This window comes from Tasmannia lanceolata, unplaced genomic scaffold (genome assembly GCF_043159265.1).
Source record: "Tasmannia lanceolata isolate RefF3 unplaced genomic scaffold, GAP_Taslan_0.1 ptg000002l, whole genome shotgun sequence".
Taxonomy (NCBI): domain Eukaryota; kingdom Viridiplantae; phylum Streptophyta; class Magnoliopsida; order Canellales; family Winteraceae; genus Tasmannia; species Tasmannia lanceolata.
In genome coordinates, this window is record NW_027518679.1 from 42,984,086 (window position 1) to 43,056,174 (window position 72,089).

The window sequence follows — 72,089 nt, forward strand, 5'->3', positions numbered from 1 at the left end:
CTTCACGGAACTATTATCAATTTCAGATTTTGAGTGCTACTGAGTCACTAATTGCAAGAAACAACATCTATTTCATAGCAGACTTCATCCTTTTCATTTAATTCATATGAGATGGCTGTTTTCTTAGGAAAAATGGGCTGTGAAATTAGATTATCGTGGATCATTCTTATAGTAACACAAAATGTAGGCAATAATCCAATAACTAAACAAGGATGTGATTTTGTCAAACTAGAAGACTCTTTGGGTTCATGCTCTGCCAATGGGCTGAAGAAGAAAATATGAATCCAATTTGGGCAAGAATTATAAGAATTCAGACCAGTAGTGGAAGACTCAAGGACTTGCTTGATTCATGAAGCAAAAATGATGTGCAAGATGAATAATAAGCTCAGCATATCCTTTAAACTAGGCAAATGAAATATCAAATCAAGATAACAGAGCAGATATTTTATTTCCACCTCTAGTCTAAAATCTGCCACTTCTTGCACAAAGGTGAGTAAAAAAAAAAATCAAATTTGTTACACAAAGGAGTTCATCACGTAACTCATCATGGAATCAATACAAAAGGACTCAAAATACATGAATCATAAAATAAAAAAATTACTCCGCTAGCTAGATTAATCACAATACTTAATCAAAACAATACAAACAGTCACTATACAATAGAAGAAATGAATTGGACATAGATGCTTACTGTAAATAATAATAAAGGGGGAATCATATTATCCGCGGATATAATTTTTGGGATGAAGAAAAACAATAATATGAGCTAACTCCCTGTTCAAAACAACATAATATAATTCTTTGCAATCAGCTTTATGTGAACAAATCAATTCCATAAGACAAGACATTTATATGCTCTTTTTACACAATTAAAAGTGTGAGAGGCACCCTCCTGGGCGTGACAAGAACAACTATGAATTTAATGTTAACAAATTTTTCTCACAATACACCTGAACATTTATTTTGCTATTAGCATATTATAGATAAAAAACCACAATTTACAAAATTCACACTACTGAGCAGCAGCTATATATTTTTAACCAAATAAATAATCACAACTATTAGAACGTATGAAACTGTAGAACAGCAGTTAGGTGACTTAAACCAAACCAAACAATTGTTGAGTATATGTATTCATAAAACATCAGCTATGTGTATTAAATCCAACCAAAATTACCACTCTAAAGCACATACACATACACTTGCTGACATACATGGTGCTATTACTATAGAAAGAAACTGAACTTACACCGTTATCCCTGCATGCTGTGCTAACACTGAAAAACAAGGTATCAAGTTGTAGAGGTAGTGGGGCTAAGCAAGGCTGACACTATCAATGAGAAATAACTTATATCTGTACCACAATATTTTAATAATGGCTCCACTTGCTCTCCTCTCTGTCATATAAATTTTTTTAACTTTAACTTGTATCTGCTTCTTTCTTTTTTTATTCTTTTTTTTTTTTATAACCCCAAAAATCTCTGAAAGGGTGTCCAACGAAAGAAATGTCTGGACTAGGAGTTGTTAATGGAAGTTATGAAAGGCTTGAAGGAAATAAATCAATAAAAGTTATTGAGGGGAAAATATGTGGGGTTAATCAAGATGCAAGGAAATTGAAATCATGGTTCAAGACATAGGGACATGGTAACACTCTTGTACATACAAAAAATGATATTTGAATTCTCCAAATCTAAATAATCATTAAGGGACAGCCACAATGAAGAAGAAAAACACATTACACTCCTCAGGACTAATTGCCAACCGAATACAATAATTAGTCATATCAACTGATTTATTTACCATAGGAAAATCATGAATAATTATCACACGTTAACCACACAAATGAAGAAATTCTCCAAATTCAGTCTGATTGAACCAAAGAATACAGAACAGACAACAAATGAAAGAATACATGAAAGAATATTGAAACTATAATGACTTTCATTCCCAATGAAAATTTTGAATATTAAACAAATTAAAATAAACAAGACTAAGATCTCTAGTGACTATCTGTTCAATTTTTATGAATCACAAAACTACTTTTAACATAACAAGCCGAATATATATATATATATATATATATATATATATATATATATATATATATATGTTCACACAAGGATTATTGATAACTATCTGATCAATGTCTCTAAAAAATTAGCACGATACAAGCTAAACTTTATCAAAAAAAAAAAAAAATTTCCATATAATTCAATAGATCAATATAAATCAACAACTCAAATTAGTAGACTGAATCTACAATCAGAATAAACATTTGCTCACAAGCTTTTCAAATTTTCATTTTATAAACAAATTAAAAATTAGATCAAGCAAAAATAAAATAAAAAATCTAATCAATGATTTTAAATATCTCATTAATCTAAAGAAACTCGTTTACATAAAAGAAATCCAAATACAAAAGCAATTTCTCATCAGGTATTATATAAATAAATAAAAAAACAATAAGAAAAATACCTTTTCTATAGCTTCAGCCTTTCAATTTACCTACTCAAACGAGATCTGTCACTTGAATCAACTTCAACTTCTTTTGATTCTTCTAAATCAGATTCTTTTCCAAAGTAATTGCAACACGCTTGTCTTAAAATGTTATTGATGAGAAAGAATCAAAGATCTTCTAAATAAAGATAAAAATGATGAGCGATAGACTAGATCTATAGTTTCCTTTAACAGATCTAAGATTTCTAAGACCGGAAAATGAGATTTAAAAGCTTCAAATATGAGATTGAAAAATTAAAAGAGGAGAGAAACACAATAAGAACAATCAGACAAGAAAAATGAAAGATTTGACTGAATTTTCACTCGGAGCTTCACTAGAATGCGGCTAGAATTTGAAGAATATGATCGGAAAAATTGCCGGTATAAGATTAGAAAAAATGACAAAATAAAACTAGATTAGGTTTTCAAGAATTTTTAGGGATTTCTCTCTCTCAAGAACATAAGGAACTCTAGATCTAAAAATGAGCAAAGATCTAAGTCTGTGAATACAAAAAAACAAAGAAAGACCGGAGTTTCACCACAGATTGGCAGGAGTATAGCCGGAGAAGAAGAAAATTGGAATTAGGGTTTCAGGCTCTAACAACAGGTTCTATGACAAGAGTAGAAATATGAAAGGAAGATGAAAGGCTTGAATCAAAAGGCAAATGGCCGAAGCTCCGATAATCTCGTCGGAGAAACCGATCAGAGAAGAAAAAGAAGAAGAAAATAGGGTTTAGGATTTTAGATCCCCTTTATCTCTCTCTAGGACTTTCGCTCTTTCTCTCTCTAATTTTTCTTTAAAATTTTATTTTTTTTTTAAAACGAAAGCCCTCACAGATATTTATAGATTTTTTTTTTCGATAATTTTTCGACCCCCAAATGTGCTCTGGACAGCCCCTTTTTGAATTATTCTAACTTGTTTTTAGATAGATACAGTGGTTCACAAGAAGAACTTTTAATAAAAATAAAAGACAAATTCGCACCCCTTTAATTACCCAAGAACACCCATCTATTGCAAAAATACCCACGTTTTATTCCCAACAGGCCACCTCCTGGTCAGGACAATGCACACCCCTTATTTCTACAACATTCACACTACACCACCTACCTCGCTCGTTCGCTAGGCAAACTGCGACAAATTTAAATGAAAATTTAAAGGAACCTTCCTAGGATCCTAAACTACCCTAGTGTAAGATTTGGGACTTTAGTTTACCTAATTGATTGGGTTTTGATTAAACGCACCTAATTAGGGTTCGGTCAAAATGGGGTGTCTACACCCATTTTCAAGATAAATCCATTTTCTTTGCATTTTTTTATTCTAAAACATCAAAATCAAGCTTCAATTTATGGTTGCATGCATGACACTAAGATCACAATGTATATCCCTATTATCCTTCGAATTTTTACTCAATTTGAAAATAAAAATCTTTGGAATTATCCCTATTCTACTGGCTTCTGTCGGAAGTCCGAACAAAACTTCGGACTTCCGAATGGAAGCCAGTATACATAACCAAAATATTGGTTCCATTCGAAAGTCCGAAGGTTTGTTCAAACAAACGTTAGGACTTCCGACGGAAGACAGTCAAACTTTGTAGTTCGGTAATTGTCATATGTTAGTGCATCCTTTTGGTATTTTTTTCGTAATTTTAATACTTTGCTTCCATTTTTTCATAATTTTTCATTTAAAACTTAGCACTTCAGCCACAAATCCGTAATGATTACTATTTTTTCCAAGTAATAATTACTATTTTTTGCAATTATGCTTTTGCTAGCCACCTTTGCACCCATATTTCTTCCCAATCTTTGCATCAAAGGATGGGCCACAAGCCGAGAAGTTGACTCGGCAAAGGTGGCTAGCAAATTCCCATACAAAAAAGGGATATGTTATCCACACTACTGTATTTTGATGAGGGCACTCCTCATTTAATTAAAAGTACGGTATGGCCCCCCATAGGATGATCCAAAGCGTCAATTAGATGGGCCACAGCCTAAATTGGTTGTGTCCCAAAAATCATTTCCATAGGTTGATCCTAACTCTCCGATCTATAGAGGGTTAGGACCAACCCTCTAACATTCTAATCAGAGGGTTAGGATAAACCTACGGAAATGCTTTTTGGGGCACAACCTATTGAGGCTGTGGCCCATCTAATGGACGGTTTGGATCATCCTATGGTGCGGGCCATACCGTACTTTAAATAAAGTGATTAGTGTCCTCATCAAAATACGGTAGTGCAGATAACATTTCCCAAAAACATCTTAAACAATACGGCAAAAATCCGGGTGACACGTGGGTCGACCCAGCCCGTACGGGCCCGGCGTGGGAACCACATTTTCTACCCCGGACCACTAGGTAACCAAATTTTATACCTCGGAACTACTAGGGAACCACATTTTATACCCCGGAACCATTAGGGAACCACATTTTCTACCCCGGAACCACTAGGGAACCACATTTTTTACCCCGGAACCACTAGAGAACCACATTTTATACGCCAGAACCACTAGGGAACCACATTTTATACCTCGGAACCACTACGGAACCACATTTTATACCCCGGAACCATTACGGAACCACATTTTATACCTCGGAACCACTATAGAACCACATTTTATACCTCAGAACCACTAGGGAACCACATTTTATACCTCGGAACCATTATAGAACCACATTTTATACCTCAGAACCACTAGGGAACCACATTTTATACCCTCGAACCACTACCGAACCACATTTTATGCCTCGGAACCACTACGGAACCACATTTTCTACTCCAGAACCACTAGGGAAACACATTTTATACCTCGGAACCACTAAGGAACCACATTTTCTTCTCCAGAACCACTAGGGAACCACATTTTATACCTCGGAACCACTAGGGAACCACATTTTATACCCCGGAACCACTAGGGAGCCACATTTTATACCTCGGAACCACTAGGGAACCACATTTTATACCCCGGAATCACTACGGAACCACATTTTATATGCTGGAACCACTAAGGAACCACATTTTATACCTCGGAACCACTACGGAACCACATTTTATACCTCGTAACCATTAGGGAACCACATTTTCTACCCCGGAACCACTAGGGAACCACATTTTCTACCCCGGAACCACTACGGAACCACATTCTATACTCCGAAACCACTAGGGAACCACATTTTATACCTCATAACCACTAGGGAACCACATTTTATACCCCGGAACCACTAGGGAACCACATTTTCTACCCTGGAACCACTACCGAACCACATTTTATGCCTCGGAACCACTAGGGAACCACATTTTCTACACCGGAACCACTAGGGAACCATATTTTATACCTCGGAACCACTAGGGAACCACATTTAATACCCCGGAACCACTAGAGAACCACATATTATACCCCGGAACCACTACGGAACCACATTTTATACCTCGGAACCACTAGGGAACCACATTTTCTACTCCGAAACCACTAGAAAACCACATTTTATAACCCGCAACCACTACGGAACCACATTTTCTACCTCGAAACCACTAGGGAACCACATTTTATACCTCGGAACCACTAGGGAACCACAATTTCTACCCCGGAACCACTAGGGAACCACATTTTATACCCCGGAACCACTAGGGAACCAGATTTTCTACCTTGGAACCACTACGGAACGACATTTTATACCTCGGAACCACTACAGAACCACATTTTATACCCTGGAACCACTAGGGAACCACATTTTATACGTCAGAACTACTATGGAACCACATTTTCTACTCTGGAACCACTAGGGAACAACATTTTATACCCCGGAACCATTATGGAACCACATTTTATACCCTGGAACCACTAGGGAACCACATTTTATACACAACAACCACTAGTGAACCACATTTTATATCTCGGAACAACTAGGGAACCACATTTTGTACCCCGGAACCCCACAATTTCTACCCCGGAATCACTAGGGAACCACATTTTATACCTCAGAACCACTAGGGAACCACATTTTCTACCCTGGCACCACTACGGAACCATATTTTATACCTCGGAACCACTAAGGAACCACATTTTATACCCCGGAACCACTAGGGAACCACATTTTATACGTCGGAACTACTACGGAACCACATTTTCTACTCCGGAATCACTAAGGAACAACATTTTATACCCCGGAACCATTAGGGAACCACATTTTATACCCCGGAACCACTAAGGAACCACATTTTATACCTCGGAACCACTAGGGAACCACATTTTCTACATCGGAACCACTTCAGAACCACATTTTATACCCCGAACCACATTTTATACCCGGAACCACTAAATTCTAACATGTAACCAAACATGATTGTATACATAGAGAGAGATAGAGAGAGGTCAAGATAAACATTGCAACCAAACAAAGAGTCTCATAAATAGGGTGAAAAAACCAAAGCACAAAAACTATAAAAACATGAAGAGAAGATGTTAAACCTAACAGAAGCTATGTTTATCACCCAAATAAGCAATGGAGATTTTTTTCCAAACTACAATGGCAATGGTATTAGAGCTTGGAAACATTGGCAATGGAGCTTGGAAACGTTTGCAATGGAGTTTTTTTCCAAAACTACAATGGCAATGGCAAGCTTCAAAAACCTTCCATGAAGCCTTGACGAAGAAGAAGGTGGTAGGTAAATGGCAACCTTCAAAACCTTCTCATGGAGTTTTCCACGTTAGAAATGCCTTGAGGAAGAAGGTGGTAGGTGAGAAGGTAATAGTGTATAAGGATAGGTGAAATAGTGGAGGGAAAAAAGAGGTAGGAGGGGTATATTTGTCCTAAAAGCCATCTTCTCTCACTTGACAACACCTTTTTTATAATTTTCAAATCACTACCCTTTATTCACAATTTAGAATAAACTTTGCATTTTTGTAATGATTTTCCCAATGAATAACTGATTTTGTCGGCGTCCTCGTTGTGCCTTCATCGTGGAACATCTTTATTTTGTCCTAAAATTGCCAATCAGGAGTCAAATCATTCCGTCGCTGGCCCGAAGCAGAGTCAATCTACTTCCCCCACAGAGAGAGAGAGAGAGAGAGAGAGAGAGAGAGAGAGAGAGAGAGAGCGCTCCGCTTGCACTCGGTTGCTTCAATCTCTACTTCCGAACAAGCACAATCAGATTCTCGGGTGAGGATATAGATGCTAGTAGACACCCACACCTAGATGCTGTCTACAAATAGAGCAATGTGTCGAGAACCTAGACAAAAAGTACGATATTCTCAAATTTGAAGAAATCCTACGTACTCCCTTGAATTCTCTATCTATTCCTATTTCCTCCCCTGCCCAGCCTGGCCATGGAGATGGGGGATAGGTAACGATTGAGCTTGGAGGGACTTTTCGATGTACTTCAGTCTTCTTGGCTGAATAAAAAAGCCTGCCTTCCTATCTTTATCCATATAGATAAGACACTATTTGACTAGATAGTTCAGGTTGTGGTGCAACACCTAGTAGTCTGGGAAATCAAAGACTAATGTGAAGTCTTTCAGTATCAAGTCTGTAGCCCTATGATCAGTAGAATTAGTCGGAAAGCGAGCTTCTTTTCAAAGAGTTGGCTTTTCCTTAAAACGAGATGCCTGATACCAAATAAATCATCAACATTATTTGAAACTATAACTGCCACTATCCAACTACGAGAGCAGCTGCGGCCAGCTGTATTTATCGAATATCCCCTTGAAGGGAGAACTCCTAGCCTATCGAATTTCATTTTCCGATTTCAAGAGGGTGAGATTTTCTTTGAGTGATCTAAATGAATCCTCGTTACAAACATGACCAATACTCTATTGAGTGGGCAGATCAGGATAGAGCTTGAGAGCGGGATTCTTAGCGAAAATTACCCATCCACCGATCTAATTCGTAGAATTAGCCTCGCCGATCTTAGCACTATGCTTAACACATGCAATTCTACGTTCTTAAAGGCCCAGCTTCTAAAATCAACTTACGTGAGAGGGGCCATCATGTAAGGGGGCACAACGGCGTCACTTCACATTGCCCCCATATTTGTTGCCCCTTATTTGCCCTTCTACATCGACTCAGACCGAAAGACATGATCTGTGATTAACTCTTGCTCTCTCACATCAAATCCACCCACCCTCCCAATTCCATTCATTTATTTGAACCAAGTGCCAGAATGGGGCATAATCAGAATAGGATGCCAATTTTGATTCCTGATTCCGGCAATCCAAATGCACCCTTTTAATTACATCGGTCCCTAATTTCGACAAATAACAGAAATTGTGCATCTATCATTCCATCTGAACCATCCAATCAGTAGCTTGGAGCCACCTTCAACAACCTTCAACAAGGGGTTAAAATCATGGATCAGAAAAAAGTTGCCATGGATTTAGAGAACTTTAGGATAGCTTTATTTATAAAGAGTCAAACTGAATATTCACATAGTTCCTGAATACAATCTAAACAAACCATGTTATTTAAGGCGAATAGCAACTCGGTGCATATCCCAGTAATTCACCGACTTAACCTCAGTGTGAGTAAAATCACTTGATATTCATGCATTTCTCATGTCTTGAGTAGCTACTACATAGCCTGCAAAAAAATTGAGAAATTTCAAACCATTTTTTTTTTCTTTTTCATTTGAATAATCAATGTCAATTTGAAGCCATCAAGGTGCAGGATAATACTGAGAATCGTTTCTTGTAGTCTTCAAGTAGCTCCTGCGGGTCACGTCGGGTTTGTGTGTATGCCTTGATTTTGTTCATCTCCTACACCATTGATTACAAAGACATGAAGATAATGTTGATAATAACCATTGTGAAACAGAGAAACTGTGAAGTTGTGCAAGTGAAGGAATGGAGTTTCGTTGACAGTGATGAATTTGTAAGATGCTTACCAAGAATTGGTTATTGGATTTCAAATGGCTTTGGTTTTTTTTTTGGCCTTCACAAAGATGACTGTTTCCCCTTATTAATATAACACTGCTACATATGAAATCCAATAACTAATCCTAAAACCTATACCAATTGGTATATAAGAAACCTCTACAATAGAATAAACTGTTTGATGACAAATTCAAAGATAACCTAACAGTAAAAATGTTAAGTTTGAGACCAGGGAAAAAGATAGAAAAGTATCGAGCACGTGGCTCGGGATCGGCACACTTTGGAGGGTTATGTCCTCTCTGGGTTTTGCCCCAAGCCATTGAAGAAACTTTTTCTAACATTGAACATGCTTATGAGAGGGGGACATTGATTGTTTCATGGGAATATACTGAAACATGGTATATGTGCCTGTCTCTCCATACAAAAGATCCCACAACCCAAGACTCCCTGATTAACAAATGAATCAAAATTATTTGCTGATCTCTGGCATTCAGGGAATCAAGAAAATGACAGTCACAACTTTTCCTGCTGCGACACAGCATAAAATTGGAGGTCAATACTTAGCATGTTCAATGTTATAAAGGCTCGATGAAATCTTTTGTCTAAGAACTCATTCAAATGATTCCTAGATTCAAAGGGAAAAATCAGATTGACACATTGACACATGTATTTTGTAGTGCCATTGAGACATTTGGAATGGAGGTAATAAAAACATAAAAAACTTATATTTAGGAATATAAAATAAGTCGGACTTTCCTCAATCTTGAAACTGGACAGCCTTGGATGATGTAATCTGGAAAGACTGGGCTGGACTCTCATCTCAGTGAAGTACAAGATGAAATAGTTCATTTGCAGAAAATGTAGCTTAGAGCAGGTTAAAGTTAACCAGGATGAGACTCTTAGTGAGGACACAGGCTTTGAAGGGATATATTGAGATCACTAATGTGAATCAGTATGTTCTCGTAGTTTATTCGCGTTTTGTTCTCCATTGTTATTGAGGTACTTATTTCTTTTCTTGCACTATAATATCTTAAGAAGAATGAGTCTTAGGAATAGAGTTATATGCCTTCATTGTGGGACATGCCCTCTCTTTTATTCACTCGAGTTATAAAATATAAAACGACAAAAATGCCTATAACTTAAGCCACATTAAATAACTTGAAATAAACCTATATATTTCAACAGCTTAAGCTTTTGGAGAAGTTGGTAAGTTAACATGGTATTAGAGCCAAAGGTCTCGAGTTCAAACCTCCCGGATAGCAAAAATCTACATGCGATGTTCGGCCCAAAGTGGGACCACATGTGCCACGTGTTTGCCAAGTGGGCCACACGTGCAGGGAAGTGTTAAAGTATAAAAGATAAATAACGCCTTTCTCAGCAATGTTGAGGGCGAGATTTTGGCCCATGACATCAAGGCCGGCGAGGCCTATGCATGAAAGGTTAGAGGAGACAGGTGCCATAGTTTTTCCTCCATAGTTCTCATTCATCATGTCTTGCAAATAACTCTTTTTAAATTCTTCATCCTTTTGAAGAAACATATTAGCTATCGATTCCTTTCTTGTTAGAACATCTAAAGCGTCTCTGAATTGACAGCAATCAGGTAACGCTCTATTTATTGCTACAACCAAGTCTTTCTCCTTCCAAAATATGGGGGCCGGAATAGAGTCCTCTTCCATTATCTTATGCAAATAAGCTTTTCTAGTTTTTTCATCCATTAGAAGAAACAAAGTCCCCCTCCATTCTTCATTTAACACAATTAAAGCATTTGTGTGTTCTTCTCCATTATAACTTGCTCTTTCGATTGCCTCAAATAAAATCTGTATTCGTCCATCCCCATCTACGGCACCACCAGCACTTCACATCATCGTGGGGGGCATCCTCCTTTGCAGGAGCATGTAGTGCCAGAGCAGCAACATTGGGGCATCCACTCCTACATCAAGCAAGGCACTTAAAGGTGGTGGATCATCTCCATAAATACAACCCCACAGACTGAAGTTTGGGAGCTTTTTTTTAGTATTTGGTTTTTTTAGATGTTGTCGTACCATCCTCAGACATAAGCAACATTCTACTTGCATCCCAAAGCAGTTGATCCCTTTCCTTGATATTGTTTGCCTCCTTGAACATTTTTCCCAATGATTTATATTTTCCCTGACTTGACTCATTTTTACAAAGGCATTAGAATACTGTTTATTTAATGATTTGGTAATCATCACCCAGTCAGAGTCCCCAAGTGTGTTGTTCGCTTTTGGATTTTGCAAGGACCATCAATTCGATGAAAGTGGCCGTCATTATGTCGGCCAAAAAACTTTTCCTCTCGATCTTTCTTTTTTTTCATGCCACTACCAATAGTGGAAATAACCTTTTTGCCCTTTTTTCCTTCAGGCTGAAGCGGAATTGGTTCCCTCCAGTGGTACTAATGCAACGCCGGCACCGGGCTGTGGAGGGACTACAGTATCCTGTACAATATCGGGATGTGGAGAAACTAAAGTATCTGGTACAATATCGAGTTGTAGAGGGACTGCAGTATCTGGTACAGTATCCATCTGAATCATCTCCTTAATATTATCAGGAGGATCCATCCCCAAATCGGCGAGAACTCAGCGAATGTCCCAAACGAAAGGCCAAAACCCCAAATGAAAGCAATGAGCGAGAGATAAGAGAGCGGAAACAATATCAAGGAAAGGGATAAACTTCATTGGGATGTAAGTACAATGCTGCTTACGTTTGAGGATGGTACGGCAACATCTAAAAAAATCAAATACAAAAAAAAAGCTCTCAAACTTTGCTCTGTGAGGTTGTATTTATGGAGATGATCCACCACCTTTAAGTGCCTTACTTGATGTGGGAGTGGATGCCCCGAATGCTGCTGCTCTGGCATTACATGCTCCTGCAGAGCTTCACGCTGTCCATACTGTTGTTGCAGAGGATGCCTCCCACGGCGATGCGGATGCTGGTGGTGCCGTAGATGGGGATGGACGAATAAGGATTATTTGAGACAATCGAAAGAGCATGTTATAATGGAGAAGAATACACACAAAGGCTTTAATTTTGTTAAGTGAAGAATGAAGAGGAAATTTGTTTCTTCTAATGGATGAGAAAACTAGAAAGGCTTATTTGGAGAAGATGATGGAAGAGGACTCTACGCCGGCCCCCATATTTGGAAGGAGGAAGACTTGGTTGAAGCAATTAATGGAGTGTTGCCTGAAGGCTGTCAACTCAGAGGCGCTTTAGATGTTCTAACAAGAAAGGAATCGACAGCAAATATGTTTCTTCAAAAGGATGAAGAATTTAGAAAGAGTTATTTGCAAGACATGATGAAAGGGAACTATAAAAGAAAAACTATGGCACCTGTCTAATCTAATCTTTCATGCATAGATGTCATGGGCCAGAATCTCGCCCTCAACATTGCTGAGAAAGGCGCTATTTATCTTTTATACTTTAACACTCCCCCGCACGTGTGGCCTACTTGGCAAACACGTGGCACATGTGGTCCCACTTTGGGCCTATTAACTTCCCAACTTCTCCAAAAGCTTAAGCTGTTGGAGAAAGGCGTTATTTATCTTTTATACTTTAACACTACCCCGCACGTGTGGCCCATTTGGCAAACATGTGGCACATGCGGTCCCACTTTGGGCCGACCATCGCACGTGGATTTTTTGCTATCCGGGAGGTTCGAACTCGAGATCTTTGGTTCTGATACCATGTTAATTTACCAACTTCTCCAAAAGCTTAAGCTGTTGGAGAAAGGCGTTATTTATCTTTTCTACTTTAACAGGGCCGACCATCGCATGTGGATTTTTGCTATCTGGGAGGTTTGAACTCGAGACCTTTGGCTCTGATACCATGTTAACTTACCAACTTCTCCAAAATCCCTCCAAAAGCTTCAACTTTTGGAGAAGTTGATAAGTTAACACTAACATATGGAACCGTAATGATATTGTCCTCGCATTCGACCTCTGTATGTTTTCTTCTTTCGTGGAAATCTGGTTTAGATCTAGCCACTTTAATTCCAAGAAACTATTTGAGACGACCAAGATCTTTGGTTTCAAACATCCGCCCAAGATATTTTTTAGATTTTGCATGGCCTTGCTGCCATTGCCAGTGATGACTATATCATCCCCACATACTATTAAGATAATTGCATAGTCCCCCCGTCTAATTAGTATGGAGCGATCTGCATAACTTCTCTTTAACCATATGCCAAAGAGACCAACACCTTCATTTGGAAGTCAAATTTCTTACAAGGAAGAAACAATACCAAATAGCCATGGCATGTCTAATACAACATAGATAGGGGTTATCTAGTTCTAGATCTATCCACAAAACTGCATACATATGTAGTTTAACCTATATGCAGACATTTAATATTTCTCTATCAGATTTCCGAAAGTATGTGGCTTAACCATTTTAAACTAAAGATCTGTGGTTGTGGTTTACAAAAGACTTTAGCCTAATGTGCATCTATAAATCCATACAGCTGATAAGAACTTAAATGGTTGCAAACGTGCCTTATATTATACCAGAATTTGTTCATAAAGTCCCATGATATAAGCATTCTTGGCTGGTAAAGTTTGATTAAACACAACGCTGCGAGCTTTATGTTGTAAATCCTAACCAATAAAGAGATGAGGGCTCTCCCCAGCTATCATATTTGTACATACATTTATCTAAGCAATTTCCTCGATGATGTTTCCACGTGAAACTACCAAAATTACTCAAAGTACAAGAAGTCATGCTAATTTCTTTTTATTTCATGTTGAATCCGAGAGAAACATTCTTTGGCTATGAATACTATAATATGATGATGCGGACGAAAATCACCAAGAACGTTAAGATCATTGGCGTGGAACAATTCTTTAATCATTTTCCTTCTATTTTCGTCACTTTATTTGTAGCCTATTTTTTTAGGCATCAAATCTTGCCCGTTTGGCTTGATTTTGGTATAATTAGAAAGATTTTTCGATGATCTATCTAATGAGCCCAAGGTCATGAGATTTGGGTGTGATTTGAGAAAGTGATGGGTGTTTTTAGGATGTGGTAGGTTTTATTACGGGATTACTATTTAGGTAAGTTTTAGTCAAGTTTTAGATTTTTTTTAATGTTATTTTAGACAAACGGCTACGATTAGATGTTTAGGCCTTAAGTTAGATTTTAGGGTCTCTTTATTATAAATAGATGTTATGAAAGCAATGTAAGGGAATTTTTTTTATTATTGAATGAAATTTGCCTTAAGGCGTTTTGAGTTCTTTTGGTTGTATTAGCACCTGCAGCCTGCAGGAGTATTTTCTAGTTTCGATATGAGAAACTCGACTTCGACGGGATCGAAGTAAATCTCATCCCCTTCAACAGTGATCGAAGCATTCTATTCCCTACGACGGTGTTTGAAGGGCCCCCTTTTCATTTATTTTATCAATCTTGCATCCGTTGCTACGCAACGAAAAGCGTCAAGATTTTTGGACTGCATCAGTTGGTATCAGAGCTGATTCCTTCTTTGGGTTGAAGAAGAAATTTGCGTTGATTCGCGATGGCTATAAAGTATCTTCGGTCACTTCAAAAGAGAGTTTCAGAATGCCAAGATTGGGAGGTAATGCCACACTTAAAATCGTTTTATTATTACCTAGAGGAAGAAATCATAAATTGGGACTCACCACCAATTTATGATGAATATTCGGAAGATTGATATTTGATTATTGTTAAAAGTTCAAATCATGGGTCATTATCTTTTAATGGTGACGAAGTGATAGCCGAATCACTTGAGGCGATGATTGTTATGCCCCTTGAAATCATGACGAATAATCAAGAGAAATTGGATCTAACAACATATTAGGTGAACTAATGGAGATTGAAGCGATGGGTGAACTGAAAAACAATAAATCAATTTTTTCATCAATTTATATTGATCTGTTTTTATTAGATCACACACTCAAGCTTACCGTGGATCGTGACTTCAAGCCTATTCAAGATCGTGACAGATTATCTATTCATCTCGAAGAGTATGAAGCAGGGTTTGATCATTGAGGGATTCAATTGGAAAATGTTCTTCGACACTTTAAAACTCGAGGACGAGTTTTTTTGAACTAGGGGAGTATGATGCAGACGAAAATCATCAAGAATGTTAGGACGTGGAACGATTCTTTTGTTATTTTCCTTCTACTTTCGTCACTTTATTTGTAGCCTATTTTTTAGGCATCAAATCTTGCCCATTTGGCTTAATTTGGTATAACTAGAAAGGTTTTTTGATAACCTATCTAATGAGCCCAAGATGATGCGATTTGGGCATGATTTGAGAAAGTTATGGGTGTTTTTAGGATGTGGTAGGTTTTATCACGGGATTACTATTTTAGGTAAGTTTTAGATTTTTTTTATGTTATTTTAGATGAACGGCTACGATTAGATGCTTAGGCCTTAAGTTAGATTTTAGGGTTTCTTTTATTATAAATAGATGTTGTGAAAGCAATGTAAGAGACTTTTTTTTATATTATTGAATGAGATTTGCGCTTTTTGAGTTCTTTTGAGAACTTTTGGTTGTTTGGATTAGCACCTGCAAGAGTATTTTATAGTTTCGCTCTGAGAAACTCGACTTCAATGGGATCGAAGTAAATCTCATCCCCTTCGACAGTGATCGAAGTATTCTATTCCCTACGACTGTGTTTCAAGGGCCCCTTTTCCATTTATTTTATCAATATTGCATCTGCTGCTACGCAACGAAGACCGTCCAGATTTTTGGACTGCATCGTATGATCACAATAAGATTTTATAAAAAGGAAATATATGACCGGAACTTCTCTAAATGGTAGATTATATGTGTCAATCAACACAATAGGCTAAAAGGACAACCAATCTATAACCAGATCGCATAGAGAAATTTATGATTTTGAACATACCTCAATCCATGATGCCAGGTTGGGCCTGCCTGTTGTCATGTCATACTTATTTACATCCAAAAGAAAGGGATGATATCTTTCAATAAACGGAGCATATGCAATGTCGACCTGAAGGTTACATGTTTACTCAAGAATCAGAAGTGACATTGGATCAAGGAAATAACATTCGAAAGACAAAAAGAAAGGAAAAAAAACCTACATTTCCACTGTTGCTCTTTTGAAATTTTGGGATAAAAATAATCGCCAGTATTTTGTTTCAAAAGAAAACTAATTTAGTTGCAATAGAAACATGGAGAACTCAAACAAAAATGACCATAGATTATTAGTAAAATTACATATTACGCAACTTTCAAACTTCAAATTCCTTAAGGCATGGGTTTGAAACTTCATGTTCTTCGTTAAATATCCTGAATGTTGCATTTATTATGTATGGGGCACAGTTGTAATTTTCTTTTAATTTATTTGTTTATTTAAGTGGGGATATTACAACAATCTGTTAAAAATGGGTTAACAAGATTTAAATGAGATCAACTATTTACAATTTTCCTCGTGATCAGCTCTGCTGTAAATGATACATTAAAAGATGGGAGTCTTCCAATTCATATAGAAATCCCCCAGGGCATAGGATTATCCATTTTAAGTCATTCAGAGCTCGTCTTTAAGAAGTTTTCAGGATCTATGCAAGGAAGTGGTGTATAATTTTCAGATTACGTGATTTCAGGCGTCGAAGTAGGCCAAAATTTAGTGATAATTAGTAATATAATTAATTTTTAGAATTAATTCCAATAGGTTTAGGAAAGGCCGAAAGGTTGGTTTAGTGAATTTCAATTAATAGGGAAAGATTAAAATGAAGGGATGAGGATACGTTAAAGTTCAAGGATTGTGTAGAGCCTTACGCATAATCTTTTCTTAGGGGATTTTATTTATGGGAGCTAATGTTGGCACCCCTGTTCTCTATGGGAGCATCCCTTCTGTGATATTGAAAGATTTTATAAACAAAACTTTCTAATTGACCAAAAGACCTCTCTTCTTGTCCTAATGAACCAACGATATTTCATTAAGAAGAAAAAGAATGTATAAAGGCAGGAAGCTGCCCCGGAAGTTACAAACAAGGCAGAGATTGACTCTCAATGAGAACCAGCCGACTAACTCCAGCTTCGGCCAATGAGTCAACAATCTCGTTGGCCTCTCTAATAGGATGAGTAAATGAGTAATTACCTTCCCTAGCATTATTAACTATGCTGTTATTGACCAGACCCAACCACCATAGTCCCCTAACCATTTAAATCCACACCATACAGCACTTTGAGTCCCCTTCCACCACAAGAGGACCCCCAAATTTCAATTTGAATATCCTAGCCCAATTAGTTGTGCTTAAGTTTCTGCTTCGTTGTAGTTTGTGGAACCAATGTGTCTGGAAAACTCCCAGAATGTGGTACTACTCCTTTCCCTCAATATTTTGCCAATCCCATCGGGTCTGGGGTTGCCCAAGGAGCATCCATCAAAATTCAATTTGATGGAACCAGGAGGGCGTGGAACCCATGAACCCGATCTCTTTCTTTTTTATTATGTTACGTTTGATTTAGGCTTTGCCAATGGAGAGTTTTAAACTTTTAATTTATTTTCATTAAGAGTTAAGGTAGATTTGTCTTCTCCTTTTGATTTATTTTTTGTGTTCGTAACTTGCAAGCAGGATTCTAATTCTCAAATTCGTGATCACTACTTCTTCACTGCATCTGATAGAGTGGCAGATCTACAGGGGGGAAAGAGAAAAAGGTGAGAAGAGGTAGGTAGCAAGAAGTCTTGCTTGGATCCTTTGCCAATACCCAAAGTGCTTCATATGATGGGTCTCCCTTGCTCTAATACCAAAGAAGAGAAAAGGAAGACAAAAATCCCTAAGGCATGCACATAAAAAATGAGAGAAATGAGGAACTCAAATCAGCCTCCATGATCTGCGTCCTTGGATTTATGTTAAACACCTGAGACTATTACAAGAATCCCTCTTCACTATAATACAATAACTAAGGGATATAAAGGTAAAGTCCTATCTAATTATATACACTTTGGCTCGGTTTGGATGCAAGTAGTTGCCTTGTAGATTAGTGGTATAAGTAGTCAATAGGGAGGGAGGAGACAAACATTTGATTTACCTAGAATTTACCTCGTAGAATAGTGATTAGTGTTTGGTTGCCATCCTTGTAGAGTAGTGGGAGGGTTGTCATTACCAATATATATATATATATATATATATATATATATATATATATATATATATATAGAGAGAGAGAGAGAGAGAGAGAGGAAATTTTTCCAAGTCAAATTCCACCTTTTTTGAGAAATTTGGCTTGGAAGGTATAAGGAGGGGACATGGATGCTACATCACCAGACATGCAATAAGTATCTATGAAACTTGTCTAGTAGTCTCCAGAGATTTTGATGCTACATTGGCAAGCAAACAAGAGATTTTGCTGGCTGACACCCAAATGCAAAGAAAAACCCCTAAACTTATATGCACCCAATTACAAGAATGCCCCTTTTACAAAGGCATTTCCATGTGACTTATATGCAGCCAATAATGGTGTATATAATATGTTTCATAGTCCTGCTCAGATTGATGCACAGGGTCATGAAGCATCAATTTGCTAATCAAGAAATTATGCCTGACGCGAGTGGTGATCTTCTCAAGTACTGTCATCCAAACAAAACATTGGCTCCAGAAAGGGATGGCCGACTTCCACATCTGTTCTAGAAAGCCTCAAATCCTCCTCTATCCATAACTCACTCGATAAAACACCATTGGTTTCGGGTGCCCAAACCCATCTGCCATTGTTGGAGAGAAAAGGAACCATGTCCTACAATAATCTATGCAATTGAAAGACAGTCAGTCGTGAACTCAAACTCCTTAAGATTCCTACGAAACATTAACTCCTTAAGCTTAAGCTGTTGGAGAAAGGAGTTATTTATCTTTTATACTTTAACAATTACATACGCAGTAATTAGCTCTTTCAACATCTCTGTTGTGAAAACAACCAATTACTCCAAAAGCTTAAGCCATTGGAGATGGTGTTATTTAATCTTTTACACTTTAACACTCCCCCTCACGTGTAGGCCAACCCCTCTTTTTAGGGTTGGCCTACACGTGGCACATGTGGCCCTTCTTTTGGGTTGGCCATTAGATGTTGATTTTTAATATCAAGAGGTTTTGAACCCATACCAATTGCTCAGATACCATGTGAAAGCAACCAATTACTCCAAAAGCTTAAGCAGTTGGAGATGGCGTGATTTAAAATGGTGCTGACTGCTGAGCCTCAAATGATCTAGTCTGGACAGTTTTGACAATTCCGTGGTACGATCGTATAATTCCGATCTAATTCCCACGTGCAATAATTGGTGTACCATGAGTTCTAGCTCGATCCAATTAAGATAACCACACGATCGGAATCAATGGCCCAAGTCGATCTTCGATCTGACGATGTGGCTCTCATGGTCTAGTTTGGACAGCCTTTATAGTTCCATGGTCCGAATACATGGTTCCGTTACGATTCCCATGTTCAAGCTCAATCCAAATCGAACAATGGGGTCCACTAAATCCATATGGATGATTGAGAACGATCATCGATCTAATAGTGGGGCTCACATGTTCATATTTGGAGAGCTATCACAGTTCCATGGTCCGATCCGATATTTCCGATTCAATTCCCACGTTCAATTTAAGTGCATGGATCAATCCAAAAACGATCAGATGAAGGGGTCCACTTGATCCGAATGGATGGCCGAGACCGATTCTCCATCCAATTGCAAGTGCGCGTCAACTGAACGTCTTTCTTGCCAATTGTTCAGAAGAAATCATGTTCAAATCCGGTCCGAAATCCCTCATTTTGTATGCCTTTGATAGGGGTGTCAGCTACGTTAACCAATAGTCCACAATTTCCTTCAGGCATAGGTAGCATCAATAACCAAGATGAGGCCTATACTTTCGGGTCCCCAAGAAAATTGTGGACAATTGATTCGACTCCCCGAGAAAAAACTCAAAAAACTAAGATGTCTTGTTTCTTCCTCACAGCAAACCACTATCTTCCTCATCTGAGTCACTAGTTCTAGTTCTCGCAGAACTGATTTCCCACCACATAAATAAAAATTCAATGGACAAAACAAATCAGTTTTTTCTTCATAATGAACACCAAAGTGAAGATTTCCCAGGGATTTCATGGATCCCCAAACTCCAAAACCGAGCATGTGATACCATTGTTAGAATTCGAATAGGGAGAAGTGTATCTCGATTCCTATGCGCAACGGAATATCGATTGAAGGATTTGGAGAGGATAAATCACCAATCTACAGAAAGTAAAGTGCCGACCACTTTTAATCCATACCTTGTTCAACCGTGAGTCCGATGGTGCTCTCTTTTAACTTTCAACTTCCAGAGATCGTACGTTTTGAACAGTTGCCATGGAGTGGGATCTCATGGCTTTTATAGGGTGACCTAAGGCTTCCCTAAAACCCTAAACCTAGGGTTAGGTCACCCTGGTAAATTCCCAATTTGTGAGTCGTAAATTGGTCATCCCATCACCACTCACATACCAATATAACCATAATTGGTCATCAATTGGTAATTATAAAGCCAAAATGTGCATAACCCTCTGATAGTTTCTCAATCAATTACATCTATTAAACCCCCACTTTAAATCGAGTCTAAACATGGAATTTTTCTATTTTTTCAATTATCCGTATATTTCCGGATCGTGGGTACTAGTCAACACATCCTTAATATAGGTCGGTCCCCCTGTGCTCCTGTATGAGTGCCTTCTTATACCTGATGTACCTTTTATCCTTTCCAGTGAATGAAAAAGCCCTACTTATATGGGTTGGGATGGCTTCCCGATCTAAAAGATTACTCCCACATTTTTCCTTTTAGCATGTTTACATTCCTTTTGAGAATACAGTACGCTTTCACTGGTTATTATAAGAGTATCTAAAGAAAGATACGGAACATTAGGTAACAATCAACTCCTTTCCCGACCCTTGTTGTTTGCACGAGTCTTAAATAAACTAAAGCAGTGGAAGTTCCTGTTAGCAATAACAATTGAGCAAAGAGACCCATTGGAGGATGGGGCCCAAGTGGAATAGCATTAATATCTGAAAGTGGGAGTGAGGAAACAGAAAGGAGAGCATATGAGGAAGTGAGCGAATGACCACTGTGTAGTTCCTATTAGGAATTACATTCTATAATGGAACTATATGTATGCATGAGATTCAATGAATTAATGTTGTTGTAGCTGTTATATTTAGAAGTGGAAGTCCTTGTACTAGGAGCTCTTTAAGGAAGTAGTCTTAACCGGCCTGTCATTCCTAACATTGGAAGGAATGGGGTATTAGGCTTCGAGTCCTTATTTTTCCCACCATTATGAACTCTTCAACTTGTAGTCCACCAGGAAGCTCAATCCTCTCCTGAATCTGTCTAAGCCTAGGTTTGTAAACCAGCCATTCAATGGAAGATTTTGTCCTCTTATTTATGTTCAGCATTAGGGTCCTTCACATAATCTCTTCCCGTGCCCCTTCCTCAATTCAAGGTGGGGGTTTAATAGATATAATTGACTGGGAAACTATCTGAGTGTTGTGCACACTTTGGCTTTGTAATTACCAATTGGTGATGGTTATATTGGTAATTACGTGACCGGTGATGGGATGACCAATTTGCCCCTTACAAATTGAGAATTTACCAGGGAGACCTAACCCTAGGTTTAGGGTTTTAGGGAAGCCTATAAAAGCCATGAGATCCCCCTTTCTGGCAATCGTTCAAAAAATACAATCTCTGGAATATGGAGATTGGAAGAAAGCACCATCGGACTCACGGTTGAACAGGGCATGGATCAAAAGTGGTCGGCACTATACTTTCTACAGATTGGCAATTTATCTTCTCCAAATCCTTCAATAGATATTTTGCTGCGGACACAAATCGAGGTACGCTTCTCCCTATTCGAATTCTTAATAGTATATACACACTTGTTTACAAAGGCATTTCACTGTGACTTATATGCAACCTATAATGGTGTAGATAAGTCGTCTATGATTCACAGTCCTCAAATTGATGCACAGGGTCATGAAGCATCAATTTGTTAATCAAGAAATTATGCTCAACGTCAGTGTTGAGCTTCTCAATTACCGCCATCCAAACAAAACATTGGATCCAGAAAGGGATGGTCGACTTCCACATATGTTTCTTGAAAGCCTCAAATAATCCTCTATCCATAACTCACTGGATAAAACACCATTGGCTTCGGGTGCCCAAACCCAACTACTATTGTTGGAGATAAAAGGAACCATGTCCTCCAACAATCTATGCAATTGAAAGACAGACGTGAACTCAAACTCCTTAAGATTCTTACGAAACACCCAACTCCATACCACCCTCCCCCCAACTATACTATAAAACTTGGAGAATAATAGCTCCCTATCCATTAACAAGATTGAGAAAAGCATGGCATAATGAGACACATTGACAGTCATGCTCCTGAACCTTAGGTGTGGCCTGACTCTCTACACTACCACCCTCCCCACCCCCCATATTTCCTGATAATATTTTTCTACCAGAGCTCCCTTTCCTCTCCCCCAAACCTCCAACACCAGTTTGGCAACAAATTTGTATTTCTAGTGATCGGGTTGCCCAAGCCTAAACTCCACCTGTATTTTTGAAACGAGCAGCCACCATCCATAGAGACTTCCAAATGGTCATCTAAATGAACATTATATGAACATACTTGCTTCCGAGATGATCTCATCAATTTTACAAAATGAATTGGAAACCAGTAAGCACCCCTCCTATTTAAAATAAAAAAAAACTGAGGTAAAGATAAAAGATCATTTTATGTGCCAAAGTACGGTAGGTTCTCTTCATATCTCACCTTTACCAACATACACAGTAATTAGTTCTTCCAACATCTCCATGATCTTAGAGAGAACTTATAGGTAACAAAGATGATCATGAAGTATATCGTGGGAACCATATGTTATGGATGGTTTTATTAGAGATGAAAGACCATAGATATCACTATTGCAGGGTACTCTAATGCGGACCATGTAGGGCATACAACCACTAAAAGATCTACTAGAGGTTACTCTGTTATAGTAGACAGAATTTTGGTCTCTTGGAGAAACAAGAAGCCAAGGATTGCTTATAAAACCAAGCATACGTAGACGAGCGTAGCAGCCAAATTATTCTAAGAAGAAAATACACATTAATACAGTACTCATTTTATTTGCCGTTTGTAATGCTTCATGGAATTTAAACCCAAATTAGTAGCATATGTAAATACAGGTGATAAAGGAGGAACACCAAAGCAATCAAAATTGAATATGCATGGAAGCAAAAGACAGTGACTGAAAGAACAAAGTTATCATTTACCAAGCTAAATTGTCCCAGGAAAAAAGGCCCATCGTCAAATTTTGAAAGTGCACTTTCTAAGTAATCCAAAGAAGCACCTGACATGAATGATCAACGAAAGTCAGCCTTTAACTAGAAATTTCGATTAGCTTTCAGACTGAATACTTAAAATACATAAAGTCTTCAATCTCACTAATTTCCTTTTCTACATCTCCCTTAGAGGAAAATGCTTTGCGCACAGATGTATTGAAGGTGTCACAGTATGAAAGCAACTCTTCTGCAAACTCTTTCTTTGCTGGATTCTACAGTTTTTTCAGAGAACAACGGTCAAAATAATGAAGCACTAAAGGGTTAATAAGGTGCAAACATGTTTTTAATGTCTCACATCAGGGAGAAGTGGAGGGCCCTCAAAGTGGCTATCAATAAATTTAACCAAATCCAAACTCTCCCCTCTGACCTCATTATTGTGCTCCAATGAAGGCACCTGAAAGAAGCAGATTTCACAGATAAGCATTGGCATCGAAAACATTTCATCAGTTGTCGTGCTGTTCTTAAAAACGATATTGATTTCCAGGAGTGGTGTCAGTAGGAAAAGAACTGAGGAATATATGTTATGGCAATGAGAGCACTCAATATAATCCAACTCTCGATAAGATGTTCTGGTTTGTGAAAGTGCTTTCAAAGGAAAACTTGGAGGGAACCATGAAGCCCAAAGAAGTCCAGGATATAATAAACTTCTCACAGTGCACAAGCGCAAGTTTCAAGCAGCCTAATACCGCAATGTTCATAAGCTAACTCCTCTAAGACCATATATGAAGCCTTTTTTTTTTGGGGTTCAGCATAGGTAATAAGAAAACAACTAAGAGGTAGAGGGCTTGGTAAATATAAGATCATAATCAAATAGTCCCTCCCATAAGTCATGAAGGTGATGAAAAGAAACCTCTCTCTGATAAAATTGTGATGAGGCATGTATGTATTGCTAGACAAAACAGACAATCGTAATTTGCTAGACCGTAAGGGTGCGGTGCAATACCTCCATGGGTCATATGACCTAAGATGTCACATGCAACAGCAAAAACCAAGGATTGAAGTAGGAACAGGATAGACATAGACCAAGCTGTCAATGATAATTGATCATAGAGAGAGGAAAAAGAGAAGGAATTTAAGAGGAAAGGAAGAAGATGAAAAAATGTAGGAAAAGAGGGAGGAAGGAAATCGATGAGTTTCTTGATGAAACCCATGATGATGGGGACCACCCCTCACGAAAATCAGAAAGAGACTATTGATCCTAGTGGGGATCATCAATTATGGAATAAAGTTAAAATAAGATAAGTCCTTACGGGTATTTCAGTCATTTTATGTCTTTTTTATTTCACTCAAGTGATTTTTGTATTGATAATTAGGCCCATCGTTGACACAACATGTCTAAGTGGAGAGAGGTCTTATTTTCATAGATCAAAGATTGGATTTTTATTTTGGTGGGTTTTGTGGGAACTTTCTAGAGATTTCGGGTTCTACTGCTTGTGGGTATCTTAATTCTTTTCTCACACCACCAACTCTATGATCTTTATGTATTGGGCCTTGCCAAAGCAATCAATGATATCTCCATATTCTGTTGTAGTTTGCTTGAAAAATTCCAAAGTGGTAGAGGTATGCTATTCTGGCAAGTCATCCTATCTTTTCAGAAAGAAAATTAATAAATAAGCAAATAAATGAACTAGAGACTGTAACAACAGTAGAAACAAAAGAAAAATGCAAAAATGCCCATCGTATTTTCTGTTATATATGTCAAATTGACCAATAGAGAAATGATATTGTTCAAAGAATAGCATCTCCAACACACACCCGCACCCCCCATACCCCCCCCCCCCCCCCCCTCTCTCTCCCACAAACACCAAAACAACGCACGCACACACAAAAAGGAACAGCACCTTATTTGCAGGGTAGACCTTCTCCTTGTACCAAGCAGGCCTGTTCTGCAAATCAATAGGAACCAATTTTACGATATCCCGCAATCCCTGTTCTCACAGAAAGAAGAGTTATATTTAGCAGGTAATGAGTACCCTATATTGCAATCAAACATTCTGTCCCAATACCAATAAACTTGAACAAAATCAGTAGAAAGTTTCACAGAAGCTTGAAAGCCACAAAATTTAGATTCTGGGGAGCAGGACAGAAAAATAATTAACTAAAACATGATCATGAGGAAAACTGAAAAAATACCTTATAATTTCTTGCAATCCACACACGCTGCGCAAAGGGGCATTTATAAGATATGTACAACCTTCAAAAAGAAAAGCAAAATGGTAGTCAGATGATGAAATTGAAAAATCAGAAACCAACTAATTACCAGCCAGCACATGAAGGAAATTAAAATAATAATAAAAGTGGACAGTTTCCAGTCTTTTGAACAGACCTAAATCGAAGAAAACCTGTTGAATTCTGTCTTTAATTTAAGAATAAAAGTCATTTATAAATTCAAATTTATTTATTTATTTTATACAAAAAGTCACCTATATTTTAAATTGAAGAGAAGTATCTCTTCAAGTGTATCTTCAATGTTCCTCTTCAAATCCTATAAATATATATAGTTGTATTTTTCAAGTTTTTCCCTCCCTTTGGTCAAGGCAGTGCACATCCCTGGAGTATCCTAGAGGCATACGCTGGATTACCCGTATGGTCGACTAGCTTGATGGAGGCATGTTGGGATCTTTGGGAGCATCTTAGGCAATGAGTGGGAGGGTATTTCTTCTTTGGAACCTTCTGCCATGGTTCACCTTCGGAGTCACTGTGGTTCGTCAATAATTCGTCTTCTAAGGCATATTTGAACTGGGATCTATCCATTTCTCTTTCCTTAGTTTCTCCCTCAAGTCCTTCATGGGAGGGTAACTCTGCTCCTCCTACCCTTTTTCTTGACTTTTTTGTAATATCCCGCATCGGAAAGGGAGAGAAAGTTTGGGGTCGGGGCGTGACACTTTTCCTGTAATTCTTTGTGTGATACATTGGATTCCTCTCGTTCTGGGCCCTCTTTTTCACTGTCCTCTAATATCGAATAGCAGTTCTTAAGTTTAATATCATGAGGGGTGATGCTTTCAGCACCTCATATTGTGGTGTCTTCCATAACCTTCTTAGTACTTTGAAGTTTGAACTGGCCGCCATTCCTGTATGGGGATTTTAACCTGGCATTCTTGAGATTGAATTTTTTCGCGGCATTGCTGATTTTTCTGGCATGTATCGGTTGAGTGGCCGAAATCTTGACAGTTGATGCAGGCTTTGGCCTTCCAATCATACTCAACTTTTTGAACATGAACCCCTGTAGAAGTGGAGACCTTGATGGCATCTAGCAGTTTTTTCCCGACTTCAATTACTAGGCAGAGCCTTGCATAACTTAGCCTTGATGAATTTGAACGAGGGAGATCTCTGGGGACCATCTTTGTAAAACCAAAGCTCTTCCTCAGTAGTTGTGGGTTGTTGTTTCCAGAGCATGACTGCAATCTTTCGAGTTGGTGAACTCGAGCAAGAAGAACATGTTGTTCTGAGACATAGAGCTATAGCTCTCCTTTTAGGCTCCATTTTCTTATGAGGTAGTCCCTAAGGGCTATGAAATAGGGCCATCTACCCAAGAAATAGCCAACTAGGCAATTTTCCCATTTCACTTCACCCTCCCTTTCTCTCCCACATTGAAGATGACTTCTGAGTCTTGTTCTTCCTCTTCTAAAGGGATTAGTTCATTCCTTCTTTACATTTTGATTCGTTCTACTGTTTATTATCCGATTACATGCTGTCATTACTTTATTTCCATTATTATATTAGTATAATCCGAAATCTCTATGCATTTTTTCTAACAAGTCCCATCTCAGCACGCTATAAATATTGATTTAGAATTTTATAAATTTCACATACCAGAGCAGATTAAAAGAACAATTCCAGAAATCAAAATAAATAAAACCCATTATAATCAAAGAAACAAAACAACAGATTCTACAATAACAACAAAACAACCTTGTGGTTCCATCAAAAAGTGGTGGTGGCTCAGAGGAAGAATCCAGAACAGGGGGAAGAAGCTCCTGCACTATGCTAAACAAACAACAAGATAAAATAAAAAAATAAAAAAAATCAAAAACACCATCAGCCCATGAACTGCAAAAGCACAATCAACCCATGAAAAAAGATAAAAGTGGAAAATATAAAATCAAGTAGCCCTAAGAGAATAACACATGAATTCAAGAGAACCCAGAAAGGAAAACCCAAGAAGAAGGAAAAAAAAATGGAATGTTAGATGAGTAACATGGAATTACAGTGTTGCCATGGCTTTGGGAAATGGTTTCAGAGATTTAGAAGGTGGATGAAGGATTGGTTTGATGCTTTTCCTTTTAGAAGGAAATATAAATTTCGAGAATTCTCCTTGAGACGTCACGAATGACGAATGGCTGAAAACTAAGGCCATTAATTTTTTTTTGCTTCTGATTCTGACTACCCAAAAAAGAAAGCCACAATGAACAGAACAGAACAAAACGAGAGAGAATAACGAGCGGGGTAATTCAGTAATTAGGTGGAAATTTACTCCCATGTAGAAATACGAAATACTTACTGTTTGTAGGCAAATTTGCATTTCTCGGCTCACTTTTGCAGGAGAGAACAGCCACATAGGCTCATGTTTTAGAAGGTTTTGTCTTATTAATTTAATTAATCTGGGGTGGCTGTTTTCTCTTGCAAAAGTGCCAAAAAGTCCCTAAAATAGAGGATTGCTTAGTTTTCTCCGTTAACGTTTTTCAAAATGACAAAATTACCCATTACATAGTGTAGGATTTCTAGAATGAGGCCATTGATACAAGTCTACACCCAGATCAACGGTTCTCCATTAAGCATGTTTTATACTTATGGGTCCCATTCCTTCGTTACACACTTTTCTATTTAGTTGTAGTCTTTTTTTAATGGGTACTTGTAGTCTTGTAGAAGCCTATCATTTGCAACGGTATTACAATTTAATACTATTGGGAGTGCCATTATCAGAACTAGTTGCAAGCACGGGCCGATAAAATAACAATTGATTACTAAAAGGAATAACACCCAACTAATATGAAAGAAATTTGAAAAGAGCCCAAAGTTCGAGTTTTAATTCAACCCAAATTAAATAATCAAACATTAGAAAAAGGGAAATGATATTTTCCCCCACTCTTGGGAAATGATAAAATCCCCGCCCCCAAGAAGAAAAACCTTAAAGGGGTGAATTTATCCTAAAGCAGCGAACCACTCTCACAGAAACAGTTAAAGGGGGGATTTTATCCGTTTACGGGGGGATGGGGAGAAATATCAGCGCCCTAGAAAAATTGATGAATTCGGGAATAAACACAATGAAAATCCATAACAACTTGGACTTGGCTAAAAAGCATTTAGATCCATCACACGAATGGATCTAATGTTTTTGTGGACGACTGGAATAAACTTGGTGAGAACCAAAATAACTTACTTTTATCAGCTTGTCACCACCATTTGAATTCAACTGCACCATCGGTGATAGCCGGATTAAATGACACTAATGCGATGAAAAATCCAATCTCCTATTGCAAGTAGATGTCATTACACGTATGATGCTGAGGCAAGGGTTTTCTACGTGTTCAATAATTGAATTTTCAGTCAAAGCAATTCTTTGATTCTTCAAAGAATCATTGCGACCACATTTTTTCATTATAATGTGGTGATGCTATGCAGATTGTGATGTGGCTTATTCTTAATCGGGTATTTCCAGATCTCTACCGTCAATCTTTTAGGGTAAGTTTGCACATGAGCAGGAAAGAATTCTGAACGTTATAAGAAATCTTAATAAGGTTTTTGAATGACTGGGCACTTGTGAGAAAATCGCTTTAGGGTGTGTCATCGTTTATCTTCTATCCAATGGAAGAGGATTTGAGTACTCTTTTGAAGATGAGATAAAAAAATGAAAATCTTAGAAAATCGAGAATGAAAGCCAAAGATCCAATCGAGAAATGAAAATGGAAAAAAAAAACCCAGATGTTCTTACTTCTAACGCTTTCTATACGAAAATGGGGAGAGAACCAAGTTCATTAACAGACCAATTAGTGAAAGAGAAGCCTAACCTTAAGAAAGATCCTCCTCATTTTCTTCTATCTTGGTTTCCTTTGCAATGAAGAGATTTAAAAAATGAAATAAGCATGAGTCACCGAGTAATATTCTATAGTAATTTTTCCACTAATATCAATTGATTTATTTAAGCTGAGCTCACTCTGAATGTCCTCTTTATAGACAAAGCCTAAAGAGCTAATCAAAAGAATCTGAGATAATCCCATAAACACTAAAATCCTAAAGACGAAGGTGATCATCAAAACGAATCGCTAAAACTTTATATCTAAAACCCTAAAAGGAAGATCATGAACAAAACCCAGAGGGACACATGAAACCCTAAAGAAAGAATTTTGAAACCGTTAATGTAATTAAAATTATGAAACAAAGAAAACATCCAATAATTAGATTTCTCAACACCAAATTTTGAAATGAAAGAGGTGAAATTAAAACCTTCCAATGGTTAATAAGGAAACACAGATGTGCAAATAATACTATTAGATGTGCATGAAAATTTATAAGAAGACAGCATATGAAGCAGGAAGCCAAACAAAAAAATGAGTTAGAATCCACAAATAACTAAACAAATTGAAAGCGAATAATGTAGATTGAGAGGATTGGGAAACAATTTTTAGGCCATGTTCGTTTGATATTGTGACGACCGATTGTGAGGCCCCGCATCGATTATTGGACTCAAATTACATTAAATTTGAGTCTAATAATCGGCGCGGGGGCTCACCATCAGTTGTCATAATCTCAAACGAACACGGCCTTAGGACATGCGGAAATATTGGAAATGTTGGAAATGTTCTCGGATTTCTTTCTTTAACCCTGATTCCAACCTACAACAACAACAACAAAAAAAAATTAAAAAAATAAATTCAATAGGGAAGAAATCCTAGAAATATTGGACGAAATATGGTATTTCATTCTTTAACCATGATTCCAACCCAAGAAAAAGTTGAGTGATCTAAATCAAGATTTTCATATCAAAGAAGTGTGGTTTTTTTTTTTTTTTTTTTCTTTCTAATATCAAGAGAATGTGTCTAAAAGCACCATATCAAAATTTCCTTTTGAAAAATCCTTCCTCCACTCTTTTTGTGAAGAACAACACTTCCGTCGACTTATCTCTATGCAAAATCTGTGGGAAATATACAAAGCTGATATAGGTCCTCAATAAATAGAAACAGGTCCTTCCATTACAGAAACAATATTTCGACCATGTGCTCAGCATTGGAAAAAACTTTTCTCCAACCCCGTGCATACCTTCTAAAAACCAAAAATAGGCATGGAATTTATATTTGTAAAAGGTATTTGACGGGTGTATTAGGAAACATTGCAAAAAATGAATTGGTAGAGTTGGAAACGTTAGGATTTAATGGATATGCCTAGGATTTACTGGGTTTTAAATATAGATGTAAAAAGAATTTAAGTGGGGGTTGAAACATTGCCAAAACTGAATTGGGGAGACGTGGAAATGTTTAGAATTTAGAGATAAAAAAAAGGGGATAAATCCCTTAATTAATGGGGCTGTTGGATGAATCCCTTAATTATAGGAAGTGTAAACGATAGCGTGAAGGAATGTGAGAAGACCTATCCTAACGTTTTTTCTTTCTCCCAAATAAATTTTGACAGTATTAATTACTAATCCTTTCTATACACAGAAGTTGGTTCCAAAGAGACTTGCTAAAAAACCTTTCATATTGAATACGAAGCGTTTGAGTTGTATTAAAATCTTTACTTAATAGGAAATGCTATAGCTGTATTAAAATCTCCTGCTATAATTGCAAAATTATAGCAGTAATCAAATTGGGTGCAACACACGGAATAAGAAATGTTAGAGTGAAGGAAATGTTTGAAAACGGAATAAATGGCTTTGCTAATATTCGGGGTACAGAGGGGCTAACACGTGGCACCACCACAACTTAGAGGATTCCGCTTTACTTATATATATAGATAAGTGGGTGCAGCATCATTTGCAAAGGGAACCCAAACCAAAGAAACAAAATCCATGTTTTAATAGAGGTGTGCCCATAAAATCTTCTTTGGCCCTTGTTGGAGCCCAAATTGTTTGGGTGATCTAAATCATTGGAGGTTTCTATATATTGCGGCCCATTTTATAACTCCACAAATTGGAGGATGATCCTAACCCTCCAATTTGTGGAGTTATAAAATGGACAACAAAATATAGAAACCTCCATGGAATAGAGGGTTAGGACTTAGGATCATCATATGGAGAAGATTTTATGGGCATGCCCTATCTAAATTGGGTCCCAACAAATGAATGGTTTATAGGGGAATGATATTTTCCCTGCTCTGGGATTCGCTAGCGTCCATCGTAGAAGGCATTTCACGGACGGTCTATTGCATGTGACAACTGCCACATATGCTCACTTTTTCAGCAGATTTTGTCTTCCTTTTGTGATGGACGCTAGCAAATCCCAAGTAATTAAAACGTTGAAAAGTTAGGGTAGTTTTATCATTTTATAAATTTTAACACATCAAATTGATGTTGGTTTGTTCTAGGAACTTTTTGGCAATAAGTTTCTAATAGTAGGATAGTTTGAATATATGCAATTCTTAGGGATGTTTTAGCATTTATTTTGCAAGGGAGGGACTAATCGCTAAAAAAAATAAAAAATAGAGCAATAATAAATGAACTTGGAAGACGTGTATCAAGGGCGCCCTTAATAAAAACAAGGAAAACACTTCTAAAATGGGATTTTGTGATGAAATACAGAAGGGTGTGAAAATGACTCATGATTTCATTTTCACTTTGCATATGTGGGGCTAGGTGCTCTCATTTTTGTATTCTTTCGCAAGTGCCACGATAGAGGGCATCATGCCTTCTCCAAATCAGATTCCTGATAAAAATAAAATGGGAAATGATTTCTACACTCCAGTGTTTTGGTAAAAGGCACTCCAATTTTTATCGTGAAGTATCTAAAGGGTTGTCAGAGGAATATTACGGTTTTCAAAAAGCTCTTAAAGATCTTTAAATACTACACGACAAACAAGTGGAGCGCGTGTTTATCAAAACAATGGAGCGCTGAAATCATTTTCCAAATAAAATTTTATAGTGTTATCCGGGTGAGAAGGTCTATGTACCGAAAACTAGTAGAGACGACAAATGAAGTGGCATTTGACAAGATTAGTGAAGGCCATGTTTGTTACTTTGTTTTGGGTTTTGAGAAGTGATTTTGAGTTCAAAACCGATTATTGGCACAAAATTGTGTTAAGGCCCTATTTGTTTAGGATTTTGAGAATTGATTTGAGTCCTAAACTGATTATCAGATTACAATTAAATGCAATTTTAAGTCCAATAATCTGTTTGGGGCTCAAAATTCAAAATGATCAAGACGTTAATATTGAGTACAATAATTAGGGTTGGAGTCAAAATCAATTCTCTCAAATTCGAAAATGAACAGGGCCAAAGTTGTTTGAAAGTTAAAGGGTAAGTTGTTAAGGCCCTGTTTGTTTTGAATCTTGAGACCAGATTGTTAGTCCGAAATTCATTACTGGACTCAATATCAAGGCCGCATTTGTTTTGGATTTTGAGAACCGATTACGAGTCCAAAATACATTATTTGGCCCAAATTTAAGTTTAATTTTGAATCCAACACTCAGTTTTGTACTCACAATTGGTTGTCAATATCCAAAACAAACAGAAATTTTTGAGTTGTGAAGTGGCCTTTCTACCAATTGCAAAGCTCACAAACCTTGGTGGGGCCAACAATTGAATGGTTTAGACCTTTTAAAAAATGCGGGCCTCACTGTAATTATAAAAAACATATGTGCACCTACCTGCAGCCAGAAAGTGTACTTTTTTAAAAATAAATATTTGGGTCCACCTTGTTCAAAGTTCCAAACCGTTCATTTGCTGGCCCCAACATAAATAGGCCTTGACGAATGACATTGTATATAAACTTCTGCATATCGGAGAGTTAGTAAATAACTTTTCCTGTCATAGACGCTCTGATTCCTCTCTCAGTTGTCCTATAGTTACAATCATCCTATGGAGATGATTTTTGGGGAAAGGCTTATTTACGTTGGGGCCCAGAAAATAAACAGTTAAGATCTTCGAACAAGGTGGGCCCCAAGAATTTTCTAATAAATAAGCATTATGTATTTTTTTAAACAGTGGGGCCCACCTTGTTCAAAGGTCTAAACTAAGGTTGCAACTTGGGCTGAAAATAACCTGAGTTGGGTTTAGAAATCATGGGTCTTCGGTTGGGTAGGGTTTGAGGTTGAAAAATCCGACACAATCTTGAGCCGGGTTTGGGTTTAACGTAAAAAAACCTGAAACCCGATTTGATTCTTGTAGGTGTACTATGACTAGACCGGGCAAAATGGCAACAGTACCCGCAGGTACACCCAGCCCATTGCAAAATTTGCGGGTACAAGTAGCATTTTTTTACTTGTCAAAAAAAGTCCCGCACCTGTGACTAGCGGGTGGGTTTGGGTCGGGCGCTGGTGCCCGCGGGTTTGTCGACAACAAATTTCGCTTGAATTCACTAACACAAAATTCGAGGACAAATTACAAAGAAATTGTAATAAAAATGAAAATGGTAAAACTTTCTACAATCCTCTTTTTAACGATCAAATTGTACAATACAAAGTTGAGTTTGGTGAAGACGAGGAGGGCCTTTGAGGCGTGATTCTCGCTTTCGTCGGTGTTTGAAGATGTTTAGACTTGACTTCACTCCGGGCTTCGCGCTTTATCGGTTGTGAAGGCGTGCGGATTTACTCCAACGAAGGGCCTTGTTTGATGGCTTGATTTTCTTGGAAGTGTTCTTCAAGTACTTTATTGTCTTTGTTGAGGGAGAACTTTTCTTCTCTTGAAGTAGCTTTCTCTTTGGATCCTTCTCCTTTTTCTTCTTGCTTTACTTTTTTTCTTTGTTTTTTCTCTTTGATTTCCTTTTTGCTATCTTGTGTGCACTCCCTTTTTGGTCTTCAATTTGCTTGACCCTTTAGAAATGAGAGAAAAAATCCTTTATATACTCATTCCTAAAGTAATAACCACTCCCAACCACTTTGCATAGTGGTGTAAGTGGTTGTGTGTCCCACTACCTCATTTTTGGTTTAGTGGTGGTGACTTGTACTTGAATTGGTGGTCCCTTGGGCTACCTCTTAGTGGGCCTCCCGTTGGGCCTAAGCGGGACCATCTACATTTTGAACCATTTTTAGGGTGTAGGGCCAACTTCAGAAAATGAGGCAATTTTATAATTTTGCACGATGTCCACAAATGCTCCCAAGGATGCGATGGCAAACCACATACTTAAAGGGTTTTGTTGTCGCATCCTTGCTTCCTTTGTTGTTGAATGTACAATCCCTAATAGTCCAGGTGTATGAGTGACAGTCACTAACCCTGAGTGGTATGTAGATGTCTTGTATTTTGGAAGTGATTTGGCACCATAACGAACTTAGGTGTAGGTTGGGACTCCCAACAGGTGAGGGTAGGCATCAGGCTCCCCACGAGGCAGCTTGTCGACTTTCTATTAGGTAAGGCCGGCTGTGGACACTGCACGAAGTAGGCTGTGGACTCCCCATGAGGCAGGGTGTCTATTCGCCACGGAGCAAGGCTGGTTGTGGACTCCCCATGAGACAAGTTGTGGACTCTCCATGAGGCAGGCTGTGGACTCTCCAAGGAGATGGGCATGGATTCGACATGGATTCCCCACGAGGTGAGTTGTCGACTCTCCACGGGATAAGGCTAGCCATGGATAGTCTACGAAGTAGGCTGTGGACTCCCCACGAGGCAGGTTGTGGACACTCCAAGAAGATGGGCATGGATTCCCCACGAGGCGGGTTGTGGAATATCCAAGAGATGGGCGTGGACTCAAAACGAAGTAGGTTATGGACGCCCCATGAGGTTGGCTTTGGACTCCCCACGAGGCGGGCTATGAACTTTCCACGGAGATGGTCGTGGATTCCCCACGAGGCGGCTTGTCGGGCAAGGCTGGATGTGGCTACCTGTGGACTCCCCACGGGGCAGGCCCGGCTCTCCACGATCCTCTTCTTGTCCGCGAGGCCACTTTTCTTCGACTTTTTTTTTTGCTTGTTGGGAAGTGGAAACCATTGAGATCTAACCCAAATCACAACCTGTCATATTGTTTTCTTTTTTTCTTTTTAGCTATTAGAGTCGTCAGCTTCGCGGCAATACGCTTGTCGCCTTCCATCGTGTGGCACGCTTCAGTTAGCGGGCGTTTTTCCAACTACCATGTCTGAAGCATCTGATCGCTCACCTTCTCCAATTTTTTTGGCTTGCGTGATCAATGGATTTTTTTTTTCCCGGGAAGCAGCTCCAATACGCTGGAGTTGTTCCAACAAACGACGACGTGTATGAAACTCTTCAATTTCTTTCAGGTCGAAGAGTGAAGGCACGAAATCCTGCAATACCTAATTCGGCGGGCTCTCGTATTGCCTCCGGTCCCTTTTCTCCTGTCTGACTCCGGTTCTGGTTCAACTAGGTACTTGCAGGGAGCGTAGATCGAGTGGGTACTAAGCCAAGTGTCGATGCACTCCATCATGGAAGGCATTTATTTTTTTTCGGCAGCAGCCTCTGTCGACTTGAAAAAAGTTAGGCACAGGGCGAACGTGAGCCTGTCCTTGTATGCCAGCATGTCCTTGTGTCATCCGAGGGATGTTACTCCGCTTGTAGTGCTTTGCCTAGTGGAGAACGAAGAGACATCTGATGAAACCGTGATCTGCACACCCACTTGGTGCAGAAGGAGGAGGCTTCTTTCTCTCTGCCATTCTGCCCATCCGATCACCATGGATCAAGCCACAAGATTACAGACAAAATATGATTTTTTGGTGACCAAATTGGACCCACCAATGGTCATAATACCAACGAGACCCCTTTTTAAGATCATGTGATAAACTCGCATGGGCATGATGGGCTTTTGCTTAGACTGAAAAGGCATTAGCATGGTGTTCCCATTAAGTCGAGAAAGCTTACTGAGACGAGAGCGTGAGTGGGATGAGAGGGATGAGTTAGAGATAGGGGTGGCAACGAGGCGGGTCGGGGCCGGATGTTGGGGTCCCCTTACCCTTCCCCTTTGCGGGGAATTTTCCCTCTCCCCTTCCCCTTCCCCTCTGCGGGGATGGTGGGGAATCCCCCTCCCCTCCCCGCGGGGAATATCTAATCCCCTTCCCCTTCCCCTTCCCCTCCCCGCATCCTTCGGGGACAAAATCCCCGCCCCGCCCCCTCTTTGGAACCCAACCAAACCAGCAAACAGAGCTTCTTTCTTCTACGTCCATTACAGACAATATTGTGATGAATGCTATGATTCTATTCATGTGATCAACAAACAGATGGACAAAATCAGAAATGCATGGATGAGACAACAAATATAAATAACAATAGGACCTCATCTTTCAGCAATTTTCTGCATAAATTATGGAATGATAAATAGGAAATGAACACCAGGATTACCTTCATTAACAGGCAGCCAATGTGCAAAAAGTAACTATTTCAGTAGTCACAATGAACTTTAAAAGTCCATAAGTGGGCGCTCACACGCGCAAAATAACGTTCATTAGTTCATTATGTATAGCATGTTAACCCCCAGATGAGCATGAGAAATGAGAATGGAGAAGAGAACAAAATCAACAAATGACTTATTTCTTTAATTGCAATTCAGTCTAGTGCTGACATGAAACAAATTTCTAGTAGCTAAATTTTTCTTGTTGAAAATTAAAACCTGCAATCCAACCCTAAAATTCTGTTGGCACTACGATTTTTTGATAATTGCATACACTCAGCGTCTCAGGCTCTCAGATTGTCTTTATTATTTCAACATCTGTGAAAAGATTATTATAGTTCTCAAAATGCTCTCAGAAGCTAATTAAAAGGAAAAGACAAGCTAAGTTTATGTTTGGGGGAATCTTGTAGCCGATCCACAGAGTTTCTAGTCGTTTTTCTTAAAAAAAACACTTAAAAATTTACAAAAAAATGGCATTGATTAGCGGGGCGGGGCGGGGCGGGGCGGGGACAACTCCATCCCCTTCCCCTTCCCCTCCCCGCACCGGGGAATTTTTATATTCCCCTTCCCCTTCCCCTTCCCCTTTCAAATCGGGGAATTCCCTCCCCAAACGGGGCGGGGCGGGGCGGATCCCCTCTTTTTCGGGTGAAATTGCCAGCCCTAGTTAGAGATAGAGAGGTTTGTGAGGAGATGTAGACACGTGTGAGAGGATTAGGAGAGGTGTATAGGCAAAGAGATAAGCATGAGGTTTCTTTGTTATAAATAGTTTTTTTTTTTTTTGCAAAGTCTTTCATAAAAGCAAAATAGCTATTTGATAAACTTGAATGAGATACATGTCTGACGCTATGAACAAGCAGCTTTGTTTGTTTTTTTGCTTCCTTACTTCCGATTAATCACAAGACCGACTTTTGTTGCTTTCACATGCAATGGTTTGATTAACTATCCGGTTTCCAGTTGACTTCCCATAGTATAAGTAAGAAGCAAAATGGAAAAGAATATATTGCATTCTTGTATGCGCTTTCCAAAGCTATGGCTGCTTGGTTAATGGTGGAGAAAACATCTTTTGTCCCTTTCATATTACCCATGAAGAGACATGAATTGTCCCATTCCCATATGGCTTTGAAGGAAGAAGTAATGAGAGATTGTTGTCCAAACTTGCCCCAACTTCTACTGATCGGACTGAATAGCCTTCATTTTGAGGCTTTTCAGGTGACCAATCATTAATACTTCTTGATGATGCTCAATATCTGACTGTACGAACTAGCTTCGCAGAACCTGTAATCCTGCGCTTACAGAAAAAACATCAGCGGGCCGGAGTTGTGGCTCCGGACGGCCACTTCGACACTCAAGTCAGAGAGGACAATCACAGACATTAGACGGGGAATGGGAGAGGGCTAAGTCAAGTTACCAGACCAAAAAGGGAGAGAGGGAGAGTTGGATCCCTTTGCTTGAGTGCGTAGTCCCCTCTTTATAGGCGTGGAGATCCACGATCTTAAAGATATCAATCATGCCTTTGATTTCGCCCACGTGGAGCGTGATGGCGGGAGAATAAGATTGTGGAGACATCAATCATACCTTAGATTTAACCCACGTGGAGCTTGATAGCTGGCGAATAAGTACGTGGAGATGTGATTTACGATGATTCTGAGCGAAGATCGTGGATGGTGATTTAGGCGGGATGTTTTGAATTCAAAAACCGCACCTTACGTGAAACGGCTGTCCGGATTTCCCGTTTGGGGGTGTGACCCCTGCGATTGTGTTTGATTTCCTTGGTGGTTCGGTACCACTCAAGGAAGAAGTATCAAGGAGGTTCGATTAATGTTCATTACCAAGTGTTGTTGAGGGGACTGCGCTGATCCGTCTGAATATTGGAGGAGGGGCTTGAGGTTCGGTGCTGGACATTCCGATTTTACCCATAACATATTGCCCCATACTTTCTTGTCCCTTTGTAAGGGTCAAGGAAGAAGCTAAATCTTCAAGTAGTGGGCCGGTGCCGATCCTCTGGAGGTGATGGAGTCGAAGCGTCTTCCTCGGGAATCGGCGGGTAAATTCAATGTTACATCATTTAACAGGCGTGTTATACTACTCTTAGGGTTTTTCGGGAAACGATGAAAACATTTAATTCCAGCCAATTTTTCACATGTTTTTTCGAAAAACAGGTCGGGCTATTATTTTCCGCTTTATGGGAGATTTCGAAAATCGGTGGGACATTAAATCCCACTCGATTTTTTCGCCTGGTTACCTTTATAAAAGGGAGGTGAGGGAGAGAGATATCCGTCATCTCTTTCTTTTTCTTTTCCCCCCTTTATCGTTTTTCTGTTGAAAATGTCTCAAGAGGCCGCCGGTGACGATCAACTAGGGGCGAAAGTCCTGGTGCTAGAAGTGGAGTCGCTTTCGGACGAGGATGGCGGAAACCCTACCGTCGCTAGGGAACCGGTGGCCCGTAGAACAAGGAGGTCGCAAAGGCTGAAAGGATTGCCGGCGGTGGAGCCTAGTCCGCCAGAAACGGTAACTCCGATGGCGGTGGCTTCTTCATCGGCTGGAGCTGAGGGGGTGAATCGCGGCCCCCAAAGTAAGAAGAAACGGAAGGCGCAGACCCCAGAACATTCGGGTTACACCTCTCCCAGGGATTTCCTTGCTCCTGATGACGTTCCTCACTTCGTTGCCAATTATAAGCGGTCCCTAAAGCATACCATGGAGAGGGGACACGGGGTGGCGGATCAACTTCTCCAACAAGGCTTGGAGGTTCTCTGGCTGAGGGCCAAAGTCGAGAAGTTGGAGATGGAGAACGAGGCCCTAAAGGTGATGCTGCAATGAGTGACCGAAGGTGGCACGAGGGCCGACTCCGCGTCGCCCGGTCTCGAGCCTCATCTGGAGGCGGATTCGCCGGAGAAGGACCCTGAAGAAGATCTGGAAGAAGATCCGTGCGAATGATGGGACCTTCGGAGGAAGATCCGGAGGAAGAAGGTTCCTTTTTTTTTTTGTGGGATCTTGAGGAAAGAGACGTGAGAAAGATGTACATTGAGATGATGCTCCAAAGCCACCATTTTCTCATTGCACTTTATGTTCTCGAGCCTCGTCTGCCCATACCTAGTTAGAGTTGTTGGATATGTTCTAATATATAAGCCCAATAGATAATGGACTAGGTATAGTGGGCCCTTATGGGCTGGAGCCCACTAGCCTTATAAAACCCATATTTATCACTTAAATAGGGGCAGGGGCAGCTGGCATGCCATTCCAAACTAGATGTCATGCGAGCAATGCTTCAAGCTTATCTCCTAAAATTCCAACCGACTCTCTTCTTCTCTCTCCACCGACTATCTTTCTCTACACAGTTCTAACAATCTTGAAGCAAGTTTAGGCTAAACCCTAGCTGATTTTTTGGGCATGGTTTTGTACCACAATAGGAGAAAGCTTTGGGCGTGGGTTTCTTCTCGCTTGTGCCTGTCTCTGCAACTCACATTCTGTGGAGAACAAAACAGAGACGAGTTGACTCTCTCTCAAGCAAGCTATGGGTTGTAATTGGAGAAGAATCCATCGGATTGCTTTGTGCAAAACTGTTCTCACATGAAACCCCTGTTTTGGGTGTGGGCTTCTCTCCAGCAGATTTTGATTGGAAGTGGGTAGGATCGGAATTTTGGTTGTTTTGTGTTGAACCCCACTTGCAAACACCCTCTTTGTGCAGAAACCCCTTTTATTGCAGACACCCATTCTCGGATATTTTTCCCGAAGGAGATAGTTGTTGTAGAAGGAGGTGAGGCTACAACAGGAGGCAACCTTCGAGAAAGATTTGAGGAGAGAATTTGGCCGTTTGGTTTTCCTATCCAAATCAGCCTTCACAAGCAGATTTGGGCGTGAGACACTCCCCCACCTGATCCTCCATCTTGGGTTTATTCCCACACATAGCAAATTTGGTCGTGTGTTTTGTATCCCACAGTAATTGTTTTTTGGGTGTGTGGTTTTATTCACACAAAAGTTGTTTTTGGTGATCTTTCTCACGAAAAACCCGTGGTTCCTTCAGATTGCGACCTCTGTTTGGAGGGTTGTGTCTTTGTACCTGTTTGTCGGGTTTGTCACAAAAGTTGGAACGAGTTTCAACAGCCCATTATTTTTGGGTTCTCTTTTCAATGATTTGTTTGTGGCTGCATAATTTTTGCTGGTCAAATCCTTCCTGAACCCTCTTTGGGTCTTCTTGGTGCACGAAGTTGAATTTTGGTGGTTCTTTGGTGCCAACATCAAGTCGTTTGGAGCCGAATTCCTTTGGGGCTGATTACTTTGGTAATCATTACGCAATCGTTCTTTGTGGTTCGATTCGGCTTTCGTAATTCGGTTCTTGGTTTGGATTTGGTTCTTAGAGCTCGAGTTGGATTCAGTTCTTGCGCGGGTTCTTGTAGCCAATTCATGGAGTTGATTCTTGGATTTGGTTCTTGACTTCGACTCTCAGATTGGGTTCTTGCGATTCGCCAATCAGGTGCACTCTTTCCAATTTATTTTTCGTGGTTAAAAAAAAATGGAAAAGATGGCAGTTTCCTTTGAGATGATCAAACTTCAATCGTTTGGAGGATCTGAGTTTAACTCCTGGAAGCGAAAGACTCAATTCAGTCTGAAATACATAAATGTTTTCTACACCGTCTTGAGTACCTTTGCTAATTCGATTGAAAGTGTTGAGGAATCTCAATGGATTCGAGATGAAGATTTCTACAAAGACTACTTGTTGAACTGTTTGTCAGATCGTCTTGCAGAAACTTATAACAAATTTGAAACTGCTAAAGAAATTTGGGATAATTTAGATGCTCAATTCAGAAAAGGAGGAGGAATTGTCCAAGGCTCACCTTGTGGACAAATTCATGGATTTCAAGTTCCAAGAGGACCTGGAAATCACTCCTCAAGTAACTGATTTAGAGAATTTGAGATCTAAATTAACCAATGAGAAACTAGTAGTTTGTGATCCGTTTCCTGTGGGTGCAATCATATATAAGTTGCCATCTGCATGACACTCTTTCAAAACAGAAATGTATAGAAAGAAAGTGCAAGTGGGACTGGATGATCTCAAACGATTCATTCGAATCGAAGATGAGAATAGAGCTAAGAATAACTTGGAGATAATTAGACAACAACAGTCAGCTGCTGACACGGTGTTATATCCCAAAAACTTTCCTAAGAAATCCAAGTCACCTAAGAGTGATATCCCCAAGTTGGAAGCCAAAAAAAAAGACTGTCTTTAAGAAAAGGAAGGGCAAGTGCTCCAACTGTGGGAGATATGGTCACATTGCTGCAGATTGTAGGCAACCTAAGATGGTTAAATCTGACACACCATATAAGGAAGCTTCCATGTTGGGAAAAGATAAGGCCAGTAATTATTCAGATTGGTGGTTAAATACAGATGCCATTTGTCATGCTTGCAACTCAAAGAAACTTTTCACTGGTATTACCGAAGTAAAGGAGACTGGTACAGTGGCTAGTGGAGCAGACATGGAGGTCACTTACACTGGTACTGTGAACTTGGCCCTTTCTTTAGGTAAACAACTAACTTTATAAGATGTTTAAAGTAGTTACTACTATTTTGGCATATGCACTTCATTTATGTGTGGTAGAGTAATTTTGAATGTTAACTCATACTATTTTGTGTGCATATTTGATAGATGGTATGTATAGATTGAGTTTAGAAATTGAGATTGTTAGTTAGGTTAGTTCACTGCTAATTGATCTTATGTTATTACACAACCGATTAGGACATGTGACCTAATAGAAAATGGTCTAATTACTAACACTCATAATATACCATTAACAATGTCAATTAAGTTTGAGAAGTGAAGTTTAGGAGTGATAAAAGAGGAGGAGGATACACATTGACAGGGTTCAAGGAATTATATGCCTTTTAAGGTTTAATCCTTGAAACCACTGCTCCTCATTCGCCTCAATCATGTGGCATAGCTGAGTGTAAGAACATGACGTTAACTTAAGTGTTAAACTCCATGTTATTGTCAGCTAGCATGCCTAGTTGCATTTGGGGAGAAATTGCTTTAGTTGCAAGTCACATCCTAAATAGAGTGCTAAACTCAATTGCTCCTCCATAAGCCATAGAGCACCTAAGGGTTATGGTGAGGACTATGTGACCTACCATATGGAGCATGATCCATCATCCTTTTAGAAAGTGATGAGATCTAAGGACTCTTTGATATTGGCAGAAGCCATTCTTGATGAAATGTGCTCTCTGTTGGTTATCTAACCTGGCAGTTAGTCGATTTACCAAATGGGGCTAAGACTTTGAGTTGTAAGTAGATATTTGTATGTGATTATACAAAATTTGTATGGATGCTATGATTTAACAATCCTGATATGGTCTTAATTAAGCACCTAAATTGTGACATAGAAATTTGACTAAGTAGTAAAGAGCTGTGAGTTTTCTGATCAATTACTCACATAAATGCCTCTACTATCTTTCTAGTGTCAAATGAGGTCATAATTATTTGCTTAAATGTAGATGTTGATTCTTATTTCAAAACTCTCTTTGTGGTGAGTTACGTGAAACTAACCTTGGGTAAAGAATTCAACATGATAAGACCTGGGTATTGTTAACACCATTCTTGGTATGAAAGTAAGTTTTTAAAAGGCAAGGAATCACCCTTGGCCTAGCCCATTATACTGAAAATTACTTTCCATTTGGGGATGCAATGAGTGCAATCTGATTGAGACACCAGTAATTATACCAAGAAGCTGATCTCTAAGGAAGAGACAGTGTGTGGATCAGTTAGATTATTCTAAACTGATTGGTAGTCTCATGTATGTTATATGTTGCACTAGACCAGATATAGCCTTTATAGTTGGCTTACTGAGTCATTAGACTAGCAATCCTGACCATGAGCATAGGGATGCCCTTATAAAACTGGTGAGATGTTAAGAGCACTCACAAGAATGCTCAAAACTATGGTGGCTATTCACTTACTGTCGAAGTTTATTCTGATGCATCATGGGGCTCAGAATCAGAGGACAGCAAATTTATTGTTGTTGTGTGGAAGTCGAATTGGAACTCTATGCTCTAGCTTCAGTTCGACATGAAAGCAAAGGGATAAAGAATTTGATTATGGTTATGGACATTCCACTGAACCGGTTAAAGATTAGTTCTTTAGTGGATTAAGGATTAGTTCCTTATGTGTGTTCTGTGATAATCAAGCTACAACTATGGTTGTGAAGAACTCACTCTTTAATGGTAAGAGGAGACATTTTGGGTTGAAACATGTCATGCTGAATTATCTCAAGAACACGGGATTATCACTTTGATTGAAATGAGATAGAAGGATAATCAGGTCAAAAGCTCTCACAAAAGGGATTGTACATAGATCGAATATTCAAAACTGTAAGGATATGGCTTAAAGTATATATTGACAAAGGGAAATGAAGTTAAAGTCTATGTAAGACAAGAATTAATTTATAGGTTAAAGTCTATGTGAACAAGACTTAACTTGGTTAAAGTCTGTGTAGAGAGGACTTAACCTATAGGTTAAAATCTATGTGGACTAGACTTAACTTACATTACCCATGTTATGGACTTAATCTACATTATCCATGTTAAGTTTGAATTTTTGAATCTCCCTTATGGCCCAAAGATAGGCACTTGATATGTTCTCCTTGGTGTTACAGAAGTTGTGTATCATTCCATACATAGATGATATACCCTCATTTGAGAAAGTTTGTACATTCCATACATAGATGATACAACTTACCTCAAGTCTGGTTATCCTTTTTGGGAAGGGTTGGACATTCCATACATAGATGATCCAATTTAACCCAATCAGAAATAAGATGACCGTTTCATTCTAAGGAAACATGAAATGGTTCATTGCAAAAGAAACTATTTTGGTCTTGTTTTTTAGTGAAACTTGACAATTATGATGAAATAGTTCTTTAATCATGCAAAAGAAGCTATGATGTTGTTGGTCTTGTTCTTTATTGAACTTGATCTTTATTGAAACTTGACAATAATGCATATGGTGAGAGTGATACTGATACTTTTTCAGTCATTTATGGAATTGTACTATGTTCCTATGGTAGAACTAGATACTCTCGTGAATTATGGGATTGTAATAAGTTCTTCTTAAGGTTGAACTAGATACTTTCATGTGTGTAATTCATGTTTTACACAAATGATTGGATTCTGTGGACCCCGATCCGAGATACGATGATGAAACAAGTCCCTACATCCTCTCGATCTCCACATGAAAGGAGAGCTCTACCAAGGAACTCTCGAAACGGATGCCACCCTCATAGCATAGCACGAGTGGCGATAAATGAGATACCTCTTGATTCAAGGATAAATCCCTAAACCAAGAGGTACCTAAAATAAACTCAGAGTCGCCATCCATGAATAGGTCATAGAACCCCAAAATCAAATCCTTTGTGCAATGGATAACCAGAAATATATATGGGCTCGTGCCTGATTACGAATGGAGAAGGTTCAAAGAGCACCCCCAATTCCTTCGAGTGCAAGCACTTGGTCTCTTATTCCATTTTCATTAACTCCAAAGAATTTTGGGCAAAATCATGTGAATTGGGAACAAAATATCCCCGGGAAGACGTCTACCTAATCATGCATGACCAGGGGATAAAATAATAAGCACACACAAAATAAAATAAAAGATGTGTCACCTAATGACAACTAGGTTATGAGTGACATGCCTGACTAGTGTCTAAGTTCTGGTGAACAAACACATACATACTACAGTTAAAGGTATAGGTCTGCACAAGAAAGTAAGAAAATACAACAAAACATACAACATGACAAAACAAACAAATCCTAAGACTCTAAACGATTTGACCCGAGTCTTTGGATAGTCTGATGTTCATCCAAAGAAGCCTACGTATCGCCGCCTCCCCAAGAATAAGAGTCACGTAGTTCTTCGCACCTATTCTAAGCTATGATGCCTAAGACACCTAGACTTATATCCTAGACTCGATCTAAAAGACCGGACTAGTTATTAAAGCTTCTTGAGCTATTATTTAAATTCTAATAGATTGTGAATTTTAGAACACCCTATATGCCCTAACTAAATGCAGGTTAGCCCTAAGCTAATGCAGGTGGTTCTTATAACCTATGTGTAACTAGGCTGTGTTTCCTAAGGAAAACAAAGGGCGGACTAACGCATCCTATTCTAGTCATCAGTCGGCGATGTTGATCGCCAACTGACCGGACGGAGGCGTTCGTATAACTCTAGGACAAACCCCTAACTCTAAAATAAACACTAACAAGCACACAACAAATCAAAGACTAAACCCTAACTCTAAAACTCTCTATCTAGGACAAAGTCCTAACTCTAGAGGAAGACTTTTCGAAAGCAGGTTTATGAAATATTTTTGTGCTTTCAAAAGGTTTGAAAAGGTATTTTTATTTACAAAGTTTGGCTGGACTTGGGATACAGATCCCAAGCTGCACTACGTACCTCGTGGAAGAGGATCAAGCCAACGTAGTTCGAAACGAACTCTCCTAATTAAAACCTAGCAATCCAAAAGATTTAAGGTTTTTAATGTTTTCAAATGTTTTTGACATTTTTAAAGTTTTCAATGTTTTTTGGATTTTACAACTTTTCCATCGTTTTTGAAGCTTAAAGAGTTTTCATCCTTTTGGTCAAAGACCTAAGGGAATATACAAAGCAAAACCCTAGAGCCAAACCCTAGGGCTAAACAGGGGAATCCCCTAACTAATAACACTATCAAAAGTGAAGGTAAATGAGTCAAAGACTCTCTAGTAATACTCCTAAAATGACAAATGAGTCAAGGACTCTCTAATAATACCACTAAAAATGATAAATGAGCCAAAGACTCTCTAATAACACCACCACAAAGATAAAGGAGTCAAAGACTCTCTAATAATACCGTTAAAGGGAACAAATGAGTCAAAGACTCTCTAATAAGGACAATATGAGTCAAAGACTCGCTAATAACATCACTAAGAAAGGCAAATGAGTCAAAGACTCTCTAATAAGGACAAATGAGTTAAAGACTCTCTATTAACCACTTATAGGATAAATGAGTCAAAGACTCTCTAATAATACTACCTAAAAGACGAATGAGTCAAAGACTCTCTATTAACGCTACCAATGAGGCATATGAGTCAAAAATTCTCTAATAATGCCACCTAAAAGGACGAATGAGTCAAAGACTCTCTAACAATATCACTAAAAAAGACGAACGAGTCAAAGACGAACGAGTCAAAGACTCGCTCTAAAAGGTACCCTAACATGAGGCTAGATAAGCCCCCTAAAAGGGAAACTCCCCAACGAGACAAAACCTGTCTCTTAATAAGAGCTCTGTAAATGAGGCAAGGCATGCCTCCTATGGGTAAACTCTCTACCAACTAAAATAGACTCTCAAAGGGGGAGGCCCTAAACAACAAGGCTTGTCTCCAAGGGAGAATTGCCTAACGAGACAAAGTGTGTCTCCTAAAAGAGGTACGATTTTGCTTATGTAAGACATGGCTTGTCTCCCTAAGGGTGAGCTCTAATTTCTACAGGTATCTAAAAGACTGAGGCTACTCTACTAGAATACAGAGGGGAGCGCTACTTGGATTGAACAAGTCCCCTAAGGATGGGCTTGGGCTAGCGCATTCATCGCCTTTGCGATGAGAAGTGATCTAATGACTAAGGGCGTCTAAAAGACTGAGAAAAATCTACTAAACAAAGAGGGGAGTGCTACCTGGACTGAGCAAGTCCCCTAAAGATAAGCTTTTTCTCTAGAGACATAAATTGTCTCTCTAAAGGGGAGGCTCCAGCTAGCGCTATCATAGCCTTTGCAATGAATAGGAGAAACTACCATATAATGGTGTCTAAAATACTAGAGAATTCTCTAAATAAAAGAGAGGAAACTCTACTAGGACTGAGCAAGTCCTCTAAAATGATGGGCTTGGGCTAACTCCTTCATCGCCCTTGCGATGAGAAAAACCAAAGCCCAAAGGGATAAGCTGCATATATCTTAATATGATAATATGCCTATCAGGGACCTCACATCCCTGCCCTTATATTCTTTTTATATTTTTCCGGATAAAATATCCTCAACACCAAACACTAAACGAGGGACATAACTAAAAATAATCACCTGCAAATATTTAATGGTCACCGCATGGCATGTGAATATTTCATTATAAACATTCTCATAAAGCACTTTAATACTCACAACCCAATTGGAATACAAGAGATACTTTTGGTAACACATGTCATCAACTTAATAAGGTAAGTCATAAGCACCAGAAATTATAAGCAAGATGGATAACAATTATATTTTTTATTAAAGCAATACGAGATTATTCTTAACAACATACTTAGCACCCCATGACTATTTATTCAATGTTTGGAATGGAAATCTTTCAACGAATGGTCACTATAAAGGTTTCTAGATGAGCCAGTCTAAAGTTTTCAATAGAAATTATTTCATAAGCTCAAAACTTACTTGACGACACTATGGAAATTCATAGAAAAATGACTATAGGGGAAGTCACAATACAAATTTCTATATGGACCAACTTGAAGCTTTTAATGAAAATCATTTAATGTAAGCTACAATGACTTTATAAGTACCATGAATCACTTTGAGAATGTGATTTGGACACAACCTGGGATCCAATTTTTGAAGCAAGGATTCAAGACAACTACAAAACAGATTGCTCTGAACCCGTGAATGTGCCCCATTACCTTACTATTATTTTTAGCAAAAATAATATCACCACAGGTGATTTCCCTCCCATAAGCACATGTCTTTGGGCCATCAAATGGATGCGAGCATTAAAATAAACCCACTGATCAATTCTTTTATGGAAACATTCAGCTTTCAGTAGAATGTAAACTTACTACTACCCAAATCAAACCAAGCTCTAATTCTCATTAGGATCGAAGGCAAAACAAGCAGCTCAAATGAAGCAAATACAAAATGGAAACCAAATCAAAATAAAGAGCTAGAGCTGACGACCAAATAAGCCAACTAAGATAAACATTACAGCTCTAGTATTAAAACATCATTTGTGCCCATATGAAAATAAAGACTTGACCAACTAAGCCAACTCTATACTTTATCAATTTAATCTTCAACAGAACTTTCATTTGGTTTATATATCTATTAACAATAGATGCTATTGTGAAACGACTAAATTCAGGACATTTACAATCAGATTTCATAAAGAAACTCCCAACGCACACTTTCTTTTATGAAACCAAATATAATTCTATCAATATGATGATTGCTTTGAGACTCCTTCTTTTACCAGTATTTTAAGTAACCATGGACAAATAATTTGGAATTGAATATGTAACTAAATTTCCAAAGTAGCTCTATTTGAGAGACTATTGTAAAACATAGACATGAATATGATCATTGAAACCTTACTTGTATCCAAGCTTGACAGCAATATCATCCAAACAGGCAATTCTTTCAAAATAACAATCAATTGTACCAACCTTAAGACGTCAAACCAAATCTAACCAGAATACAAAGAGACTTGATATGGTAGCACACAACAGGTTAAATGCTTGAGTAAAATAATGAACACCAAAACCTGTCCAACTATGATGGGTGGAAGCTAAAAATGATATACCTACCATGAGAGTTAAGTACACATTATGAACCTGAGGACATAATTATATTTATTTGAAATTAAAAATAACGCCAAACAATCAAACTACATATTACTGAGGCCAAAGCCTATCCTCATACCATCAGCTCTGAAACAAATCATGGGAAATAATAAAAAGAATTCATAAAATTTGACTTAGCTTGAAAGAAAGAACCCATGCTTGGAATACATCTTTTATAAAACTACTTTGAGTCAAAGGTATTTTAAAATCCAATGTTAATATCTGGGGCTTATACCATTGACAGGTTCTACACTCTTACAACCAAATATCATTCAATCACGCGGACTAACTCCAACTAACTTACAAAAGGACATTCGGTCAAAGAAAATAATAATAATAATAAAAATTTATACAAGCTATAAATCCAGTTAGAAAAGACAGAGCATATATAATTCCAAACTCACTCTTGAAAGATATATTTTTTAGAAACCTGTAACTCTGTAAGACAACAAACATCCATTAGACTCATGCATTTTATTTAATTTATTTGTAAGTTTCCAATCCTGACATTTTTAATAAATAATATTTTTTCCACACTTTCCGAACTACCTAAGACACTCTTCAGACCTATTTCTTGAAATTAGCTATATATATATATATATATATAAAACATCACATCTCTCAACAGAGCCTGAGAATTAGGCTATTACAGAATTCTAACAAATTTCCAAGAAAATGAACATTAAACTTTTAAAATAGCTTAAACCTCTTACACAACAAAGCATAAAATCATTTTAATACAGAAATTTAGAAAAAATTTCTCAAGAAACAAACAGATCTTTCCAATATTTTTAACAGAACATGTGCTGCTTATACAATCGAGACATAAAAAAAATCACAAAATTTCACAGAAATTCAGAAAGAAGAGATCACAAGAGATAATGATTTACACAATATTAACACACAAAGGAGATAATGATTTCACATTTCAGAAATCATGTAATATTCTTACCGATCTATACGGGAAATCTCAATTCATAAAAAAAAAACGAAGATCAAACATATTTAACACATTCTGCACTTTAATCAAGAGATTTATAAAAGTAAAATTACCTGATGATGGCAATTAGAGGTCGAAAATTATGATTTAAAGGCGCTTGAGTAGATCGGCCGGATTTAATGGTGGATGGCTGGATCTCGGTAGATCTTCGCCAAGGGGGATGAATCCTATGATGACCTCTCTCCCTCTCTCTCTCTTCTTTACAAGCCTCAGAAATTCCTCTAATATCTTAGATCTAAGATATTTTTCAAGCAATTTGTAAGGGATCTAAGAAAAAGGGATATTGATAGGGAAAGAATGAGTTATGGTCAGAAATTGCAGAGGTAATGACGGAGAAAGAGGTGTTAGGGTTTTGGATGAGGGTTTTTTAGATCTAGATCTACTCTCTCTCTCTCTCTCTCTCAATCTCTTCTCTCTCTTAATCTCTCTCTCTGATTTTACGAGAAATGAGAAATCCCTCCCCCTATTTTTCATTGATTTTATATATATATATATATATATATATATATATATATATATATATTCATATGCTGGCTGCTGATATTGGCACTCCCCATTTTGATGGGCGCGCGGTTGCGCAATTTTTATAAGAGCAAAAATGGCGCCTCGTCCTATTCGGAATAAATTTGCCTTGCTTTATTCCCACTGGACTCCCCCCCCCCCAAAACTGGATAAATCACCCCCTATTTCTACATTATGCTAAAATGCTCTACAAATTACGCTCGTTTGCTAAGCAAACCTTAACGGATTTTGACGCAATTTTAGAGGGACTCAAGTGGGATCCTAACCTAGCTTAGGATGAAGTTTGGGATCCCAACTTACCGATTTGACGAGGTTTTGCACAATCAACGCTAACTTGGGTCCGGTCAAAATGGGGTCTCTACAGATTCATTCTCATGAAATCCATATTTTGATAATTCACAAGGATTGGCAAAAAAGGAGGAGCTTGTCATGATATAGACTTTGATGAAGATGAATTACTTGATGAGTAAATCTTCTAAAGTCATAAAGACTATGCTTTCCTTTCAGTATGTATAGAGTTCACTTGTTTTGTGAAACTTTATTTTGGATCTCGATGAGAATCATACCCCATGAATGAATTCATCTAAGATCAGTAGTTGTTCAGTTATATGTGAAACTCCTTTTTGGTTGAGTTTAGATTGTTGTATATCTAAAACTCATGGTTTGTTATAAAAAGATTTTTTCAGTTGGATTACAGATCTTTTATGATATACACCATATGGTGATGTGGATGATTCAATATTTTGTTTGAACATCACACTATCTATCTATTAGATGGTGCTATATATGTAGAACATAGGAGGAGATTGTTAGATATGTTCTAATATATAAGCCCAATAGATAATGGACTAGGTATAGTGGGCCCTTATGGGCTGGAGCCCACTAGCCTTATAAAACCCATATTTATCACTTAAATAGGAGCTGGGGACAGCTGGCATGCCATTCCAAACTAGATGGCATGCGAGCAATGCTTCAAGCTTATCTCCTAGAATTCCAATCGACTCTCTTCTCCTCTCCCCACCAACTATCTTTCTCTACACAGTTCTAACAAGAGTTTCAGATACCTTGAGAGAAGGGAGACGAGAGAGACTCCAGGACTTCCCATGGCTCCCCTTTTCTTTTCTTTTTCTTTTTTTTTCTTTTTTTTTTCTTTTTTTTTATTTGACCGTTCACAGTTTATACTCATGTGAGCCAGGAGTAATACAACGAAATTTTTTTTTGCCGTTCACAGTTTATACTCGTGCTGGCCAGGAGTAGTACAATGAATAATATTTTTTTGTGCCTTTCAAAGTTTATACTCATGCGGGGCAGGAGTAGTATAATTTATATATTTTTTTGTGCCATTCACAGTTTATACTCATGCGAGCCAGGAGTATCATGCAGTTTAGGCTCGTGCGACATGGAACATTATGCTCCTAAGGATAGTATCTTTTGAGGTACTTTCCGTTGATGGGTCTTAGGAGAAGCCCTTTGGGAGTGATGACGAGGTAGGTTCCGCTGCTGTATACTTCCTTCACTACGTGTGGTCCATCTCACTTTGGATCGAACTTCTTGCTTGAGCGTCGAGAAAGAATGATGGGTCGTCTTATTGCGAGGACCAACTCTCCTTGAAACGTTCTTGGTCGGACTCTCTTGTTGAAGGCTCGAGACAAGCGTGCTTGGTAGCAATCAATCCTTTTTTGTGCTTGCAACCTCTTCCCGTCCAATGTCTCAAGTTCAGCGAGTCGTAACTTAACGTTGTTATCTTCAATGAGACCTCTTGGATGGCAATCCGTAGAGATGGGATTTGGAGTTCCAATGGAAGAACCGCTTCAACTCCATACACCAAAGAGTAGGGTGTGAACCCCGTAGCATTCCGACATGAAGTGCGATTTGCCCACAATGCTTCGTCAATCCGCTCGTGCCAGTCCCTCTTCGACTTAGAGACAACCTTCTCGAGCAACTTGCAGAGGGTCTTGTTGAATGCCGCTGCTAAGCCGTTGGCAGGTGCAATGTACATGGTGGAGTACCTTGTCTTGAACCCGACTTTAAGGCAGAGCTGGTTCATCAAGCTGTTCTTGAAAGCTTTCCCATTATCAGTGGTGATAAAGCGAGGGTTGCCATATCGGAAGATGATGTGATTCTTGATGAACTGGACAACAGTCTCCTTCTTTACCTCTTTAAGAGGGACAGCTTCGGCCCATTTGGAGAAGTAGTCAATAGTTGCCAAGATGTAAAGATGTTGCTTCGAAGACTTAGGCAATTGACCAACCACGCCGAGGCCCCAGATGTCGAATGGCCACGATGCCACTGTAGGATGGAGCAGCTCAGGAGGTTGTCGTATGTAGTCCCCATTAAATTGACAAGGCTTGCATCTCTTAGCGAACTCCATTGCATCTTTCACCATCGTGGGCCAATAGTACCCCATCCTCTTTACTTGGTCATGAAGCTTTGGTCCTGACTGGTGAGCTCCACATACACCGGAGTGAGCTTGTTGCAAGACTTCATCGACTTCTCCTTCTCCAATATATGTCAAGAAGGTTCCGTTGAATGAACGTCTATAGAGATGATCCTTCTGATAGAAGAAACGAGGAGCACGCCGACGAATTTCTGTCTTGTGCTTGGGGTATTCTGGAAGCTTTCCATGCTCTAAGAAGTCAATGAGGGGTTGTTTCCAATCTTCAATTTCAGTGTTGAAGACAAAGACACACTCTATTTGTTCGTCAGCCTCGGTAGGGGGAGGAGGTATCGACACGGCCATTCTCTGACATACGAGAACCATCTTCGTCTCATCTGGAGGTAAGGCCATCATGGCGGCCAAGCTAGCGAGGGTGTCAGCTTGTTTGTTCTCATGTCTTGGAATGTGCCCAATCGTGATGTCGTCATACTGCCCCACGAGTTGTGTAGCACGACAATGGTAAGGCATGAGGTGTGTCTTGCACACATCATACGTTGTCAAGAGTTGGTTAATGACGAGCTTGGAATCCCCATATACTTTGAGTTGAGGAAGCTTCATCTCCAGGCCCATCTCCAATGCGATGATGAGGGCTTGGTATTCGGCAACATTATTTGAGCACTTGTAAGTGAGAGTGAATGAGAAAGGCAAGATGTCCTTTTATGGTGTGACAAAGACAACCCTGGCACCTGCACCGTCTCTTCAAGCAGCCCCGTCAAGGAAGACTTTCCACGATGGTAGAAGGTCCACGACGAAGACTTCTTCATCCGGGAGATGCTCTTGTAACTCTCAATCGGCTGGAATCGGCTGATCTGCTAAGAAGTCTGCAAGTGCTTGTCCTTTGACGGCCTTTTGTGGGACGTAAATGATGTCAAACTTCAAGAGAAGTAACGCCCATTTAGCTAGCCTCCCTGATAGTACTGGCCTTGACATGATATACTTCAATGGATCGGCTCTCGAGATAAGGTGGACTGTGTGAGCCAACATGTAATGATGTGACTTCTTTGTCATGAAGATGAGAGCAAGGCACATCTTCTCGATTGGAGAGTAGTTCAACTCGGCTCCCACCATGGTCCGGCTAAGGTAGTAGAGGGCATTCTCCTTCCCATCATCTTTGATCTGATCAAGAAGGGCGCCTAAGGATCTGTCTTGTACTAAAATATAGAGGACCAACGGCTTCCCTGGAATTGGTGCAGCTAAGACAGGAGGCTTGATGAGGTATTCCTTGATGCTGCGGAAGGCGTTCTCACAAGCTTCATCCCACTCATATGGGACACCTTTCTTCATTAGCCTGGTAAAGGGGTGACACCGTCCTGCGAGGTTGGAGATAAACCTTCGGATGTATGCAAGACGACCTTGGAGGCTCTTCAAGTCATGGATAGATCGAGGCTCTGGCATATTTTGAATGGCAACAATCTTTGCTTGATCTATTTCAATGCCCCGATTACGGATGACAAATCCAAGGAACTTTCCTGAGGTGACTCCGAAAGCACACTTCAATGGGTTCATCTTTAGCCAGTACCTTCTTAGTCTCTCAAAGACAAAACAGAGGTCCCTCAAGTGGTCCGCTCTCCTCTTGGTTTTCACTACGAGGTCGTCAACATAGCACTCAACTATTTTGTGGAGAATGTCATTGAAGATCCTCTGCATGGCATGCTGATATGTGGCAACAGTGTTCTTGAGTCCAAAGGGCATGACCTTGTAACAGTAGATCCCCTTTGGAGTGTGAAGAGCAGTGTGCTCCTCATCCTTAGGTGCAATCCGGATTTTGTTGTAGCCAGAGAAGCCATCCATGAAGGAGAGAGCCTCATGTCCTGTAGTCGCATCCACCATGAGCTCTGTAATCAGCAGAGGAAAACATTATTTGGGACATGGTTGATTCAAGTCACGGTAGTCGACGCAAACCTGGATTTATCAGTTCTTCTTCTTCACTGGGACTGTTTGCAATCCACGTGGGATATTTCATTTCTCGAATGAAGCCGGCTTCTTCAAGCTTATTGACTTCAGCCTCGATCTGTGGTACTAACTCTGGCCGATATCGGCTTTGAGCTTGCTTGATCGAACAGATGCCATGTTTGACAGCCAAGTGGTGCACTGTAATCTTTGGATCGAGTCCGGGCATCTCCTTGTAACTCCAAGCAAAAACATCCATGTACTCAAGTAGAAGCTTCAAGTATTTGGCTTCTTCTTCTTGTGTAAGTAAGGCACTGACAAAGATAGCTTTGGGGTCTTCTTCAGTACCGAGATTGACTTGTTTGAGCTCGTCCACGGTGGCTTGCCCCCCTTCTTCAAAGGTGGGCGGAGCATCTTGAAGTCCTTCAGAGTCTTCGTAGTCAGAGGCCTCCTTGACTGTGTTATGATAGACTTCAGCAACGTCTCCATCCTCAGATGCATCAACATTCTTGACCACAATGCTTGAAAGTTGGTTTGTGTGGACGATGGTGTAATTTCTTGCTATCAAAGCGCCGTCGGTAGAAACCTCCAAGATAGCTTGGCGATTCATCCTTGAAGAGACGATGCTTTGTGGATCACTCTTGGATTTTTGGGCAATGAATCTCGTCCTTTGTCGGCGTCGCCTTCTCTTCGTCTTCTGTGAGTCTGATCTTTCCTTGTCATTGTGAAGGCATAGACGATCGCATACCCGGGTACGGGAGGACGAAGCAAGATGGGCCTCCGTGGTGATGTTCTGTTGACCCAAATGACCAAACACCGAAGTACGATGTGGTTGTTCTCCAATAAGATCGAAGACAGAAGTGCGAGTTTGGGTGGAGGTATCTACCTGGGAGTCTTCGACAGCCTCAACCGTGATGTGTTGGACGTTCTCTTTCTTATCTCGTTTCAGGGCTCGAATATGAATTGATTTACTATTACTGATACCGACCTTGGAGGGGTGTATTCTTTCGCCATCTCTCACCAGACCTAGTTGTGTCTTGGTAAGGCTATAAAGCTCTTGATCCGATGGGAGATGTCCAAGCTATTTTGGCTCTCCCTTTCCATATCTAGCTGCCTGGAATAACTTCTCTAACTTTGGATCAATCCACACCATCTTGTCTTTCCGATTAGCGGTTGACTTGTTGATTGGGATCTTCGACGTAGAAGCCTCAACCGCTTGTGGGGAGGCCGGTGGAAGTTTGAGAAGAGGTTGTTGGATAACCTTCGTCTCGGTGACTTGGGTGACTGGGAGGTTAAATTCTTGTTGAAGTGTTGTGACATCCACTTTGGAGAGGACCCGATCAACTTTAAGAGTCAACATGAATCGAGCTTGCCCTTCCTTACGTTGGGAATGTGGGACGTAACGGAAGACAAGACTAGGGGATGCCACGAATGCTGCCATTGAATTTGGATTTATTGGAGGCTCCAGGTCCTTCTCTATTGACTGAGAAAATGAAGAAGACTGTGTTGCAGATTGCACTTCCACCTTCGGCTGACCTTTTGGTTTGTTGGTCTTGGGTACAGAGGCTGGCAATGCTTCAACAACCATCTCATTCTCCAAGTAGAACTTGGCATCAGCATAGTGGACCTCCGCCTTGGTGAATGGATGCTCCTCTGCAACAACTCTTTTGAGAATCCCGTCTTGGCTATACTTGAAGCATTAGTGCCATGAAGATGGTACTACTCCGGCTTTGTGCAACCATGGTCAGCCAAGTAGGAGGTGATAGGACGTCTTAGCCTTGATCACATGGAACAACGCCGTTGAGGATAGTTCTCCTATTGTGAACTTGAGGCGAATCATGCCAAGCGCTCTCGTTGTGATCCGTTGTTGAAGCCTTGAATCACAAGTTTGCTGCAAGTCAGATCATTGGCAGATAGACCAATTCCTTCCAATGTCTCCAAGGGCATGATGTTAATAGCCGAGCCGCAGTCAACGAGAATGCGTCGTACTCTATGCTCTCCGACATACCCAGTGACATAGAGGGGCCTATTGTGAGGACGAGAGCCTAACTGGAGATCCTCGTCGGTGAAGCTGATGGTGGCCAAGCAAAAAGTAGATGTCTTAGACTCCTCGCCTGTGGGTGCCCTTCCTTCGTACTGCTCAGGGTTAGCTAAATCAAGGCGAGCCTCCTTGGGCAGTTGCAAGGCAGTGGAAAGGTTGAGGTGAGATGTTCATCATGGTGTCTGGCGATTTCATTGGCTTCAAGGGGCAACTCCTCTCTCTCTCAGTGCTTTGAGTAGTGTCACTTTGAGGCATTTCACTTTGAGGATTGTAATTTGGAGAAGCGTCTTGGGTCGCATTCTCGTCAGAAACTGCATAGCAAGTGACAACGTGAACTGCCGCACACTCTTCTTGAAGGAATTCTTTAGGCATGAACTTGAACAAGGTAATTGGCCTGCGCGAAGGTTGCTGGAAGATCTCTTGTGGGCCGGCAGGTGGCACTCGAGGCACCCCATTCTTCCTTGTTGTCATTCTCTTCCTCGGCCTCGTGTTGGGTCGAGTCCTTCGAGTGGGCATCGATGAGGCATGACGGGTTGTCGAGGAGGCAGACGGGTTGTCGAGGAGGCAGACATCTTCGACGAGTGACAACCGTCCACCCTTAATCATCTGCGGGCACCTGTTGTTGTTGTAGTGGAGTGATGCCCCCAGTTGGGGAAAGTTGTTCACTTGAGGAATAGGGAAGAGTTTGCCCCCTGTGCAATAGTCTTGACGCAGTAGTTGATGACGTCCCTATACTTCAATGGGGTAGTACCAAATTCGGAGGTGGCGCCAGAAGATGGGTCAGATCAAAAGACCCAAAGACAACCGTTGTCATGTTGGGGGCAGCTACATCATCTAAGCCTAGGTCGATCTTCCCATCGCGAGCCAGCTCTATTATCTTTTCCTTCAAGACGAAGCACTTCTCAATCGGGTGACTGACTACTCGATGGTAGTGACAATACTTAGGATCATTGACCCGTCCTGCTTCCTCCGGTCGCTTCGATGGTGGTAGTTCTATCAATTTGTGTTGGAGAAGTTCATCGAACATTCCCGAGACTTCAGAGTCTGGGAAAGGGTATTCCTTCTGCTCCAGCTCCTTAAGGCTCATCTTGGCCTTGCCCTCCTCTTGAGTCAGAGCGGGTTCGACTTTCTCCTTCTTCTTACCAATCTTGATCAGATTGGTGGTAGTATTCATAACCGCCTTCGCTTTTGAGGTTTTTACTTCTTTCTTGGTTTCTTTCTTTTCTTTGTCTTTTCAAAGATCTACAGGACGGAAATCTCCATGAGTGGTGATGCTGAGCTCCATGTCGTGAGCCCAGGTGGCTAACTTTTCAAAAGATTGCGGCTTAATCCCCTGGAGGATGTAAAGGAGCCCCCAATGCATACCTTGTATGCACATGTCAATCGCCGATTGCTCTGCAAGACAGTCCTTACTATTGAGAGCCAGGTTTCTCCATCGTTCGATGTACTCAACGACGGGCTCATCCTTCCTCTGTCGAGTGGTGGCGAGCTCCACCATGCTTACGGTCTTGCGGGTGCTATAGAAGCGGTTGAGAAACTTGCGCTCAAGTTGGTCCCAACTGTCGATGGAAGCAGGCTCGAGGTCCGTGTACCAGTCGAACTCATTGCCACGAAGTGAGCGGACAAACTGCTTCACCATATGATCGTCGAATGTACCAGCGTTGTTGCACGTCTCCATGAAGTGGGCAACGTGTTGCTTCGGGTTACCTCTCCCTTCGAACTGATGGAACTTGGGAGGTTGGTACCCAGTGGGCATGTGCAAATCTTCAATGCGCTGTGAGTAAGGTTTAGTGTAGACCAAGAAAGATTGAGGAGCTCCTCCATACTGGGCACGGATGGTGTCTGCTATCATGTTCTGAAGTTGTTGAACCGACAGCGATGCCACGGAGGCCTGGGGAACATTCAGTGTGGGAATGTTCATGGTAGGGTGGCGTGCACTCTCCTGCTGTTGACGTTGCCTGGCACTAGAGGTCTCCACTTGTGGGGTAAATTCGGGCGGGTGGGATGGATCTACGTTCGATCCTTGGTGATGGCTCGACTTGAGCCAATTCATAAGTCTGACAGTTTGAAGGTCTTTTTACTCCACCGCCTTGTTTAGTCGTTCGAGTTGCTCGGCCATGTGGACGACCTGCTCTTCAAGGGTGGTAGCGTCAACCATCATCGCATGTCGGACGGAGATGGGAGAGCTTCCTCAAGATGGGGAGAACGAGGATGGAGATCCGGTCCTCGACCCGGCACTTGATCCTGAACTTGTGGAGGATTCAGAGAGGTCGGACTTGGTCCTCAGACTAGGGACAACTCTCGCCACCGGCCGTCCTTTCACGTAATCAACGGGCTCCATGAGTTGGGAGAGTCCCGCCGTCGCCTTTGCACGCGTTATGGGGCCAACGGGATTGTTGGTGGAGGAAGACAGGCTTGGCGTGGTAATCTTCATGCCCCCGGCGGTAGTAGCCGGTGTAGAAGCGTCTCCGTTCTTTCCGGCCATCTGAGTGTTGTTGAGAGTAGAAAGTTGATTTGATCGAAAGATGAGAGGAGAAAGATGTCTCACCAGGCGTGCCAGAAATTTGTCGACAGCAAATTTCGCGTGAATTCACTAACACAAAATTCGAGGACAAATTACAAAGAAATTGTAATAAAAATGAAAATGGTACAACTTTCTACAATCCTCTGATTAACGATCAAATTGTAGAATACAAAGTTGAGTTTGGTGAAGACGAGGGCCTTTGAGGCGTGATTCTCGCTTTCGTCGGTGTTTGAAGATGTTTAGACTTGACTTCACTCCAGGCTTCGCGCTTTATCGGTTGTGAAGGCGTGCGGATTTACTCCAACGAAGGGCCATGTTTGGTGGCTTGATCTTCTTAGAAGTGTTCTTCAAGTACTTGATTGTCTTTGTTGAGGGAGAGCTTTTCTTCTCTTGAAGTAGCTTTCTCTTTGGATCCTTCTCCTTTTTCTTCTTGCTTTGCATTTTTTCTTTGTTTTCTCTCTTTGATTGCCTTTTTGCTATCTTGTGTGCACTCCCCTTTTGGTCTTCTATTTGCTTGACCCTTTAGAAATGAGAGGAAAAATCCTTTATATACTCCTTCCTAAAGCAATAATCACTCCCAACCACTTTGCATAGTGGTGTAAGTGGTTGTGTGTCCCACTACCTCATTTTTAGTTTAGTGGTGGTGACTTGTACTTGAATTGGTGGCCCCTTGGGCTGCCTCTTAGTGGGCCTCTTGTTTGGGCCTAAGCGGGACCATCTATATTTTGAACCATTTTTAGGGGTGTAGGGCCCACTTCAGAAAATGTGGTAATTTTGTAATTTTGCTCGATGTCCACAGGGTTACCCGCAAAACTAGGTTTAGGTTTTTTTTCATCAGTTTTTTCACTTAAGAGTAAAGACTAAACAAGTTATCGCATTGTTTTTCTTCTATTTTCTCCCCTTCCACTCGAGTTGAGCAGCTACGAAAGTCGAAACCTAGCCCAAAAACCCTCTCCCATCACCGACCACTGACCACCACCCACCACCTCTCCCACTGTCGACCACCGACCACAATCCAAATCTATTAAGCAACCTAACCCTCAACCTCTCCACCTTCTCCCTTTTATATCTTTCCCATCACCCTCTCCAACAACAAACCCCATTTTTTCTTCTTCTTCCCTCTAATCTCCTTCTATCAATCATACTCTGAACATAAAGGCCCACCTCCTGCTGGTAATTCCTCTTCTTTCCTATCAGTTCTTAGCATCTGCTTCTTGTTAATGTGATTTTCTTGCTGGGTTTGTATCTTTGATTTTCTTGTTCATTTGATAGTTTGTTGGGTTTGTTTGTTTTGTTTTTTAATGTTGGATTTGAAAAACTACAAAGAAAGTGAATTGTTGGTTTGCGAAAATGGGAAGAAGGAAGATGATCAGGCACTGATCTTCTTCCAACGTAATTTTGAGTCCAATAATCCGTTTTACTGGGTTACCAGCGGGTTTCCCCAACCTGCGCGGGTTCGGTCTGGGTACATGAAAAACCTACCGGTAGAATCGCGGGTATTTTTTGCCCGTACCCACACAGGTCGTACCCATACCCGCGCAGGTTACCCGTTTGCCTGGTCTAACTATGACTTTCTTAAATATCTCTTGAATAACATGGCAAATTATTTTCTAATACATTGATATAATTCTTTTCCTTGGAATGATAGTGTTTGTGATGTGAAAAAATAGTTTCCTTCTTAAATTTATGCACTTGGTGACATAAATTTAGAGATTTTTGGTGTGGAAATTTGTCGTTTTTTACAATCTTTGAAATTAGTCATTATTCTACACTAAATAATAAAATCTCGACCCAACCGAACCAACCCGAGAAACTATCTTGGGTAGGGACAGGTTTATACGAATCTAGGTTTTTCCCTAAAGAAAACTAAACCTGACCCGAGATAATTTCTCGGGTAGGGTAGGGTTCTAGAAAACCCGATCTACCTAACCCGAATTGCAACCCTAGTCTAAACCATTTAGTCGTTGGACCCCAACTTAAATAGATCATACCCTAATGCAGACCTTCCGATCTCCATAGGTGCACATAATGCAGAAAGTTTACTTTTTTAAAAATAAATATTTGGGTCCACCTTGTTCGAAGATCCAAACCGTTCATTTGCTGGCCCCATGTAAATAGGCCTTGACGGTGAACCCGTATATAAACCTCTAAAAATCTGAGGTTCTGAGAGTTAGTAAATAACTTTTCCTGTCATAGACGCTATGATTTCTTTCCGTTGTCCGATAGTTACAATCATCCTATGGAGATGATTTTTGGGAAAAGGCCCATTTACGTTGGGCCCCAGTAAATGAATAGTTTGGATCTTCAAACAATGTGGGGCCCAATGAATTTTCTAATAAAAAAGCATTATATGGTGTCCTGTATTTTTTCTAAACAGTGGGGCCCACCTTGCTCAAAGGTCTAAACCATTCAATTGTTGGACCCCAACGTAAATAGGCCATACCCTAATATAGACCTTCCGATCTCCATAGGTGCACATACTTTAAAAATACTATTTTCATTGGGGCCCAACAAATGAATGGTTTTGATCTTCGAACAAGGTGGGCCTCAATCTATTTAAAAAAATATTTTCACCTATGTCCGTATATCATTTAATGTTGTATTTATTAGATCATTCACTGGACACACATGTGTAATTATATCATTTAATGTCGTATTTATTAGAAAATTCACTGGGCCCACCTTGTTCCAAGATCCAAACCGTTCATTTGGTAGTCCCCAACGTAATAGGCCTTAGCCATAAAATATCTCCATAGGATGATCCTAACCCTCCAGTCTGTAGATATAAACATCTACAGAAAGCTGGGGTCATCCTTTGGAGATGATTTTTGGGTAAAGGCCTATTTATGTTGGGCCCAACAAATGGACCGTTTGGGTAAATACAGTGTAAATCTCTTACCCTTTGTTAAAACCAAATGGTTCTTATGAAAATACCATTTCCACTTGTTGCTATAAATAAGGCATTAACTCCTATAAAAGGAGTGGGATAGGATGGAGAACATTTAAGTGGACAAAAAAGAGTATTTTACAAAGAGCTTATAAAAGAAAAAATTTATGGCAAAATAGGCACCAAAAAAAAAAAGTAAAACCTTCAACACAAGGAAGAAGATGAGAGAGAGAGAGAGAGAGAGAGGCCAACAAATTTTTGTCCATAGCTAGCTCGGATCATCTTGGGTTTGCTAAGGAGTGCAAACCCAATAAGAAACCTCTTCCCGGCATTTATCTTGAAGGCATAACACCTATTGTTCATCTATTTAGATATGTTTGGTTAGCATGATCTCCCGTTTTGTCCATTTTCATGTAGAATCGGAAAGAATTACTCCCTTTAGAGATTGGTTTAATAAGAGTTCTGGACCAGTAACTCTATACAAAACTATATATCTGATTGATTCATTATTGAGTCTCTTCTTCGTGTATCACATGATATAGGCATCGGTTTCTATATCCGACAACCGATGTGTAACAAAACACGAAAAATTCCCAAAGTAATGAATTGGTAAAATCGGCAAAATCGGAATAGAATTGCCTTCTGATCATAGTTTCTTTTTTCATTAATTTTGAATGAAAAAAGAATCAATCATTTTAACTTTAAAGAGTGAATCAATCATTTTAACTCTAACGAGTGAATCAATCAAAGTCCCCCAATCCTCCGAAAGAGTCTATCAACAGGAGTTGAGTTCTTGCCTATATGCAGTAGGAACTCAACCCTCATGCGTGAGTCTCGGTCTATTTGGACTAGCTTCTTCAGAAGATGGGCGACCGGGCCGTGGGTGCTATAATATTCATTGGCAATGGAATTTGACTGGACATAAATATCCAAATGGGAATTTACAATGCTCACCAGGGACATCACCCATTTGTTCCTCGTTCTTTCCATCCTCTATCTGTTACAAACTAAGGAAAAATATGAAGTCAATGAATGTTCAGGGGAACTATTCTTTAGTGGAGACTAATCACCTGATCAAGCGGGCTAGTGCCAAGCACCTTTTGGATCCATAACTAAATCTCTTACCTAACATGGTAGCATCAGATGGGTCAGAGTAATTATTACCGGGACCTAGGTAAGGACCCTTGATTTCTAGGTGGTGACACTTAACAGAAAAACGGTACACTCCCTCATTCAAAAAAGAGGACTGTATCCGAAATGAAGTGCCATGTCTTCAAAAAGACTATACCCTCTTCACAGAGGTGGAACGTATTTGGAATACATCAATGGCTCAACCTCGATCCAAGCATAAGAAAAATAAAATACTTAATTTTTTTGAATTGAAATGAACGATTTTATTAGCAACAAAAGGGGAAGAAACCCGACGACTGAGATGGCCAATACACGGAGAACAACAACAACCCAAAGAGAACAGCCCTCTCAAGGAGGGAGAAGTAAAAAATCTCAAGCCTGGCTCTAGCAACCCATTCTTGTTAGGATTTAATCATAATGGTGGATGTGGCCTAAGCAAGATCAACGGCCGAGATCATTTTAGTTAGTTAAGTGTTTAAAGAATAAGATGTATCTCTTTATTGTGAAATGGTATATTTGGAACAGCTGTAAACAAAGAGACGTTTGAGAGAAGGGTCAGTGTGATGAGGAGTTGCATCCCTTCCCTCAAACGTCTATAAGAGAAGCCTCCGGTCCCTGCTTGTACACAATTAATCTTTTTCATTCTCTGTGAATCCACGTCTAAGAGAAGAGGAAAACAGTCCCCTTCACTGTCTGTTGTGAAACAAGGAGATATATCGGAGTGGAACCATTTCAAGAGACAACAAGACAATATCCATGGCTTCCGGTATGTTCTTTTAGTATTTTAATTTCAATCCATATGGTTGACTGTGATTTTCTCAAAGTTGGACCGCCAAAGATCCGTTGCCCGTGTTCCTTTTATGATGAACACTTACATGTGGTATCAGAGCCACGGTTCCAGTGAGAAAATCGCATTAAAAGTAATTGAAATAGGGTTTGTGAAAACTTGTATTTTGAGTGCCGCCATCAATTTTGGAGTCGGATCGATGATTAAATGGCATTGAAACATTGCTTGTGTTCCCACGAATCCAACGCAACAAACGGTTCGTCGATCCGATGTCTGGATTGCGTTTGGCGGCAATTTAAAGATGAAAATTTTAATTTTTGGGACGTTTTGCACATCACCGGAAAATGGCGTGCCGCCGGAAAATGGTTGCTACGACCAATGATTTTCTGACATGGTTACGAAGTTCGTCGAGAGACGAGTTCAACGGCATATTGTGCACCTCAATCGGACTTCAAACGAAGCCGCAATGATAAATCGAATTTCAAGTGTTTTTTCGGATTTTGCTGGAATTTTCACTATTTTAATGAAGACGATGAATAGTGTCGGGCTTTGCGGGCCGAACAGTGCTGCGCGGGCCCATCAAGGATCCACAACAGGTTTTCAATTAAAAAGGGCCAAGTAGACCCTCTAAGCCCACCAGACCGCTTGGCCCAACCTGACCCGAACCGGCCCATAGGCCCAAACGGCCCAAATCTGTGTTTAACTCGTTTTGGCCCATTTTTGTGATATTTTTTTGCCGGATTATAGTGGTTCTGGGGGTTTTGGACCCTTCTGAACCCGATTTTGGGGTCCCTTTATGTATTTGAGGCCTATTTTTCATAATTACAGTATAATTTTTCAGAACTTTTGACTTTATAAGTTGATTTGAAGTCAAATGTTTTAGGGTTTTGGGCTTAGGTAAAACCGGTTCCTAAGCTTACGAACCGTTCTGGACCTATTTTGAGGTCATTTTTTGGTATTTAAGCACTGTATGATATAGTTACGGTATAAAATCATGAATTTTGGTTTTGTAAGTTTGATTTTAAGTCAAATATTTTGGGGTTTTGGACTTGGGTTAGACCATTCCTATGATTTTAGACCATTCTGAACCCATTTCCAAGGTCTGTTTTGGTGTTCGGAGTCTAGATTTTAAAATTCCAGTGTAATTTATAACTTTTGAGTTTTTTTAAAGTGGGCCTTGAGTTTGATTTTGATGTCAAACTCTTAAAGAATTAACTAAATGCCATGGAGACCCAGTTATGTAAAGTTTTGATATTGTTTAATGATTAAAACTCAGTCAATGAACACCTTTGGTTTCTAATTTTTAACTTAAGAACCCATATATGTTGTTGATATGCTTTATGTTGTACATATAACTTAAGGGTTAAAATGATTAGTTGAAATCATATATGGGACTAAACTTTTAACTTGAATGCACATTAGTTCATGCCAGATATGCTTAAAACCTAAGCTTATGGTTATAATAAACTGATAGTGTGTATTTTCAAAACCTAAAACATTGAATTATGTTTGATCATAGAACTTGAAAGCTGGTTTTGTATACACAAGTTTATTACATTATTCATTATTTTTAGTTGAAATTGAACTATATCTTATTATGATTGGTCACTAAATGAATGAACAAAGAACTGTGATTCCGATTGGGAAACGAAATCGCTTAAGGTTAAGTGGTTAATTTTGAGAACCGTGTCGCATACAATGACACATTTATGGACTATGAACCACTTTCAATTGCGACTATTTGTCCAAGAGCAACACTTAGCCCAACGGATGACTGTTGTTTTGCACAAATATGCGGTGTGAGGAGGCTAGGCCTAGATAACTCGGTTTGGGGTTGTGCTTCTACCCAACGGTGATGTGTGCCCCTAGTACTAGGCTATTTGGCCCTAGTTGGTCTCATGGGAGAGCCAATTGTGTGCTGTGGCACGGCCCAACAGACGGCCCACGGTGACATGCCTGGTGTCTCGCCAGAATCACAGTATTGTGATTTCCTGAATTGAAAATCATTTGTGTGTTGTGGCACGGCCCAACAGACGACCCACAATTACACATCTGATGTTTCGTCGGGGTCACATTTTTGTGCTTTTTGTGATTCTGGGCAATCTAACTAATTTTTCCTTAAGATAGATTGACTGAGTATTGTATGTGAGAACCAATTGTGTGCCGTGGCACAGCCCAACGGACGACCCACGGTGATACATCGGTGTCTCTTCATAATCATGGTATTGTGTTTTCTAAAGTAGAAACCAATTGTGCATCGTGGCACGGCCCAACGGATGGCCTACGATGGCACGTATGGTATCTAATTAGAAGCACACTTATGTATCATCGTGATTTTATACATTTTAGTCATTCTTTTCAATTTGATTGATTGAAATCGTGGATTGAGTTAATTAAACTCCATTTGTGGACTAAATAGGTGTTATAAGAAGTGAGCATGTTTGGAACTGCAAGTCTGTGTCCGTGACAGTAAAGTTGTTGGTATCTTTTCTAGATATTGATTATGTTGAGTACTTTAGTGGGTCACAAACCTTAGCAAGTGATGGAATAGATCTGCATAATTCAAGACTACAAAAGGCTAGACTATGCAGCATTGAATGACAGGCTCACTAAACCCACATCTAAAAGATGCTTATGAATAGTGGGAGTTCAATGTTAGTATCAATCTAGTAGTAATGGTAGACCTCTATTTTTTATGCAATTCGAGATGTTTTTAAGACTCGAAAATGCAAAAGAGTTCTTGAATGTAGTTAGTGAATATTTTAGAGGATCATTTGAAGCACTTGCAAATACCCTTATGATGTGTTTTGATAACCTTAAAGTTATTCACCAAAGTTGTAGTTTTGAGCACATTTTGAAAGGCTTTAGATTCAGAACCTTGGTTGTGCTCACTTTACGACACACCTCTTGGTTATTCTAAATGGCAACATATGAGTCCCGAAGATATAGACTAGCCTTAGCATTATCAATTAAAGAGAGTGAACTTGGTATCAAGTGCCATTATCTTGAATAATAAATGACACATAAAGTATGGATCCCTTAAGTTTCGATATGGCCTGGAATTGTAGACACCCCATTTTGACCGTGCCCTAAAACTTTCTAATTTTGTGCGAAACCCCACCAAATCATTGAGATAAGACCCCAAATTGCACCCTAAGCTAGGTTAGGGTCTCATCTAGGTCCCTGCAAAATTTCATCAGAATCTGAGCACGTTTGCCTAGCGATCGAGCCGAGGCGGTGTCGTAGTGTAAACCAGAAAAGGGGGTGAGTTTATCCTGAGAGGGGGGCGAATTTATCCTGGAGCGGTGTCGATCCGAATCTGAAAAGACACGATTCGTTCGTGCGCTTATCAAAAATTCCGCCAAATGTGCGCCTATCAACTAGAAGTGCCAATATCAATTTCCTTTTCTGCCTATAAATATCAAACTAACCTTCTCATTAAAAAAAATCAAGATTTCTTAGCTTAATTTTAGAGAGAGAAAAGAGAGAGATAAAGGGGATCTCATCTTCTCCGTCAATCTCCGGTGACGATTCCGGCCCAAAGCTCCGGCTAGAATCATTTCCTTTTCCTCCTTTTCCTCTTCTTTTTCTTCTTCTTTTTCTTTTTCAATTTGAATTCCTTAGTTTTTTCATCATCCTTGCTCAAAATCTGATTTTCTTCTTCTCTGATTGACTCCTCCGGCAGGATTATCGAAGCTCCGATCAGCACTTTCTTCATTCTATTTTTGATTCTTTAAGTTTCAGGTTCTCAGATCTGTAGTAGAGAAGAGAGATTCATTTTTAGGTGAGAAAATCGAGAGAGAAATCTCAGATCTGAGATCTCAGATCTGAGAAGAGAGAAAGAAAAATAGAGAGAGAGAGAGAGAGAGATTTATTTTTTTTAAATCCTAAGCTATCTTTTTCTCCGGCAAGTCAATCGGTGCTCCGGTTGGTCTCCAATCACCAGTAAAAAGAAGATAGATCAGAAATCAAGGTGAAGGAAATAGGTCGAAGTTGTGATCTGAGCAATTGTGAAAGAGGAAAGTAAGGTGAAAAATTGTTCGAAATCATTTATACAGGTATTTTCCTTTCCAAGTGTATTTTAGTTGTCTCTGTTCTTATATCTTATTAATTCTCTTTAGAAATATTGTTTAATTCGAATTTGCAAAACTTTTCTTTTGCTTTGGATGAATATGAAATGAGAATGCTCGTTTATGTTAGATCTCTGTTGTGATTTTGTTGATTTGCAAGAAAAGAAAAATAAAAATAATAGTGGCTCAGATAAGAATTTTATGTTTTGTGATAATAATAATAAGCTTGTGATTTTTTTTTTAACATTACAATTTCTATGAAAATCTTAATTTTATCAGGCGATTTTTATTTTTATTTTTATCAGTTCATAGATTCCTGCATTGTTTGGCTTAAAAATGGCTTTCACTCATATTGAATCTCATTTTCACATGACACTTGCACTTTCACTGATGAAAACTGAGAATTTAGAGTTGGAGTAGAGGAGTAGAAGAAGGTATGGATTGTAAGATTTCTTCATTTTTATTTTTATTTTTTTTCTTTTCCGGTTTAAGAGTCAAACATGGAACTCGAATTGTCTTCTTTGCAAATTTCCATTTAAGCTATTGTTCTGTAAACATGAATATCCAAGCTATAAGTACTCTTTGTGTTCTTCCATTGCTTATCCGTGTTTTGTTCCTAAGTAACTCTAAGATCGAATGAAATGTGAATGTCTGATAAGGAAACAAATTCAGAGTCCGATTGAGCTAGCTACTTCTTTGATATTAAACTCTTTAAGTTGAAATTCTAATTCCTACTTGATCTATTGCTGATTTTAACGGATCCACATCAGACGTGGTATCAGAGCTTTGAATTGAGAAGAAATTTTCACTTCTCTCCGATCCTAAAGTGCTCGTTTGATAGTTTTTGTTGCTATTCTCTCCCAATTTTTCTCTCTCAGTTTATTTCTCCCAATCTTGCTCCAAATACTGTAGATCTATGTTTTTCCTTAATGGTTGCGAATCAGTTTCTCACCGATCCAACTAGTTTCTTGTTTTCTTGTAGTACTCCAGCAAACTTCTAAAATTTTTTTTTTTTTTTTGTCTCTCTGTTCGTCCTTTAATTCTAAATCTAGTTTAGAAGTAGAGAATGAAAATTCTTCTTTTGAATTTTGCAATTCATAGATCACTATTCTGAGATTCTTGCATGACACTCCATTATCAGATCATTGAAGACATTCATATCTAGTTTTTGATTCCTTATTTCTCTGAGTTACAGCGAGGATCAGGAGTGTTTTAAAAAAAAAAAAAAGGTATTTTTTATCGTTCTTAACGGAGTTAAATTTGCAAAAAGATCTTGATCTTTTACAAAACCTGGAAGTCCTAAGCGCTGGATCTATCAAGTGTTGCACAATTTCTACTAGATCCATCACTCTGGATCTATATTCCATAATTCAAGCCTGTAACATTTCATTTTATCTCCTCAATTTAGAATTGAGCTTTCTCCATAATATCAAGTCTCCTTTAGCTTCAATCATTGTGGAAGAATTGTTGCTGGAACTGGAATTATGATGGCACTCTCACTGTGTTTCATTTGAAATCACAAGCACTTTCTTCGCACAATTCTTCAACCTGCTAGTTACAGTATTAGAAGATATGGCATCGCGCTAAACTGTTGTATTTGATCCTGAGGAGGAGTTTCCTAACTCTTCATTTGCCGCATTGATGGAGTGGCTGCAACAGATTGAAAACCGCTAGACAGAGCAGTTTCAACAGTTAGAACGTCGACATGAGGATTTATGTAATGGATATTCTACATGTGTTTGATAAAAAAAAAATATTTCAACCATTATTTCTATGTACGTTGAAATTTTTGCTTTGGCTTATTGTTGTAAGAATAGTGCATGTTTGATGAGTCAATATTGTTGATTAACATGTACAATACATGCACGTAAATCTGTCATCTGTTTGAGCCCAGCTTTTAGCCTCAAATCTGCCCCTGTTTGAGCCCAGCTTTTAGCCCCAAATCTGTCCCATGTTTTAACCCAATGCTAGTCCATTTCAGCCCCGCTGTTGTCCTTTGTCTCAACACAGATTCCACCCTCTATTCCATGCACATTTTAAACTCACAAATCAGACCTGTTACTAGCATTACATGCACACAAATCTGTCTTTGTTTAGCACAGATCCATGCGCGCAAATCTGTCCATATTTAGCACAATATATGCACATAAATCTGTCTTCTTTTGGCACAGATTCTGCCCATAAATCTCTCCCTATTCAACACACTGTGTACGCACATAATTCTATCTCTGTACAGCACAGAATCTGTCCACATTTGAACACATTTTTCAACACAATTTCTGTACATTTCAGCCCACTGTGTCCACACAATTTCTGCACATTTTCTGCACAGATTTAACCCTATTGCTGCCCAGTTTTCTGCCCAATTTTAGCCCATACATTCTGCTAATTTTCTACACAACTGCTGCCCTATGTTCATAATTGTTGCCCCATGTGTTCACACTTCACCTCGATATTAGCAGCCCTTGTACCCTTACTTGTTCCCTGTGTATGTCCTTCTATTGTATTTTGAAGGAAGAGAATGTCCAGATTTTAATGAAAACCTCACTTTGATTTTATACCTTTTGGGGTGTTAGCATGAAAGGGCTTGATTCTTCATTTTATTTTACTTAGCCCTCTTGTAGATTCTTAGCATGTGTGTTCAATGGTATAGTAGTGTTGATAGATCCTAATCCATGCTTGTGCTGAGTATTTCTAAGACATCTATGATTACTTTACTAGCAAATGATTCAAGTGATAGAATGGGATAAATTTATTATCTCTTTATTTTAGTCTATTCATGCAATTTGTTTTGATGATTGTGTTGCATTAGATTTTCTTTACTACTTCATTTGGAGTCATAATTGTTTTTTTTGAGTATATGAACTTTGTAGCAAGGGAATATAGGTTTATTTCGGTTAAAAAAAAAAAAAAAACTTATTAGTGTAGAAAATCACTTTTTCCGCTGACATTTGATGCATGGTAGAAACATTGTAAATGGTTTAAAACCATGT

The 72,089-nt window shown here is 39.4% G+C and overlaps 1 protein-coding gene across 2 annotated transcripts; it reads right to left on the reverse strand.

Moving 5' to 3' along the window:
- Nucleotides 1-8,860: 8,860 nt before the first annotated feature.
- On the reverse strand, nt 8,861-28,094 carry LOC143873774 (protein IN2-1 homolog B-like). 2 transcript variants are annotated; one of them, XM_077376835.1, is made up of 10 exons: nt 27,921-28,092; nt 27,625-27,699; nt 25,846-25,906; nt 25,554-25,640; nt 24,008-24,106; nt 23,816-23,924; nt 23,644-23,720; nt 16,242-16,349; nt 9,160-9,240; nt 8,861-9,064 (listed from the first exon to the last, which is right to left on the reverse strand). In XM_077376835.1, exons 1-10 carry the CDS (start codon nt 28,067-28,069, stop codon nt 9,056-9,058), a joined length of 855 nt encoding a protein of 284 aa, XP_077232950.1. In that variant the 5' UTR covers nt 28,070-28,092; the 3' UTR covers nt 8,861-9,055. The 2 variants fall into 2 exon arrangements, with proteins under 2 accessions (XP_077232950.1, XP_077232951.1); XM_077376836.1 differs by lacking the exon at nt 16,242-16,349 and having other exon boundaries at nt 27,921-28,094.
- Nucleotides 28,095-72,089: the final 43,995 nt, after the last annotated feature.

Bases quoted from the DNA above. Each gene is read 5' to 3' on its own strand.
- LOC143873774 (XM_077376835.1), bottom strand. From the start codon at position 28,069: ATGGCCTTAGTTTTCAGCCATTCGTCATTCGTGACGTCTCAAGGAGAA. The intron at 27,700-27,920 runs GTAATTCCATGT...TTGTTTGTTTAG, and splicing joins CCCAAAGCCATGGCAACACT to CATAGTGCAGGAGCTTCTTC. The intron at 24,107-25,553 runs GTGCTGTTCCTT...TGCTTCTTTCAG, and splicing joins AGGTCTACCCTGCAAATAAG to GTGCCTTCATTGGAGCACAA.